The sequence below is a fragment of the Podarcis erhardii genome, assembly GCF_964252035.2.
Source record: "Podarcis erhardii genome assembly, chromosome: Z".
Classification (NCBI taxonomy): Eukaryota; Metazoa; Chordata; class Lepidosauria; order Squamata; family Lacertidae; genus Podarcis; species Podarcis erhardii.
The window spans coordinates 41,824,055-41,895,686 of NC_138504.1; the positions used below are offsets into that span (position 1 = coordinate 41,824,055).

The following is a 71,632-nucleotide window of genomic DNA, read 5'->3' on the forward strand; positions in this document are numbered from 1 at the left end:
CCTTCAGATCAACAAGTCCTAGGCTCTGTGGTTTAAACCACAGCACAACCCGATGTACGATATACAATACGATATATGATATCTTTATTGTCATTGTCCCATGCAGAACAATGAAATTGAAAAACTACATAAAACTACATAAAAACTACATAAAACTACTATAAAACTACATAAAACTACTTAAAACTACTATAAAACTACATAAAAACTACATAAAACTACTATAAAACTACATAAAACATTCAAAAACCCCTAAAGAACTAAAGAACACCCGCCCTCAGAACTACAATTCCAAGCAACCTTAAAAAATTAGTAGTTTCTGGAGTTGGGGAGGTGATTTAAAGTGTGTTTCAAATGTATAGTCTGTACGTACATGGTCTGCCTGGTGGTTCATGGTCTGCCTGGTGCCTAAAGATCCTAACATCATGTATTTTAACTTCAAATCTATGGCTATGCAGAGGCATGAAACAGCACCATACAGGAGCGAGGCCAAGGATGCAAAGCAAGCAGGAAGGGTAAACCCTGGAAAAACATGACTAGCTTGTTGGAACTCAGTCACACTTCAACTGCATGCTTATTCCACTGTATTTCCCCCTGATTAGCCCTCTCCAGGAAAAGCTGCCACCAGGAGACACTTGTGCAGCCTGAGGCTCCCAAGGTACTTTCCTGCTCCCACATGGTGCACTGTCAGGACCTGCATGGTTGTAGGAGGTTTTGTGTGGGCATCACAGATGCTGCTCATCAGACTAAGCATCACTGGTTCCCTTTGCAAACATTTGCTCTGCATTACCTGCTGAGGTTGTTTATCAACTGACTGGGTGAGAAACTGCTCTGCTCTGCTCACAGGTCTTCAACAAGCACCAATGTGCAGAAATGTATGCATATGTCTGCATCATTTAATCATTTAGGATCAGTTTAAGAAGGATCTTGACAAGTTGCGGCATCTCCAGAGAAGGATGAGCACAACATGGGTGTGGCCAAGGGGGGGCAGGGGCAGCTGCCCCCCAATCAATACAAAGCTGAGCTTCTGCCCCTCCCCCCAAAAAATCCTGGCTACACCCATGGACCATGATGATCAAGGGTCTGGAAACCAAGCCTTATGAGGAACAGTTGAACGAGCTTGGCAGGTTTAACATGGAAAAGAGGGGACTGAGAAGAGATAGGAAAGCCATTTTCAACACATCCAAACCTACCTCACAAGGTTGTTGTGGGGATTAAATGAGAAGTAGGAGAACCATGTACACCATATTGAGCTCTGTGGAGAAAAGGGTGGAATATAATGCAATGAATAACAACAACAACAGCAACAACAACAACAATTTAATTTTCAGCACCCTTAACAAATGACATTTCCAAGATTCTTTGGTGGGAGCCACGTGTTTAAAATGTGATTTCCATGTACGGAGTGGATTTGATCAGATCCTCTGTTCCTCAAAAAACAACAGCCCTTCCCCATCATGTTAAGACAACATAAGCATCAGACCAAGACCCTTAAAAACAATGAATGGAGGGACATTTGCCTCTGTGTTTTGTTCCATCCTCTCAGTGATCTCTTCATGCTTCCTGCTTGCTCGTTAGACAATCTGGGCTGAAACACGGAAACATGCTCACCTGTGGGCATAACATACATACACTCCTCCCTGGAGCAACAGGGTGAACAAGTTTAACAGTCCTGTGAGCTGTTGGCCCCACCTTTGAGCAGAGGCATCTTCTGACCTCATCCATTGCAGAAGAACATGGGGATGGGTGCATGAAAGCAGGGGTGACAGATTCACCTAAGCTGTTTGGAGGGATGGGTGCCAATCCTTATGGCATCTGGCTGTTTCCTGGAAAAATTCACAGCGATCTGTTACCCTGATCAGGAAAGCTCCACTCTGCAACATTCTAATGCATTTTAATACTTCTCCCTGTTTACCAGGGGCACTCCCTATTAGAGGGGCTCTGTCCTGGGTAAATCATGGTTCCTATTTATTGTATTCTAGCCTTCTGGGGTTGCTAGGAATCTCTGAGTTGCTAATATTGCTAAGCTTCGGGATTCAGTTTCTCCCTCCAGGGTGTTTAGAAGGTAAATCTGTGGGTGGCTGAATGCGCATGTAAGGGAAGATCATGCATATGAACACTGATGCAGTTCACAGCCTGTTAATACTAACACAAATACTGGTCATTGACCGTGATAAAGAGATTTTAAATTTAAATACTTTACTAATACAGTAGAGAGCCTGCCTGGTAAACATGAACCAGCAGCCCATAAGCAGCCAGGTGAATATGAACACTATGAAGCATACAGACTTTTAGGTTAAAGTGCGCACATCAGTACTAAGGCTGCACACACACTAACCTGTTCATAGCACAACAAAGCAGCTTTTATCAATCCAGAATAGTTCATGCTCATCCTCAACAAGCTATTTTCATTTAAAACACCTTACCCCTTCCCTGCAATAAGAATCACTGAGCTACAGTTCCCAATATTTTTTTGTTGGGAAAATATGCTTTAAATGTATGGCGCAAGGGGGGATGTGACCTGGCTTGCCAGTTGACCAGACTTGCAGGGTGGGGTGGGATGGGGAGAGAGACAAAGAAAAACTGGAGACAAAGACTAGCAAAACAAAAACCCACAGACTTTCATTTCTTCTTTTGGGAACATTTAAGAGCAGCTGCAAAGGGACTTTCTAAGTTTTGGCAAGAGGTTGCATTACTTGTTTGCTTGATCTTAACGTCAGACAAGACAGATAACAAGGATGGAAACTCCTTGAGGCAAACTGTCCTCTGACAAACAACAAGCAACTCTTGTGACAGCAGAATAAGGGCACATTATTATTTATACTCTGTATTAATTATACCAGCTCCCGGTGTTTACCAGGAACTGCTTCCTACATGTCCTGTGTAGTCTGGAGAAGTGCTGGACTCAAGGTCCAATCTGCACTTAAGGCATTTAAAGCAGCACCATACCACTTTAAGCAGCAATAAGGTAAAGGGACCCCTGACCATTAGGTCCAGTCGTGACCAACTCTGGGGTTGCAGAGCTCATCTCGCTTTATTGGCCGAGGGAGCCGGCATACAGCTTCCAGGTCATGTGGCCAGCATGAATAAGTCGCTTCTGGCAAACCAGAGCAGCGCACGGAAACACCGTTTACCTTCCCACTGGAATGGTACCTATTGATCTACTTGCACTTTGACATGCTTTCGAACTGCTAGGTTGGCAGGAGCTGGGACTGAGCAATGGGAGCTCACCCCGTCGCAGGGATTCGAACCGCCAACCTTCTGATCGGCAAGTCCGAGGCTCTGTGGTTTAACCCACAGTACCACCCACATCCCTTAAGCAGCAATAGATTCTCCCAAAAAATCATGGGAACTGTAGTTTGTCAAGGTGCTGAGAGTTGTTAAGGTAAAGGTAAAGGGACCCCTGATCATTAGGTCCAGTCGTGGCCGACTCTGGGGTTGCAGTGCTCATCTCGCTTTATTGGCCGAGGGAGCCAGCATGCAGCTTCCGGGTCATGTGGCCAGCATGACTAAGCCGCTTCTGGCGAACCAGAGCAGCGCACGGAAACGCCATTTACCTTCCCTCTGGAGCGGTACCTATTTATCTGCTTGCACTTTGACATGCTAGGTTGGCAGGAGCAGGGATCGAGCAACGGGAGCTCACCCCGTCGCGGAGTTGTTAGGCAACCCCTATTCTCTTCACAGATCCACAATTCACAGAGTGCGTTGACAACAAATTTCTCTTTCCAGGGGATCCTCTCTTTTCTCCTCCCAGGGAAAGCTCTCTGCTTTCTATGAATGGTCTGCATTTGGGCACCTCCTGACAGTGGTGGAGGAAGGGGGATGCGGTGGGTGCAGTCTACCCCGGGTGTCATCCCTGGGGGGGTGATATCGCCGCGCCACCCCCCTGGAACACTTTCCACAGACGGCGCCCCCCCCCCCCGGGATGCTCGCCGCTCACTGCAGGCGGCTAGCCCTGCCTGGGTGCACACCATGTGCGCCGCTCCGGGTGCCAGAGCAGCTCCGCCTTTACCTCCTGACCAAATTTTGCATGATGGATGCTTTTGGTTGGCATGCATACTTATGGTATGACAAGGTTAAGATCAATAAGGCCTTTAAGAACCATATTGTCAGGAAAGCAGTATTTAATGTCTGGACAAAATACAAAGACTTATTGGAAAATAAAACTCCAAGGTGGCTTTCACCTCTGGAAGCTAAGGCCCGAAAAAGACCCAATATGGAGGCCAAATGGCCAAAATATTGGGAAATATTAGAAAAAGATGGAGACAACTGGAAATTGCAGAGTTTGGAGAAAATGAAGGACAAAGTGCGAGACTGGTTACATTATGCTCAGATTAAAGAAGTTTTTAAAAATGACAAAAAGTTAGGGTTCCAGGTGGAGAAATCGAAGTTAGAAACAGAATTGTTAGAACCAAAGACTAAGGTACTATCTAGAATGTATAACTTGCTGTTAAAATGGAACACACAAGACGAAATGGTTAAATCGGCTATGATAAAGTGGGCACAGGACATTGGGCATAACATTATTGTCAGGGTTTTAGGGAGAGAGGAGACAGAGAGCGAGGGCGAGGAGGAAGAGGACGACAACGAGCCGAGGTTGTCCCAAAGTCCGTCTAGCGAATCAGAGGATTCCCAGAAGGGAGCCCCCCTGGTCAGGCCAAGGGGCAATAGAGAGGGAATCAGTCAGAGAGAGGGGAACGAAGAGGGAATCCCCAGTGGGAGTGGCAAAGCGGGACCAGCTCCCCCGTCGGAACGGAGTAGAGGGGGGGGAGTTGCCAGTGTGTCAGAAAGAGCAGGACAGGAAGGAGGAAGGGGGAGGAGTTCGGAGCAAGACGTCCTGCCTGAAAGGGAGGAGTGTAGTACCGAGAGCAGCGTAACTGTAGAAAGGAAGGTCAGAGGCAACGTACGCGCGCCAAGTTCAAATATAGAGGCGCGCGGAAATGAGGAGAGCTCTGAGGAGGAGCCTGGTGCCAAAGCACGAAGGAGGGGGGAGCAGGCGGGAGAAGACTCAGCCTCTGGGGAGTCCCGGAAAGAGGGAAGACAGGGGGGCAGGAAGACCCTGCGGAAAAGGAAAGAGAGGAAAAGGTGGAGCAGTACAAGCCTCTTAAATTGGTGCAGGGGAGGGACGGACTCAGAGGGGACTTCTAACATCTAAGGGTAACAGATGCGGAGCCACGGAGTTTGGATGTAATGACGACAATGATCTTCAATAAAACCTTTTGTATATAGCTTGGACTGGACTTTGGTCTCTTGTGAGCTGGGACCCAGGGTGGCTCTGACAGAAAGTCCCCTCCAAAGAACGCAAAATTTTTTTTTTTGCAAAGCTCACGAACGGTGACAGCCATGACTGCGGAGGAGCAGTTGACAGCGCTGCGAACTACAGTTTCCGAACTCACTGCTGCAGTCCTTGCGTCTCAGAAGAAGCATGACGAAATGGAGAAGCGCTGCCAGGACCTGCAAACAAGGTGGGAACGTGCAAGCAGGGAAGGGTTCCCAGGGTCCAGATCAGAGGGGATTGGACTTGGACGGAGGGGGGGCAGCCTAGTCACCCACTTCGATGGGAACCTGAAGCACTACCCCAGTTTCAGAGCAGACGTTTTGTATGCATTGCACTTGCTTCGTCATGACTTTAAAGATGAGGAGGAGAAAGTGGGGTTTATTGTTTCTCACTTGCATGGGCCGGCCAGAGACTGGTTGCGCAATTTGTGGCGTGAAGATGGCCCTGCCCGCCGCGATGCAGATGAATTCATTAAAGCGATGGATGCCTGCTTCCAGTCTACTGTAGATGTGGATCTTGCACGCAGGGAAATTTTTGGATTGCGGCAAGGCAAAGCCACTGTGCGTCAGTACCATTCTAGATTTTTTGCTTTACTGACTGCGCTAAGCTGGGAGAAGGATTGTGCACCTGTGAGGGATTTGTTCTGGGAGGGGCTCAGCGGTCCCATTAAGGATGAACTTGCCAGGGGAGACAGACCCCAGACCCTGGAGGAGCTTGTGCAGAGGGCTTTGGCGATTGGGATACGGCACGAGGGACGTCCTTGGCACACTGAGGAAGAACGTCAGGTGCGTCCACCAGCGAGGACGTCTTCTTTCATCCCCAGGGAGTTCAGTCAGTCACATCCTTCGCCACTGGGAAGGCAGGGGGAGGAGCCCATGGAACTTGGTGGTGCTAAGGCTCAAGCAACAGCCAGAGCCCCAGCTTCCGGTGCAGTGAAGGCAAAGCCTCCTAGAGGGACCAGGAAGTGTTACATTTGCGACAGTGCACAGCACATGGCGAAAGAGTGTCCCCAGAGGCTGCAGAAACACACTGCAGCTTTAGCAACTGTTGCAGCAGAAATGATGCAAGCAGAGCAACCTCAGGGAAACGACAGTGCCTGGCTGGAAGCAGAGCTGCTGGGGCTCAGCCAGGCGAATCTGTAGAGCAGTCCCCAGCGCTTTTGCAACGCACAGACCCTTTACCACCCAAGCCAGCGGTGCAGCTCACTGCAACACTTCAGTTGCCGAATGGAACCACCCTGGAAGTCCCCATCACGATTGATTCTGGGAGCAACGCAGATTTTGTGGGGACGCACTTTGTCAAGCAGCATCGCATAGCGCTTCTGCCAGCGACAACACCTCTGAACGTAGTCACGGTGGATGGCAGGAAATTGCTAGGAGGACAAGTTGTGCAACAGACGCCTCCCATGGTGATGAGGATTGGAAATCATCGAGAAGTCATCAGCTTCAATGTCACCCGCCTTTCAGACACGCCTATAGTATTAGGCATGAGTTGGCTGGAGAGACACAGTCCTGCTGTAGCGTGGTACCAACGGCAGATCACCTTTTGCTCATCGTACTGTGCTCAACATTGCATCCAGTCCAGCCAGGAGGAGGGAGCTGAGCAGCAGTTGCAACTTGGCATGGTGCAGGCAGTACCCCGCAAGTACGAGGGGTTCCTGGAGGTTTTCTGCGAGAAGGAAGCTGACCAGTTGCCGCCCCACAGGCCTTATGATTGTGCCATCGACCTGGTGCCAGGGGCGCAGTTGCCGACTGCAAAGCTGTATTCCATGTCTGAGGACGAGATGCAAGAACTCAGGGAGTTCATAGAGCACAATTTGAAGCGCGGATTCATCCGAGAATCGAAAGCGGTGGGGGGCAGTCCTGTTTTCTTTGTAAAGAAGAAAGACACGCCCCAGAAAAGACTCATTGTGGACTATCGATTCATAAACAGTAAGACCAAACCCAAGGCCTTCCCCATGCCCAAGATAGATGATCTCCTGGCAACCGTAAGGAAGGGGAAGATCTTCACCAAATTGGATCTGCGTGGAGCGTATAACCTCATACGCATCCGGGAGGGCGATGAGTGGAAGACGGCCATGTTCACGCCTCTGGGCACGTACGAATACAGAGTTATGCCATTTGGTCTCCAAAATGGATCTCACGTCTTCCAAGCATTTATGCATCACGTGCTAGCGGGACTTCTCTACAAGAAATGCGTGTGTTTCCTCGACGACATCCTGATCTTTTCGGAAACGGAGGAGGCCCATGAGAAGGACGTAAAGGAAGTCCTGCAGAGACTACGGGAGAACAAGCTCTACGCCAAGTTAGAGAAGTGCCAGTTTGATGTGACGGACGTGGATTTCCTAGGCTACAAGCTGTCCGACAAGGGGCTGGCCATGGACAGCGCCAAGGTCCGCGCGGTGTTGGACTGGAAGAGCCCTCGCAATCGGAAGGAAGTCCAAAGATTCATCGGCTTCGCCAACTTCTACCGCAAATTCATCAGAGGTTTTGCAAAGGAGACGGCAGCGATCACGGACACTCTCAGTTCCAAGAAAAAGAGGTTCGTGTGGACGGAACAGGCGGAGCGCTCTTTTCAGAAGCTTAAAAGCCTTTTCGCCTCCGAGGAGCAGCTGCTGCACGTGAATCCAGGCAAGCCCATACGACTAGAGACCGACGCGTCAGACAGAGCGGTTGGAGCCGTACTCCTGCAAGAAGATCCACATGGAAACTGGAGACCCGGTGCCTTTTACTCCAGAAAGCTCAGCAAAGCGGAGCAAAACTACACCATATGGGACAGGGAGCTGTTAGCCATTCACGCAGCTTTCAAAGCGTGGCGACACTTCCTCATAGGAGCCAAGCACACAGTACAGGTCCGCACGGATCACAAGAACCTAGAGTATTGGCGCACGGCGAAGCTCCAAAGCCAGAGGCACATGCGCTGGGCGGAATTCTTCACGGATTTCGACTTTCGGATAGAGTACGTCCCAGGAGATTCCAACGTTATAGCCGATGCGCTATCCAGGAAACCGCAATATCTCGATGAAGCGGCGCCTGTAGCAGCCAAGCACATTTTCGCACCGCAGGCGTGGTCGTGCGCTGCCGCCACAGTAGATCTGGACGCGGTGCGACGCGCGTTGCAAGTGGATCAGTTCGCACAGTCCAAGATGGAGGAATTGCGCAGAGGTGTGCAGAGTGGCGAAGAGTTCCAACTACGCGACGGGCTGCTAACTCGCAAAGGTGCCCTCTACGTGCCAAGCGACGAGCTTCGCACAAAGGTTCTGCAGCAGTTGCACGACGCCCCCAGTGCGGGCCACTTCGGTAAGGAGAAGACAATAGAACTGGTGGCAAGAGACTTTTGGTGGCCCCGGATGCGTGGAGAGGTAGCGGATTACGTCGCCAGGTGTGACACTTGTCAGAGGTTCAAGCCAGTACACCAGAAGCCAGCGGGGCTGTTGGAACCGCTGGAAACGCCACAGCAACCGTGGGAGAGGGTAGCTCTGGACTTCGTTACTGACCTGCCCAGCTCCAGGGGGAAGACGGCGGTACTGGTGGTTGTGGACCTGTTCACCAAGATGGCGCACTTCATTCCATGCGCAAAGGTGGCGACGGCGGAACAGACTGCCAAACTCTTCATCGATCACGTGTTCAAGGTGCATGGGCTGCCGCAGTCCATCCTGTCCGACAGGGGGCGCCAGTTTGTTTCCAATTTTTGGCAGAAGCTTTTAGGTATCCTGAACGTCAAGATCAACCTCACGTCGGCGAGACACCCACAAACCAACGGCCAAGCTGAGAGGGTCAACGCGATCATGCAGCAGTACCTGAGATGTTACGCCAACCAGCGACCAGCAGTTTGGGTGGACTACCTGCCGATGGCAGAGTTTGCCTATAACAACACGAAGCACGCGTCCACGGGGGTGACGCCGTTTTTCGCGAACAATGGTCGTCACCCCAGAACCTTCCCGGGGTTCGTGGCACCGGGAGAGGGGGTGCCGCAAGGAGCCGACCAGTTTGCAGCGGAGCTGCAGGAGGTGCACGAAGAGTTGCGGAGACATTTAGAGCTGGCCAAGCAAGCATATAAGGTGCAGGCTGACAAAAACAGGAGAGAGGGAGAGGAGATCCAGGTGGGGGACTGGGTGTGGTTAGCGGCCCAAGCGATGCCAGCCAAGTCGTTGGCCAAGAAGAAGCTGGGGCACAGGCAGTTAGGGCCGTACCAGGTGGAGGCTAAAATCAACCCTGTAGCCTTTCGACTAGCCCTCCCCGAAGGTTCCAGAGTGCACCCGGTCTTTCATAGATCGGTGCTCACTCCCTACAAGGCACCGCACAGGTTTCAGGAGTCTGACACAGTCACGCAACAACACACTAAGTCACAGGAGAGGGAGAGGGCGCCTAGGGCCGAACCACTCAACGAGGTCACAGAGATCCTGGACTCGAGATGGGGGCAAGAGGGAGTAGAATATTTTCTAGTCAGAGAGGGTGCCCCAGTCAGTGCCAATGGTTGGGTGCCGGGCTACGCCTTAGACGAACCTCTTTTAAAAGACGAGTTCCATGCCCTTTTCCCTCATAGACCCATGCCAGCCGAGTACTTTGATGACTGGCTCTTTACGCCCACATGTTCAGGCAGCACTTTCCACGGCTTTTCTTCAGCTGAAGAAAGGTCGCCGGACTCCAACTCGCCCAGGGGATCGTGTTCGGGGGTGGACACAGAACCCTCTTATTGGTGGGACGAGCAACCAGAGGAGGACTGGCGCAGGAAATGGCTGACGGGACCTTGGCAGGCAGCACCGGACCAGGTACCAATGGAGGAGGGAGAAGAGAACACCTTGGGTCAAGAACCCGAATTCGAACACTCGTACAACGAACTGCAAACAGAGGAGATGGAGGTGCAGAATCTGTATCCTGCGTCCGCCTCCGAAGAGCGGCAGCTTCCACAACCTGCACCCGATGAGCGGAAGGGGGGAAGGGGGGGCTTCGAGGGGGGGATGGATGTCAGGGTTTTAGGGAGAGAGGAGACAGAGAGCGAGGGCGAGGAGGAAGAGGACGACAACGAGCCGAGGTTGTCCCAAAGTCCGTCTAGCGAATCAGAGGATTCCCAGAAGGGAGCCCCCCTGGTCAGGCCAAGGGGCAATAGAGAGGGAATCAGTCAGAGAGAGGGGAACGAAGAGGGAATCCCCAGTGGGAGTGGCAAAGCGGGACCAGCTCCCCCGTCGGAACGGAGTGGGGGGGGGAGTTGCCAGTGTGTCAGAAAGAGCAGGACAGGAAGGAGGAAGGGGGAGGAGTTCGGAGCAAGACGTCCTGCCTGAAAGGGAGGAGTGTAGTACCGAGAGCAGCGTAACTGTAGAAAGGAAGGTCAGAGGCAACGTACGCGCGCCAAGTTCAAATATAGAGGCGCGCGGAAATGAGGAGAGCTCTGAGGAGGAGCCTGGTGCCAAAGCACGAAGGAGGGGGGAGCAGGCGGGAGAAGACTCAGCCTCTGGGGAGTCCCGGAAAGAGGGAAGACAGGGGGGCAGGAAGACCCTGCGGAAAAGGAAAGAGAGGAAAAGGTGGAGCAGTACAAGCCTCTTAAATTGGTGCAGGGGAGGGACGGACTCAGAGGGGACTTCTAACATCTAAGGGTAACAGATGCGGAGCCACGGAGTTTGGATGTAATGACGACAATGATCTTCAATAAAACCTTTTGTATATAGCTTGGACTGGACTCTTGTGAGCTGGGACCCAGGGTGGCTCTGACAATTATGTTCGAGGACTGGGAAAGGTTATGGACCACTGGGCTGAACTTCACTGCATGTAATGCTCTGAAGGAAAATGTAATGAAAATGATATATAGATGGTACATGACCCCAGTTAAACTTGCCAAAATATACCATTCATCTGATAATAAATGTTGGAAATGTAAAGAAAATGAAGGAACATTCTTTCACCTCTGGTGGACATGCCCTAAGGTGAAGGCCTTCTGGGAAATGATATATAATGAGCTGAAAAAGGTATTTAAGTATACCTTCACGAAGAAACCAGAGGCCTTCCTTTTGGGTATTGTCGGCCAGAAAGTGCTAAGGAAGGACCGAACATTTTTTATGTATGCAACAATGGCAGCAAGGATACTCATCGCAAAAAACTGGAAAACTCAAGATCTACCCACACTGGAAGAGTGGCAGATGCAGCTGATGGACTATATGCAACTGGCCAAGATGACTGGCAGAATCCGAGACCTGGGAGAAGAGAGGATTGAGGAAGACTGGAAGAAATTTAAGATGTATTTACAAAAACATTGTAATTTGGTTGAATGTTAAGAAGGATGCTAGATTATAAAAAATTGGCCACCACTAAATTAGATTTTGAATTTGATGATAAGTGAGATTAAAGAAAACATAAATTTTATGGAGAATTGCTAGATTATACTTAAATGAGTGGATATAAGATCGTAAACAAGTTGATAATTTGCTTGGAAAAACCTTTTAACGATGTAAATGGGAGCGGGAGACGTGAGGGAGTCCAAAGAAGTGATGAAACTACGTTGTGATAGAAGTAAGATTGTTTATTATTGGTGCATTTGTATTTAAAAATTCTAATAAATATTTATAAAAAAATAAATAAAAAAAATTGCATGATGGTTCCTGAGGTGAAATAAGAAGTTTGTGTCTATATCTGGATACAATTGGGCACCCATTTAACCACGATGTCCAGGCTCCCCCTTGGATGAAGAACTCGATACCAGATTACGTTTTCTGCCCACAGCACTAATGTTCAAATCAGTATAATGCAAAAGCAAGGCAAAAGTCAAAAGCACAACAGATGCAATGCATGTCTAGGCAAGTTAAGGCATTGATCCAACAGCTAACACACTCCATGGACTCTCCTTATGTAAAGGTGGTGTGGGCATGACTTTAGCGTGGCAAGTGGGCTGCATCTTTGGCCTGGGTAAGCAGATGAGAATTCCTTCTAGCAGACTAGGCCTGAGCAGTAGGACCCTCGTACCTACAGGACCGCCTCTCCCGGTATGCCCCACGGAGAGCCTCAAGGTCCATAAATAGCAACACCCTAGAGGTCCCGGGCCCTAAGGAAGTTAGATTAGCTTCAACCAGAGCCAGGGCCTTTTCAACACTGTCTCCGGCCTGGTGGAACCCTCTGCCCCATGAGACCAGGGCCCTGCAGGATCTGATTTCTTTCTGCAGGGCCTGTAAGACAGAGTTGTTCCGCCCGGCCTTTGGCTTGGAGCCAATTTGATTCCCTCCCCCTCTTTCTTTTTCCTTTTTCCTTTCTCCTCCTGTGATGAGGCTGCATTTTAATATTTTATTGTTTCAATGTTTCAATGTTGTATTTTAATCTTGTTTTTAAGTTGTATTCATTCAACTTGTTTTTATTATTGCTTGTTAGCTGCCCCGAGCCCGGCATTGGCTGGGGAGGGCGGGGTATAAATTATTATTATTATTATTATTGACATCTCCATGTCCTACTTGACAGAGGTAGAGACTCAGCCAGATCAGAGCTAGACTTGGAATCAGACACCTTTGTAGGCAGAGACTCGCCAGCAAGCGCTGGCAGGAGGGAACGATCTGGCAACATGGGAGAAAGCAAAGGGGCTTCAGGCTGAATTGGCATGAGCTTATCCAGTGACAGCCCCGAGCCCCTCCATAGGGAAACTCACCATACTAATAACTAGGGCTTTTTTTCAGTCGGAACTCACTGAAACTTAGTTTCGGCACCTCTCAGGTGGGCACCATTGCTATTCTAAGAGAACAAGGTACCTCTTTTTCTATAAAAACAGCACCGCTAACAATCCATTTCAGAGATGCACAGTCTGAAACATTTCCTGTTAATTTGTTACAGTTCTTCGTATCTTTAATTTCTGCAGCAGCAAAAAGAGAAATCAGTTCCATAATTATTTCAGACTAATATGTATATTTCTCTCTCTGAATGATTTGTACTGACAGGGTGCCTGAAAGAAAGCAAGAGTCAGTACATGACCGAATTCTCAGGGAGGTCATTCCAGAGTCACCGAGAGTTATTTCTGTGTATGCAAAATTATATAGGATAAGGTGATTAATCAAACTCATAAAATCATTCAGCAGAGAGGCCTTTAATCAAACAAAAGATCTAAAACATTTCAAAGGAAAAGTATAAATGGAGCTGAAGTCTGCTTTAGGCACCTGTCACAAGGGCACTGCCGCCACCAGCTCTGCTTCTCCCATTCCTCATTTCCAAAGACAGCTGTTACATACTCAGTTGCAGTTAATTGGTAACCGTTTCCATGGTGATCCCCAAGTTGCTTCAGATGGAGAAGGAGGAGGGGGTTGAGATGACCAGCAGTTTTCTGCATAGAAGGCAATGTGGAAATTGGAAAAGGGAAGTTTTCTCCAGCAGGGTGTGAAACTCATGCAATGATATGACAGATACAAATGTGTTTTGAACAGTAACACAATATCTGTGGGAGATGGAAAAAAAACCACTTAAGCACTGATGCAAACTGAAGGGAGAAGTATTGATTTAGAGAGGAGTGTCATATATCTGGAAATTGTTCCTGAAGCTCAAGTCACCCATGAACTGGGAGATACCAGCCTGTCTCATTAACAGCAGGTTGAATATTGGGCATTGACCATAATAAAGAGATGGATTGAATGGTGGTGGTTGATATTGCTGCTACAGCTGCTGCTGCTGCTGTTGTTAATAATAATTGAATTTATATACCGCCCTATACCCAGAGGTCTCTTAATCTGGTTAGCAGCAGATTAAGCAGAAACTTAATGGTTTCTAATTTGATCCCAGAATGTCCCGCTTTTCCTTAGGACATCCCTATTTTCACCAGAGAAATGTTGGAAAGTATGGTAGAACATCAGTGGGTATAGAGTTATGTGACCCCCAAGCCAAGGAGATAAGTAACTATACAACCTTTAGAAGACATCTTAAGGAAGCCCTGTATAGGGTTTTTTTTTAATGTTTAATGTTTTGTTATATTTCTATATAATGGGACGCGGGTGGCACTGTGGTCTAAACCACTGAGCCTCTTGGGCTTGCCGATCGGAAGGTCGGCGGTTCGAATCCCCGTGACGGGGTGAGCTCCCGTTGCTCGGTCCCTGTTCCTTCCAACCTAGCAGGTCGAAAGCACATCAAAGTGCAAGTAGATAAATAGGTACCACTCCGGCGGGAAAGTAAATGGCATTTCCGTGTGCTGCTGTGGTTTCACCAGAAGCAGCTTAGTCATGCTGGCCACATGACTCAGAAAAACTGTCTGCGGACAAACGCCAGCTCCCTCAGCCTGTAAAGCGAGATGAACGTCGCAACCACAGAGTCGTCTGTGACTGGACTTAACTGTCAGGGGTCCTTTACCTTTACTTTTCTATATATGTTGGACGCCGCTCAGAGTGGAGCAGAGTATAAATATGATGATGATGATGGAGATGATGATGGACATCCTTTTTTTATTATAAAAATGTTGGCGAGCCACTGCCGGTCGGTGTTGACAGTGCTAAGTTAAATGGACCACTGGTCTGATCCAGTATAAGGCAGCTTCCTATGCTCCTACATTGAGGAAGGGCCGGAGTTCAGTGGTGGAGCATCTACTCTGCAGGCAGAAGCTCACAGGTTCAATCCCTAGCATCTCCAGACACACTGGGAAAGGATCCCTGTCTGAAATCCCAGGGAACAGTACCAGTCAGTGTTGACAGTACTGAGCTAGATGGACTGCTGTTCTGACTCCATACGAGGCACCTTCCTATGTCCCTCACCTGGGGCTCTATTGGAAGACAGTGGAATGCACTGCTAAAACGCTTTGTGCCCCTCAGGGGGTCCCTGATACATGCTGGCCCTCTTACCATCTCTGCAATGCATAATGAGGGTTATGTTGCCACATGTTCCTAAGCACCCTTTTCTTCTGAGTAAGATAAAAAGTGTTGCCCTTAAGCAGCCTCAAAGGCAAGGTCAGCACCTCTCTGTTTTGCTGCATTTCTTTCTTTCTCTCTCTCTTTAAAACAGGCTTAACAAAGAACGCCTCTGTGCAAAGCCTGGGTGTTTCCCTTCTCAAAGAAAACCGGAGAACAAAAGCAAAACTGTCCTCTTTCATGCAGATTAACTTACACTCATCTTATTCACGGCTAATATTAAGCAAGGTTTACGTAACTCACCTCAGAGCACAATCAAAGGGTTGTGGGTCAGCAAGCAGTAGCACATGTGAAAGTTTCACAGTTCAATTCCCAGTGATTCCAGCTGTGGCTGGTGGGGGGCAGGGGAGGCTCAATGTCTGAAACCTGGGAGAGTCACTGCCAGTCATTGTAGACCAGGCTTCCTCAGCCTCGGCCCTCCAGATGTTTTTGGCCTAAAACTCCCATGATCCCTAGCTAGCAGGACCAGTGGTCAGGGATGATGGGAATTGTAGTCTCAAAACATCTGGAGGGCCGAGGTTGAGGAAGCCTGGTGTAGACAGTGTAGAAGCACCATCTGCACTATACATTTCAAGCTTTGTCATACCACTTTGTATAGGAATGGCTTTCCCATTATATTACTACTACTACTACTACTACTACTATTATTATTATTATTATTATTATTATTATTATTATTATTATTATTAACTTGTACCCCACCCACCTGACTGGGTTGCCCCAGCCACTCTGGGCAGCTTCCAAACACAACAAAACATGATACCTTGAAAACTTATGGGAACTGAAGTTTGTTAAGTGCTATCCCACGCCTGGGAGGGAACCCTCTATGCTACGCCCCCTCCAGGAGCGCACCCATCCTGGGCAGCATGGGCATATGCTCCGCCACTGGGATAATCTTCATGCAAACAAATCAGGATGAATGCTCAATAAACAATTGTCCAGAGGAGTCCTTAGTTCCTATGTTCCCCAAGGATGCTCCAAGCCCTGCTGGGAATGGGATAAGTTGGCAACCTGATAAATAGAAACTGTTCCCAGGTTGCTGACACCCACAGTTCTCTAAAAAGGTATTTTCTGTTCTGAGTGTATGTATCAGGCTTGCTTCAACAGGCTGGATCGAGGGCATCTGCTGCTTTTTCAGTTAATCTCCCCTCACATCTGGAGTTTGATATAAAGGCTATGGTCAAAGGACGGAAGGAGGAGAGTGAGCTCCTGTGGCTAGGCCACGGGTGCTGACTCTGAAGCAAAAGACGAAGAATTTCATGATTTGCAAAGTGAGCCTCGGTTTCCCCAGTGTGGGAGAAAGAAGAAAGGGTTTTTGCTCTTTGGCTAACTTCCTCCTACAACTCAAAATAAACATTTTTTTCGAAAAGGATAAGGGGAAAAGTCAAAGGGCAGGCAAAGGGGAAGACTTGACCAGCATAAACATCATAAAAGGATCAGAGGGTGAGATAACCTTCTCAGAAAGGACTCAGGATGATGGTACCCTCAGCTCCATGCTACGCATGTTTACCTGAAAGGTAAATCAAGCTGAGTCAGTATGCATAAGATCAGTGGAGGCTGGTACATTAGGGTGAATGGGACATTGCCCCACCAAGCTCAGTCTCTCTTCAGCCAGACCCCACCTGCTCACCTTTTGCTTACAGTCAGTCCAGGAAGTGGCCCTGGATACGATTCCTCCTTCTTAGTCTCAACTCCGCCTCTCACAGAACTCAGCAGGGAGCAGGCTGGGGAGAAAACTAGAACGGGTTTGCTCAGCCTGCCGTCGGCTGCCTCTCTCTTTCATTGGCTTCTGCTCCACCCACTTTCCCAAGATGTCCCAACAAGTTTCCCTGTCCTTCCTGCCAAGCTTTTAAAGATAAGGCATGGCACACTCACTCACTCACAAGACTCCCTTGACCTGTGGGAATGTCAGGATTGCAAGCACAGGCTCCCATTGGGATGGGCCAGTTCTGCTCCCACCTGAGAAGGCAGCAACTTGGTTGCAGGTGACAAGACTGCATCCCCCCTTCCCTGCTCAAGCTTCTGTTTAGCCTCCCCTCTTGACTGATTAAAGATATCCCCAGCCTCCCACTCTTCAGGAACTTTGTAGTGTGGTGAGCTGGAATCCCCGTTTCTTCTTCCAAAGCAACTGAAATCAAAAAAAGGAGACCTCCCCTCCTCCAACACAAGTTCCTACAATTCCACCCCTCACTTCCTTCTCATCCACCTGTCTCCCAAGCCCTATCCTAGCAACATTACGGGGCTTAGGATAGCTGGGACATTCTACATGCAAGGAAGATGCTCTGCCAGCAAGCTGCAGCCCTCCCCAGATTATTTGTGGGGGGCAGAGGGATGCAGGCTTGTTACACAAGATTGTGGCTGACTCCCACCCACAAAATAGAACCCAGAGTGTCAAGGAGCTGCTGGGATCTCTCTGGGTGTGACTGACTTGTGTGAGCAATTGGGGAGCTGCAGGCAGCAGCCTTTTCCAACGGAGTCTTCCTGAAGGATTCTGCCCACTGATTTCTGGGTTCCTTTGGGCAGGAAGGAGTATAAAGGTCTCTCTTTCCCAACCAGCAGCCATGTTTCAGCAACATGGCCTGAGAGCTGTGGGATCAGGGCCAGCCTGCCCATGAGGTGGGCTAAGGCAGCTGCCTTGGGCAACTGAAGCACCTCTGACGCCAGTGGTTTATCATGAAATCTTGCTGAAATCTCATGAGATCTCACAAGAGCTCTGCAAGGTCCCACTGGACCCACTGTTGCTGTTTTATGGGTGCTGCCACCCAGGCGAGGTAAGAGAAGCAGTGGTGGTGGGTGGGTCAATGTGGCAGCCCCCATGTGGGATGTTCCTGCATCCTTAAGGCCAAGGCCACCCTTTACGGCTGAGTGCAGGGTTCGAAACATGGCCTCCTGGCCCATGGTCTAGCATTGTAACCACTGCCCCACACTGACTCATCCACAGTTTATGGTTCCCAGCTCCTTACCCTGGATTATGCCCCACAGAGCCTAGCCCTGACACAAGGGACTTCCCCAGACTTACATGGAGATGCTAGGAATTGAACCTGGAACCTTCTGCACCCAAAGCATTTGCTGTATCCCTGAGCTGGAGCTTTCCCCGGACTTCTTCCCTTCCACACCAGATCACAGGATCAGGCTTTTAGTTTTTATATTTCAATTTATCTCTTCAGTTTTTGTTTCCTTAGTGCCCTTCATCCCAAGAGATCCCAGGACAGATTATGAAATGTTATTATATGGTAGGGAACCTCAGACCCAGAGGCCAAACAAGGCCCTCCAGTTCCTTCTTTCTGACCCTCAGGACTCTGCCCCAAGACCAACCCAGCTTTGCACCCTCAGTGAGTGTTTTTGCCTGGCTAGGATGTGTCTTTGATTATCCTCCAGGCAAGGAAGAGGCATTAAGTAGGAGGCTGTGTGCAGAAATTGTTGTTGTTGTTTAGTCGTTTAGTCATGTCCGACTCTTCGTGACCCCATGGACCAGAGCACACCAGCCACTCCTGTCTTCCACTGCCTCCCACAGTTTGGTCAAACTCATGCTGGTAGCTTCGAGAACACTGTCCAACCATCTCGTCCTCTGTCGTCCCCTTCTCCTTGTGCCCTCCATCTTTCCCAACATCAGGGTCTTTTCTCTTCTCATGAGGTGGCCAAAGTATTGGAGCCTCAGCTTCACGATCTGTCCTTTCAGTGAGCACTCAGGGCTGATTTCCTTCAGAATGGAGAGGTTTGATCTTCTTGCAGTCCATGGGACTCTCAAGAGTCTCCTCCAGCACCATAATTCAAAAGCATCCATTCTTCGGCGATCAGCCTTCTTTATGGTCCAGCTCTCACTTCCATACATCACTACTGGGAAAACCATAGCTTTAACTATACGGACCTTTGTTGGCAAGGTGATGTCTGTTACGGAAAGGGGGGGGGCATGTCTTATTCACCTTCTTCGCTACAATATATCTGCTCAATTTCTCATGGACTCCATCACCCCTCCCCTGTCCTCCATAATCCCTCAAGGTGTCAAGACCCTAATCCGGTCAAATCTCTGATCAGCCTTTCCTCCAGGCAATGTCAGGTGGCAGGCTATGCATATTTGAGACCATTGTTTTCTCATCCCCAGGAAGTGTTTATCTGTGCATATCTCCAGCTCTGCATATTCCCCCCTCCCTCCTCCATATGTTAATCTGTGTAACCCCTCCACCTTCCTGAAGTGCTGATCTGTGTAACCCCCCACCTTCCTGAAGTGCTGATCTGTGTAACCCCACCTTTCTGTGATGTATTCATGACGTGTTTTGCACTGTATTCTGGGACATGGAGGGAGTTTCAAAAACTCATGTCACCCCTTTCTCACTGTTCAATCTCGCCTTGAACCTGTTGCGCAATAAACTTGGATCTTCTGCAGTTTGCTCCTGTCTCCGGCTGAGCTCATTTTCCTCCGCAGGGACCCACGGACTTGGTCCGATGAGCTGGGTGGCAGAGTAGCCTCGCACCCAGATTTTTGCCGTAACAGTTGGCGCCCAACGTGGGGCATGCGGTTCTCCCGCGTTGCTGACCGGGGGCCCCGAAATCTTCAGCCGGCACCAGGCCATTTTGCCTGGGAAGATCCTTTGGACCCCCGGCCATCTTCCGGGCGGTAATCGAAAGCCCCAGGAGTTCAGCCGGGGAGCAAAGAGGGATCCAGCCGGCTTATCATCATAGAAGACACGTGAGTATAAGGAAAAGGAAAAATCCAGTGCACTGGTGGGAAAGGGGTGGAAATCTCCTGGCAACTGAATTCTCTGCCCTCCTCTCTATCGCTCCTTCTCGCCTGTCTCTTGGTCCAATTGGTGAGAGAGACCGTGGACTGCTGCTCGACCCGAAAGGGGGGTTCTGAGCTCTATCTCTTTCTCTAAAAACCCTCCAGCCAGCCGCACCAATTGGGAGTCCGAAAGTAAGACGGAGAGACCCGACTTGAAAGATAGCCGACTCTCCGCAACGGGCATCTCAGTTGAAAGCAAGGGGCTGGAGTTCTTCTTCCGAACTTCCCGAGCGCCCTTACGGAGGGGGCAGGAAGGGGTCTTGCTTTCTGTATCAATCCCAGCCGCACTGGTCGGTGCCACGTAACACGTGTATCGTGCGTGAGCCCGCTTCCAAAAGCAAGGGGGATTTTCGGTTCGAAACTCTATCCAGGGATCACCCGATCTGGCACCGCACGGCGCGGGCGTTCAGTAGGGCCCCTTTTCCTGAGATTGACGATAGGTAGGAGGTTGCCAGGAGGGATAGCCCATGAGGAATTGGGCGGGATCGGCAGAGTGGAAAAGGACCCCAGGTTATTGACTAAGGAAATAGGAAGGAATACCGGATAGCTAGAGCTCTTTAAAAACCCTCTAAGGAAGTTGCCAAGCGACTAAAGACCCCTCTTTACTATAAATCCCGTATTAAGTATATCAATCTCCTAGATATACCAATCCTTACCACCCTTTCTCTTCCCTCTTTCTGTCTAGACACGCGTAAAACATAAAATGGGTACCCAGGCTTCCAAACGCGAGCGGGCTCACTCTGGGAAGAAGGCTTCTAGAAAGCCATCTCAGTCTCAGAAGGACCCTGACTCTCCTCTCCAATTTGTCATCACGTATTGGAAGACGATTCCTGGCCACAAATTATTATCGAAGCAAAATTAGAGAACCTCTGTTCTGAAATCTGGCCTGCCAGCACCGCCTCCGCCAAGCCCGAATTGCGTTGGCCGGCTGGTTAACTGGTGGTGTTTGAAGAGGCAAGGAGGCTCTTAAAACCATGTGGGACCTTCCTACTAATTTCACTTAATGAAGCTAAAGGAAGCAGCCCAACTCCTTGCAATAACCAACTAAAGGATGAGAGTATATATGTTTACATGTTGTCTGTTATGTGTGTTGTGTGTTAATACATATATGAGAATATGTGTGTTTACATGTTGTCTGTTATGTGTGTTGTCTGTTCCTTCTGTCTCTGACAGACTGCCTTTCTTAAGCGCGCATAGTTTAAACTGCAAGCTTGCTTCAAAATTTTAAATTTAAGGAAGCTATGCTGGACCTTATCAGTCCTAAATAAGACAAAATGAGAATGAAGGGTGCAAATGTTTACCCCACCTCTTGCTTTGCCGCAACTTTTCAGATCGTGAGTCTACAGTCTATTTTGGAATGTGAATGTTTCTAATGTGAATTAGATGTTTCTGCTGCAAAAGTGTAGGTGAGCACAACTGCTCTCTCAAGCTAAAATGCAGTGTATTTATTTCATGAAGCACATGCCTATGAAAGTATGGTCTTCCTTCTAAGAAAATATCTGAGTCCAGTTTTAACTTTGATTTGGTTGGACAGAAGAGTTATTGTAAGGCTCCTGATATCAGGCCTCTTTTCTTAGAAAATGCCCCCCCCCCCCCTGTTTCATTCTGTCTCTTTCAGGGTTTTTTTTCCCTCTTCTTCTGTGCCAGGTAAATTTACTTCCGAGTAAGCTTCCTTTAAAGGAAACTGCAAAAGGGGGGGGGGCATAGATTAGGCTTACTATTCCTCTGCATTCCTCTGCAAATTCAGATTAAGTTTACTATTCCTCTGCAAATTCAGGAAAAATTGTCACTTTTGTATTCCCTTTAAATCAAATCTATGGCTGTTTTAACTATGCTTTATAAGAGATCCTCTCCCTCTTAGGAAAAATGTTCACTTCAATCTTCCTTTAAAGATAATTTCTCTAGGAACTTAAAGGAAGCAAACTCACTCAAACTAATCTCAAGATCTGCTAAAGGGTTCTGTATAAAGTTGGGAATTTTTATTTTCCTCTTCCTTAGTACATGATAGGAGCACTGATTGTGCTCTCTTCCCCAGTAGTGCCTGTGTACATAAGTATGTGTGTGTAGTACAAATCTTGCTGTGAAATCTTGCTGTGAACCCTTTATTTTGGAGGGTTGGACTAGATGACCCCAGGGTCCCTTTCAACCCTCCCAATTTGTGGCTGTGTGGAAGGACATGTGTCCGCAAGCATTGCAGGGTAATTCTTAAATTCTGGTGTGGTGATGGAGTTGAAATTCAGCCTAGCTCTTTAGTTTTAAAAAGGTGAGAGGTGAAGCTGTGATGTTTTGAAGCACAACTGGTAATATCAAGCATTTGAGTGATTACAGTGTTTATCATTTTGTCTACTATTTAAAAATCAGACAAATACATATGGGCCTTGACCAATCCTGTAAATAAAGGGGCAGGAAAATTTTGTCTGCAAATGGTAAGGCCGAAAACTTAGAATGTTAAAAATATAAATATATATATATATATAAAATAAATCCTATGAATTCTGACTCTCTGGCCATTTTTTTTCCCATATATAAGGGCGTGGCATTGTTCCGCGAATGGCCAGAGGGATATTAGCCCTTTACTGTACATAAAGGAAGCAGTCTCTTTGCTTGGGCTGAAATTACTAGCTTTTGTTGGTGAATACTTCAATTGCTGAGTTTCTCTTTTTTGTTTTAAATCTAACCCTCTTTTAAAATCTTCTCCTTACTCTTCCCTTATTCAAATTCTAATTTTGCCAAAAGATGCAACATTTCAATAGTAAAAAAGATTTGCTGAGACATGAACTCCGCACATGCACAGAGACTAGATCAGCTTAAAAAAAAAAAAAAAAAAAGATAGGAAAAGGAGAGAGAGAGAGAGGAAGGAGGGGGAACTGTAGAGGGGGGGAGAGGAGGTTTATGTAAAACTTGGAACCATTGAGAGAAATCACCCTTAATGTGTCCCAAGTTTGAAATCTTAACATGCCAAATTGAGAGGAAGGAGGGGGAACTGTAGAGGGGGGGAGAGGAGGTTTATGTAAAACTTGGAACCATTGAGAGAAATCACCCTTAATGTGTCCCAAGTTTGAAATCTTAACATGCCAAATTCTTTTCACAGGTAAATATCAAAGAATTCCACCTCTCAATGGGATTTAAATCACAGACTTACTTTGTGTGCATTTTAGGAACAGCATTTCCTGACAGGCTTCTCACATGAAATAATTTTCCCTTTTAACAGGATATGTGAACCCCGATAACAAAGTGTTTGTCCCTTTTTCTCCCACAACAACTTTCTTTCTGTTCTGTGAAATCCCTGCTGTATTAACTTTCTTTCTGTTCTGTGAAATCCCTGCTGTATTAGTGACTTCCATCTCTTCGTGGCTTTGACACTTTTAAAGTTACAAATAATCTGTTTCCATTTATTTAATCCGTTTTTCCATGATGTCTATGAAATTAATCGAAGCATCACCAAACATTGTTTGTGGAATGGTATTTGTTTACCTTTTGCCTGAGCATTTCTTATTAATTCTGTCATTTTGGCTAGTTCAAGGTACTTGCACAACTTTAAATTGCCATTAAGTCATTTTCCAGTATTTTGCTATTAACATTCTAGCCGATGTTGTCACATCAAGAAACACTCTTTTATTTTCATTGTTACTTCAGATTTCTTAAAATTGTGTGTCTTAGCATTTATTTATTTTTCGTTCCTCATAGGTCATTGTGTGTGTGTGTTTGTGTTTTATTATTATTTTAACCTTGTATTTTTTTACAGTTCTCTTTCTCTCCAAAGTGAAGGAAAGCAAACAAACTTAGCAGATAATAACAGTAATTATATGGAAATGTGATAATAATATTGGAATGAATGAAATGCTTAATCCGCTAAGATTTTTATTATTTGCAGCTTCCCAAGTAAATTGAAGGACATCCTTTTGCCCCTTCCCCTTACTAACTCCTGTCTTTTAAGTCTCCAAAACCCTGCCCCTTACAGGACGTCACTTCTACAGATGTGTTACTACAGACCTATGATGAAAAAGCTTCGCCACCACCTGCAACAGCAGAAGACACAAAAGTTTCAAAGTGGCCACAGCTATCTCTTTCAAAGGATATAGACTGCGGGGGGGAGTGGGGCTGACAAAGGGGGGTGGAGTTGAATTACAAGGACATTTTCTGACTTTTGAACCTCAAGATACATAAAATATCCCAATTGTCTCAAGATATGCAACTGATATTTAATTAGTTTGTTTTGTATTATGTGTTATTACGTAGGAATGTTGAAATGTGTCTGACAGTGTGTCATTTCCACAAATGGGGGGGCTATTTTGTGGCTATTTTTGTGTGTAAGTGTTTTATGTTTTGTTTTGTATTATGTGTTATTACGTAGGAATGTTGAAATGTGTCTGACAGTGTGTCATTTCCACAAATGGGGGGGCTATTTTGTGGCTATTTTTGTGTGTAAGTGTTTTATGTCTAATGTCTTATTCCTTACACCCCAGTGGAGGATCCTCATACATTTTATACCTTTTAACAGATCAGGCTATTATGTAGTCCAATGTTTAGACTTAGATAAATTTATTACCATATTTCGTTGTTTCACCTGGCACTCTGCCAACTTCCCTACCCATTTTAAAAAATGTGCTAAAACCCACTTTACCAAGGAGAAGCTTCAGGACGGTGTATATGCTTTGGTTTAGCCGGAATAATCCCTTATAGAGTTAAATTGACTTATTTGGAGAAATGCCCCTTAAGAATGGTTTTGCTTTAATAGATTGGTTGAAAAGTTGAGAACCATGGGGCAAGATAAATTCAAATTGGACTCAGTTTGAATTGGGCAAGTGTATCCAGGCTGCAATTAGCTTTTGGTCCTTAAAATGCAAGTGAGCAACTACCCATGACTGCAAGACCTGAGCCTACAGTAATAAAACCCCCATAGGAAGCCAAGGCAAGGACATTTCCCTCAGGACGTGTCCAAACCTGTGGCAGCTGTGGTGAGTGCCAGGCAACATGGTTAATATGAAAGCCCTAAGTGGATTCACCAGGGATTGCCACTACTGTGAGACCACAGAAAAGCTACCGTGACACCTGAGAACACAAAAATGGCGGGGGACAAAGCAAACTGCATTTTTTCCCAGTCAGTAGTGGACCTTCCTGCTAAATGTAAAGCATAGACCACTATTGAACAAAATACAACAGGTGTCCTTTTATGCGATATCCTATATCCAGCTATCTGCACTACTATACTTGCAAATGGCCTTAAGAGGCATGATTTGCAAGTCCCCTTCAGGTTTGCACAAACCCACACATCTAGTACGATAGATACAAAGTTATTATTTAGTGCATATCTATATAACATAAACATACATTGTGCATATCTCCAAACATACATTGGTATCTGAAGAAGTGTGCATGCACACGAAAGCTCATACCTAGAACTAACTCAGTTGGTCTTTAAGGTGCTACTGGAAGGAATTTTTTTATTTTGTTTTGACCATGACAGACCAACACGGCTACCTATCTGTAACTGATACATTGTATTGGTCCGTGTTGCTCCCTCCTTTGTTGCCCTGCTCAACCAACCTCCTTTTCCATTAGGGCCTATTCCCACTCACATGGCACCCCTACCTTCACCGAGATTTAGGGTGCGGAGAAAAGATTTGCAAGTTCTTACAGAACTTTAATGCAAATCTATCTCCGAATGGGGGACTGTTACGGAAAGGGGGGGGGGCATGTCTTATTCACCTTCTTCGCTACAATATATCTGCTCAATTTCTCATGGACTCCATCACCCCTCCCCTGTCCTCCATAATCCCTCAAGGTGTCAAGACCCTAATCCGGTCAAATCTCTGATCAGCCTTTCCTCCAGGCAATGTCAGGTGGCAGGCTATGCATATTTGAGACCATTGTTTTCTCATCCCCAGGAAGTGTTTATCTGTGCATATCTCCAGCTCTGCATATTCCCCCCTCCCTCCTCCATATGTTAATCTGTGTAACCCCTCCACCTTCCTGAAGTGCTGATCTGTGTAACCCCCCCACCTTCCTGAAGTGCTGATATGTTAATCTGTGTAACCCCTCCACCTTCCTGAAGTGCTGATCTGTGTAACCCCCCACCTTCCTGAAGTGCTGATCTGTGTAACCCCACCTTTCTGTGATGTATTCATGACGTGTTTTGCACTGTATTCTGGGACATGGAGGGAGTTTCAAAAACTCATGTCACCCCTTTCTCACTGTTCAATCTCGCCTTGAACCTGTTGCGCAATAAACTTGGATCTTCTGCAGTTTGCTCCTGTCTCCGGCTGAGCTCATTTTCCTCCGCAGGGACCCACGGACTTGGTCCGATGAGCTGGGTGGCAGAGTAGCCTCGCACCCAGATTTTTGCCGTAACAATGTCTCTGCTTTTTAAGATGCTGTCTAGGTTTGTCATTGCTTTTCTCCGAAGAAAATTTAGTGCAGAAATTAGCTTACTATATAAAGTTACAATTTTCAATAGCTGCCCGGGCCAGCCCACCCATGAGGCAAGGTTGGGTGATTGCCTCAGGCAGGAGGATCCACAGGGGCAGCAGAGCCAATGCAGATCTTTATTCCCCCCTTGCTCCTGCTGTAGATCTTCACTCTCCGCTTCTTCCCTGGAAGGAAGGGAGGCACCATTTTGTGGTTTGCCTCAGGTGCTAAAATGTATTTGGCTGGCCCTGATCATTGCCTCTGGCCCCTCCTACCCCTAGCATGTGGCCCCCCAAAGGTTGCCCAGAACACAATACAGGTCTTGGGTTGAAAAAGCTCCAGCCTTTTCCCAGATAATGGCTCAAGAAACACTATTCAGCGGCTCAGAAGAGGAGGATCATAGATCACTGATAGAAAACACCGTAAAGCTGCCCAGGACTAACAACCAAACATTAGGCCTGACTGATAAGCTCAGAAACTGAATAGATCTTTCCCTTTCATCAACAGGAACTGATAGCCAGTCCTGACCAGTTTCTTAGTGATGATGCTTCTAGAGTAGGCTTGTCAGCAAAGAGGCTGATTCACGTGAGGTTACTCATTCAAGCCACAAACATCAACATATCTACTAGGAACTCAATGAACTCAGTGCCTTTTGTTTTGCAGCAAGCATCTTCGGGTACCTCCAGACTGTCAATAACTGGAACTTGAGGTTTTGTGCATTTATAGTGGATTAAAGCACTCTGGTGAACTTGTGCAACAAATACACTGAGAACACTGGCTTTTTGCAGGGGGTTGGGGGTTGGAAAGGGTTGGAGAAAAACATTGAAAGGTGTGGAGTGGATGGATGGATGGCTAAGAAGAAGTTGTATAAACACCCAGCAAGTAAATAAGGATGAATGCAGGACAATGGCTCATCATCGTATTACCTCCCACAGACAAGTTAGAACAAATGCTCAGCAATGACTGGACATAGTGTGACCTCTGTGAAAGCTCTGTGCAAGAAAATCTGGATGAATTTTAATCAGTAAACTGTCTGTCTGGAGGAATTATTTGTTTACATATATACTTCTTTGAGGCCTCACAGACTGCGTCACCCTTCCAACATGTTCAAGGTGACTTTGCAACCTACATAATAAAATCACAAGCATTTTGGAACAATATTTAGAAGAGAGCTATTACTACTACTACTACCCCACCCATCTGGCTGGGTTTCCCCAGACACTCTGGGTGGCTCCCAACAGAACACTAAAAACACAATAAAACATCAAATATTAAAAACTTCCCTAAACAGAGTTGCCTTCAGATGTCTTCCAAAAGTCAGACAGTTGTTTATTTCCTTGACATCTAATGGGAGGGCATTCCACAGGGAGGGCGCCACTACCGAGAAGGCACTTTAGAGGTCTTTCACGACCAGTGTTATATGGTCTCGGCAGTCACTCCCAGTCACCAGTCTAGCCTCCGCATTCTGGATTAATTATAGTTTCCGGGTCACCTTCAAAGGTAGCCCCACGTAGAGTGCATTGCAGTAGTCCAAGCAGGAGATAACTAGAGCATGCACCACTCTGGCAGGGCAGTCCACGGGCAGGTAGGGTCTCAGCCTGCATACCAAATGGAGCTGATAAACAGCTGCCCTGGACACAGAATTGGCCTGTGCCTCCATGGCCAGCTGTGAGTCCAAAATGACTCCCAGGTTGTGCGCCTGGTCCTTCAGGGGCACAGTTACCCCATTCAGGACCGGGGGGGGGCATCCAAATCGGTCCCACCTCCCTGCAGAGGGGAAGGGTCGCAGAGAAGTCCAGTTGCACCAGGAAGTGATGCGACCATGGGACTTCTTTTGTTTAAAGCAATAAAAGTGTCCCAGTGCAAATGCACAGTGCATTTGGCCCCCTCCTACAAAATATCATCTGGGAAAACTCATGGGCATGGTGTGGTGGGTGCCAGGGGGGCCGTGGCCCGGGAGCACAGTTTTTGAGTGGGTGCAAACCAGATGTCCCCATGCAGGCACCCCAGAGCAGTGAGGCCCAGGGCTCCTTTCAGCCTGCCAAGGACCACATTAGCTGGGTCAGCAGGTGGGTTGGTGGCTCAGCACCGCAGCCCTGCTTTACTCTAGTGAGGGGAGGTGGTTGGCAACTGGTGGCTGGAAAGACAAAAAGTAAACACCAGCAATAACAAAGGCAAAATTACAGGAATTCAGACTCACAGGTAAAAATACTTCAAGTTCCATGGCAGCATCAGCAGAATGATACACCTGATGCACTGCTGACACATCTGGTTCAGTGTCATTTGGTTTTTTCACGCTTGAGACCCCAAAATGTTGCTGGACTACAACCCCCATCATCACCAGAAAGTTTAGCCAATGGTCAGGGATGATGAAAGCTGTAGTCCAACAACATATGGAGACCCAAGGTTGAAGAGCACTGCATTAAGGAACCATCGGGCAAGTGTTCCCAGGGAGAAGTCTATTTGTTGCACCTTCTATCCTTCAGCTAGGAGCCCCTTAACATCTGTCAGCAAAGATGCCCAGAGAAGGGCTTTTGATGATGAGCTCAACAAACGGAGAAGCTTGCCAGAAATAGATGCCCAGTGACTGTTGCCACCTTTTTATTCTGCTCCTGCTCCTCTGCCTTTAACAGCAGAATGATGCACAGAAACTAAGGACAGAAAATATTTACCAGACCAGAATATTCATCTATTACTACTACTACTACTACTACTATTATTATTATTATTTCTATCCTGCCTTTCATCTGAGGATCACAGGTCATTTTACAGCCCCACTTATAACTCATTGCAGTAATCTAACCTTGAGGTTACCAGAGCATAGACAACAGTAGTTAGGCTATCCCTGTGCAGATAGGAGCATGGCTGGGTCACCAGTCGAAGCTGATGGAAGGCACTCAGGGCCACTGAGGCCACCTGAGCCTCATGCAACAGCAAAGGATCCAGGAGTACCCCCCAAGCTACGTACCTGCTCCTTTAGAGGGAGTCTAACCCCATCAAGAGCAGGCAACCTCCCACCCAACTGGTCTAGGGAACCACCCACTAATAGTGCCTCAGTCTTATCTGGATCGAGCTTCAGTTTGTTGGCTCTCATCCAGTCCATTACCGAGGCAAGACACCTGTCCAGCACTTCCACTGCCTCACCTGCAGATGTAAAGGAGAAATAGAGCTGAGTGTCATCAGCATATTGGTGACAACGTACTCCATAACTTGGAATGACCCCACCCAGTGGTTTCATGTAGATGCTAAACAGTCTGAGAGATAAAATTGAACACAAAGGAACCCTGCATTGAAGACTCTATGCAGCAGAACAACACTCCCCAAGCATCACCCTTTGGAAATGCTGATCCAAGTAGAACCAGAACCATCGCAAAGTGGTGCTACCCACTGCTAATTTGGACAGCTGCTCCAGAAAGCTACCATGGTCAATGGTATCGAAAGCCACTGAGGAGTTGAGGAGAATTAACAGGGATACATTTCGCCTCTCTCTCTCCCAACAGAAGCTATCATTCAGGGAGACCAAAGCAGTTTCTGTGCCAAAACCAGGTTAAGCCCCTACTTGAAATGGATCTAGAAAATCAGTTTCCTCCAAGAGCACCTGGATCTGGCCCGTGACCAGCTGCTCAGAAACCTTGCCCAAGATGGGGAGATTAGCAACCGGCCAGTAATTACTTAGATTTTCTGAATCCAGGGAGGGTCTCTTGAGGAGTGGTTTTATCTCTGTCTCCTTCAGGCAGGTAAGGACCAGCCCTTCTCACAAGAAGCCATTAATCATCTTCCTGGCCCAGCCGGCTGTCCACTCTCTGCTAGTTTTTTTAATCAGCCATGAGGGGCAAGGGTCCAAAGTGCAAGTGGTCACCTTGGCCAATCCAAGCACCTTGACCTCAAGCCTTACCAACTGCAACTCATCCAACACAACAGGACCAGACAGTGCTCTGGACCCCCCATGAGATTCATCTGCTATAACAGAGGAGTTAAGATCCTAGAATCATAGAATGATAGAGTTGGAAGAGACCACAAGGGCCATCGAGTCCAACCCCCTGCCAAGCAGGAAACACCATCAGAGCACTCCTGACATATGGTTGTCAAGCCTCTGCTTAAAGACCTCCAAAGAAGGAGACTCCACCACACTCCTTGTCAGCAAATTCCACTGTCAAACAGCTCTTACTGTCAGGAAGTTCTTCCTAATGTTTAGGTGGAATCTTCTTTCTTGTAGTTTGGATCCATTGCTCCGTGTCCGCTTCTCTGGAGCAGCAGAAAACAACCTTTCTCCCTCCTCTATGTGACATCCTTTTATATATTTGAACATGGCTATCATATCACCCCTTAACCTCCTCTTCTCCAGGCTAAACATGCCCAGCTCCCTTAGCCGTTCCTCATAAGGCATCGTTTCCAGGCCTTTGACCATTTTGGTTGCCCTCCTCTGGACACGTTCCAGTTTGTCAGTGTCCTTCTTGAACTGTGGTGCCCAGAACTGGTGAATGCAAGTGATTTTATCCTCAAAATGCTTTGCAAATAAGTGACATTGAACTACCATTTGTTCTGTCACCTCCTTCAGACTGCAAAAGTCCCTGCTCTACCCAAAATAGCTGCGCTGGACAGCACAATGAGGATGCATTGGAGGCAGCAAAGAAGGCATACTTTCACTGCCACTAGGTAGGCTCAGTGATGAACCCCCACTAGTGTTCAGTTGCATTCGACTGGAGTTTTCCTCTACTTATGTTCAAGCCATCTCCCAGCTTGTTTCTTGCCTAAACTCTGGAGTATACCAAGGAGCCAAACAGGCTCCATGAAGCAGGAAGAGGGTTCAGGGGCCATCATGTCAATGGCCCAAGCCATTTCTGATGTTCCAGAGGTCAACCAGGGCTTTGACTGGAGTGCCAGTTATATCAGCCAGAAAATCCCCTAGAGCAGTCCACCAGCCGCCAAGGTAAGACTGCCCTCATAAGTTCCCCACCTCTGCAAAGGGGAAAAGGTGCTGAAAGCCTAAATCAGGCCCTCCAGATGTTTTGAGACTACAATTCCCAGCATCCCTGACCACTGGTCCTGCTAGCTAGGGATCATGGGACTTGTAGGCCAAAAACATCTGGAGGGCCAAGGTTGAGGAAACCTGGCCTAAATATCAGCTGAAGGTGGTCCAGAGGCCCTCCAGGGTCTCAAGAAGATGGGAGTATTTCTCATCACCTGCCACCTGATCATAACAACATAAGAAGAGTCCTGCTGGATCAGGCCAGTGGCCCATGTACTCCAGCATCCTGTTATCCCAGAGATCAACTAGATGCCTCTTTGGAAGTCTGCAGGGATGCAGGTGGCGCTGTGGTCTAAACCACTGAGCCTAGGGCTTGCAGATCAGAAGGTTGGCAGTTCGAATCCCCACGACGGGGTGAGCTCCCGTTGCTCGGTCCCAGCTCCAACCAACCTAGCAGTTCGAAAGCATGTCAAAGTGCAAGTAGATAAATAGGTACCGCTCCGGCGGGAAGGTAAACGACATTTCTTTCTTTCTTTCTTTTTAATTTTTTTTATTAAAGATTTTCTTGTTTTACAGAAGTATGTGTCATGTCTCTCATATTTTTTCCATGTGACATTTTTACAAATCAGTTTCCTTTGTTGAGGGTAAACGATGTTTTTATGCGCTGCTTTGGTTTCAACAGAAGTGGCTTAGTCATGCTGGCCACATGACCTGAAAAAACTGTCTATGGACAAATGTCGGCTCCCTCGGGCCAGTAAAGCGAGATGAGCATCACAACCCCAGAGTTGTTCGCAACTGGACTTAACTGTCAGGGGTCTTTTACCTTTACCCTTTTTGGAAGTCTGTAAACAGAACCTGAACACAACAGCACTCTGCGCTCACTCAAGTAGGGTATGGAGCAGGCCCAGAGACAGCTGTGGCCTGGGAAGAAGGGGTGTGGCCCGGGGAGATTACTGACCACAAGACCCACGCCTCAGGATCACCATCCCTGGTCTACAATGCCCTAATGATACAATGGCCTTCCTCCTCTTTCAGTTGCAGAGAGCCTCAAGCAATGTCACTATACTCGTTAGTCTGATAAATGTTGGTGCTATTCACATTCTTATCTCGGATGAGCAAGGCTTCATTGTATAAAGGCCTGCAGCTGAATGTGTGAACGAACTCCGTTTAAAAAAGAGTAAGTGCAACATCTGGACTCATGTCTGCAATTCCTTATTCAGCCTTGATGCAAATTCAGCGTGATGACGGATAAACAGGACTGTATGAGTCACCCCGTAGGAACAGAAAAAGGAAGTCTAACATCAGTGACCCACTGCATCAATAAGGCCACTAATGCATGGCCAAAAAGGAGGGCATTCATTTGCATAAAATATTCAGATGCTAATTAATGGCAGATCTACACCACACATTTAAAGTATAGTGATCACACATTTAAGGTTGTCCCCCCCCCAAAAAAAAAATCCTGGGAACTGTAGTTGGTTAAGCCTGCAGTGCACTGTAGCTCTGAGGGGGAAACTGCAGTTCCCAGGATGCTTTGGGGGAAGTAATGTGCCTTAGATGTGCTTTAAGTGTATGGTGTGGATCTGATAGAAGCACATTTAGAAATTATTACAGTGGTACCTCGGGTTACATACGCTTCAGGTTACAGACTCCGCTAACCCAGAAATAGTACCTCGGGTTAATAACTTTGCTTCAGGATGAGAACAGAAATCGTGTGGCAGCAGCAGGAGGCCCCATTAGCTAAAGTGGTGCTTCAGGTTAAGAACAGTTTCAGGTTAAGAACGGACCTCCGGAACGAATTAAGTACTTAACCCAAGTTACCACTGTACTACAACTGAAATACATCTCAAGCTAACGGGAAAGACGTCTGAACAGGTAAGATGTGTGCCTGCTCAGTTTGCTGTTGAGGTGCTCATGAATGATCGGCAACTTCCCTACCGTTGGTTTTCTAAGAACATTTAAACTAGACTAGGACCAGGCTTCAAATAGAGCAAGGATGGAGACTCCAACTCCCAGAACCCCAAGAGGCCAGCAGGGCTGACAGCCAGCAATGGAGGGCCACCATAAACCTGGGAGAAGAGTTGAGCAGCTTCAAAGAAAACAAATGGGAAGGGCTCAGGGGCAGGGCATCTGCTTTGCATGCAGAAGGTCCCTGGTTCTATCCCTGGCATCTTCAGGTAGGTCCAGGAGAGCCTCTGTGCCTGAAATCTCAGAGAACTTGCTGTCACTCTGTGTCAACAATACTGAGCTAGATGGTCTGACTCAGCAGAAGGCAGGTCCTGGTGTTTCTAAATGAGGCTGAAGTTGGCGACTAGTTGTCTCCGGACTGAGGTCACTTTCTGCAACCTCCTCGCAAAGCCACAACAAAAGGCTTTCAAGAACACCCCTCGATACGAAGCCCCCTTTGGCTTCTTATCAATCTCTGCAAACCAGACCAGTCATTAACTGCCAAGCAAACAAACCAATTCATTTTCATATTTGATCTGAACAGCATGAGCACACAGACACACATGCACACACACACCCTCACCCAGTTCTGAAACCCTTTCTCCTAAAAAGGAGAAGCCTGGGACAACTGAGCCTTTTGCAAAGGGGGAGGGGGGAAGCGAGGTTGTCTTTCCTCTGACAAGGTCCTTTTTCAAGATTTAATCTGTCTGACCTTTTGCCAAGAGGAGGGAACACGTTTGTTTCAGTTCTGGCTCCACCAGCATGTCTCTCCATGCGACCTTGGGACCAGTGCCTTGAGCCACACTTCGCTCACTTGCTCGGCTTTCAAGTGTAATATTTGCTGTACCTGCCTGACCACAGCACCACTGAGCTCAATTCATTCCATGTTGAGATCACTGGGTAAGACAATTTCTTTTACCTGCTTATCCTCTCTGCTTTTCCCCTTTTGCAGCACAAATCCTCAGTACAGTGGTACCTTGGGTTACATACGCTTCAGGTTACATACGCTTCAGGTTACAGACTCCGCTAACCCAGAAATATTACCTCGGGTTAAGAACTTTGCTTCAGGATGAGAACAGAAATCGTGCAGTGGCAGCCCGGCAGCAGCAAGAGGCCCCATTAGCTAAAGTGGCGCTTCAGGTTAAGAACAGTTTCAGGTTAAGAACGGACCTCCGGAACGAATTAAGTTCTTAACCTGAGGTGCCACTGTAGAAGTAAGCCTCGGTGAGCTCAAAGGGACTTAAAGGGAAAGGTAAAGGGACCCCTGACAGTTAAGTCCAGTCATGGACGACTCTGGGGTTGCGGCGCTCATCTCGCTTTACAGGTCGAGGGAGCCGGCGTTTGTCCACAGACAGTTTTTCCGGGTCATGTGGCTAGCATGACTAAGCCGCTTCTGGCGAAACCAGAGCAGCGCACGGAAACACCGTTTCCCTTCCCACCAGATTGGTACCTATTTATCTACTTGCACTGGTGTGCTTTCAAACTGCTAGGTTGGCAGGAGCTGGGACCGAGCAATGGGAGCTCACCCTGTTGTGGGGATTCAAACTGCCAACCTTCTGATCAGCAAGCCCAAGAGGCTCAGTGGTTTAGACCACAGCACCACCCGCGTCCCATCCAAGGGGACTTAACCACCAGTAAATATGTATAGCCTTAAACCATGTCCACACCACACATTTAAAGCACATTTAAAACTGGGAAATTATACTTTGTTGTGGGTGCTGGGAATTGTAGCTTTGTGAGCGGGTGAACTACAGCCCCCAATATTCTTTAGGGAAAACCATGGGCTTTAACTGTATGGTGTGGAGCCACATTTACAGAACCATGATTTCTCTAATTATAGCAGATGATTTCAAACAGCTGGTTGCCTTATGCCTTGTTGAATAAACTCACCATGAATGCCTCCCTTGTTCTCTTATAAGGGCAATGGCGCACACCTGAGAGATCCCAAATCTGAGTTATGGTGAGTTCTGGCTGAAAAAAAGCCCTGTCCCTATCACCCTTTACTTTCCGTGGTGTATGTGTATGTGTGGTTGTTGCCTGTTTCAGTACCTATGTGCCTCAGTGACTAAGGCAGGGAGAAGCAGGGAAACAGACAAGTCAAGATAACAATGTTTGTGGTTCAGTGGCTTCCATCTTGTGTTCAACCAGAGAGATAAAATGTGTGTGCAGGGACTCCAGGTGAGCTAAGGTAAGGACCAATGGTCTCTGAACAGTATGAGGCTGTCCTTTGTGTTATGATTTTTATTTTAGGCATCTGATGTTACAGAGGTGAAAATAGAACTTGGGGCATTTTATCTTCCATCCCCCTCTGAAAAAGATTTTGGTTTTAATGATACAAAACAGCAACAGCACTGATAGAACACCAAATATTTCCTAAGTACTGTGCCTATTGTTGTTGTTTAGTCGTTTAGTCGTGTCCGACTCTTCGTGACTCCATGGACCAGAGCACGCCAGGCAATCCTGTCTTCCACTGCCTCCCGCAGTTTGGACAAACACCATGCCTATACAGATAGGTAGCCGTGTTGGTCTGCCATAGTCAAAACAAAACAAATTCCTTCCAGTAGCACCTTAAAGACCAACTAAGTCAGTTCTTGGTATGAGCTTTCGTCTTTAAGGTGCTACTGGAAGGAATTTGTTTTGTTTTGACCATGCCTATAGTTAAAGATTAGCACAGCCCCTTCCCCCACACTCACAATCTACCTGCTGCTGGTGTAGTGGTTACCTAACACGCAGTGTTCGAAACTCCCATTGTTTTAGGCGCATTTTGCGACAGGCAATTTAGTTAGTGCAAGCAGTTTCTGAGCACTGAGCACAGTACTGCGCCTAAGATTTCAGATTAAAACTGCAGTGTGGAAGGAAGAGAGGACCTTTTTCTGCCTTCCCACTTCCAGCTACTCTCTGAAGACTGGAGAAGAGACCCTCTTGAGAATACTAGGGGGGTAGGCAAGAGAAGGACTAGACCATGGGGAAAATGAACATAATATTTTAGCTGTAGTTCATTCATTTTCAGCTTTGTGTTCTTGTTACAAAAAGGCACACCTAGACATTTCATTGTTGGGCCCATAACCTAGGTTTAAGGTGCCATGTAGCTCCTAGCTTTCATATCTCAGTTTCTAACACTGCTCACAAGATTGTTGTGAGGATAAAAGGAACTCTGTGTGCCACTTTGAGCTGCTTGCAGGAAAAGATAGGATACAAATTAAGTAAGTAAGTAAATGTAAATAAATTGCAGTTGTCTTCGACTTTTTCAGGCCTGAGGTCAACCTTTAACCCAAATATATATTTGAGGTCCCATTTCTTAATCCTGCCCGCTTTTCCTGATGGTGATAGTGCTGCAGTGGTAACTCATTTTGGATCGGGCCACAACCCAGTCATGGATCCTGTACCACCAGTTGAAGACCAATGATCTATTAGATACAACACAAAAAGAAAAAGGATTGGGGAGAGGAGAGGAGAGGAGAGAGGAGAGGAGAGGAAACACAAGCATCAAGAGTAGCTGCTCCATCTCTGGCTAATGGATTGGGGCAAAGTTGGCCTCCCCTTACCATGACAGTGTTTCTAGGAAGCAGGAAGTGGCTTGGACAGTGGTGGCGGAGAACATACCTTGCCTCCTGTTAGTTCTCCAGACCTTTTTATTTATTATGGTCATTATTACTCCTGGTGTCTTCAGCTCCAGCTGTTAAAGGGATCAGATTGTTACTTCCCATGCTGCCTCTAGACCCCAGAGCCAGGAAGCAAACCTTTTATGACATCATGGCTTTCCTGCCCTCCTCCCTCTAGTTTCCCCCACTCTGTCTCCATCTGAACCACACACCCGGAGAAGGAAACTCACCTGGGCACCCTAGTGCCACCCAACAGCCATCATGAGGGAAGCTGATCAAATCCTGGTTGATTGACTTACTTGTTAAGCAGGGAACCACCTCTTTCATAAGACACAATGAAATCAGGTCAGTAGAGTAATGCAGTCCCTGGGGACTGGTTCCTACAATAGAAGACTGTACATCCAAGCCGCTGGGTTTTTAAAACATAATGTATGAATGAGATGAAATTGTGTGTCCTATAGGTCAGGAGAGGGGAACCTTTTTTGTCTGATAAGGGCCAAACTCCCCTTATAGACTCCTTTGGAGGCCATAACCAGAGCACAAAGTGCATGGACCCAGAAACAGAACAGGGTGGAGCCAAGAACATAAGTAGCCAGGGCAACCCCTCCTGTCTCTTTCCGCCACCCCTTTTCCCCATTCTCCTCACCACAACCAGCTGCATGACATCAGGCCACAAGTTGCCCATTCTATGATTTCTGCTCTAAGTACAAACACATCAGGGAGTCAGGATTGGCTGGTGCTGCTTGTCAGGTGTGTACACCCTCAGCACATCCTCAACTAACCAGCTACTTTCAGGTGGAGTGGATAATTCTGGCCCATGGCCCATTGGCTTCCATACCATTATGGTGTTTTGTGGGAGGGGGAGATTTTTGCCTTTGATGTCAGGTAGCCAAACTTATTTACCTGCTCTTTCATTAAGCTACCTGGACCCTGGCTTCATAATCTAAGGCCCTTTTCCATATACATCCTCAAAAGAAGGTGCGGAGGGTGGCAATGGAAGAAGAGGGGTCTTCCTATCTGCAGTACACTCTCCCCAGAGTCCAACTTTAGTTAGTATTTAGACACAAGACTAATATATTCCACTTTGGTATTTAACCTAGAAGAGTTTGGATTTGATATCCCGCTTTATCACTACCCTAAGGAGTCTCAAAGCGGCTAACAATCTCCTTTCCCTTCCTCCCCCACAACAAACACTCTGTGAGGTGAGTGGGGCTGAGAGACTTCAGAGAAGTGTGACTGGCCCAAGGCCACCCAGCAGCTGTATGTGGAGGAGCAGGGAATTGAACCCGGTTCACCAGATTGCGAGTCCACTGCTCTTAACCACTACACCACACTGGCTCTCCATCACACTGCAGGGTGATTTATGCCATTTGTGGTGCTCATCTTTTACTGGGGTGCAGGTGGGGTGGAGAGTAGGATTTGTACCTTATATTCTTTTTGGATGAGCACCTCTGTTCATTTTGGTTCTGTTCTCTTGTCACAAGAACATAAGAAGAGCCCTAGTGGATCAGGCCAATGATCCATCTAGTCTGGCATCCTGTTTTCACAATGGCCAACCAGGTGCCTATTGGAAGCCTGCAAGCTGGAAGTGAGGTCAGTGGCACTCTGCCCACCTGTGACCCCGAGAAACTGGTATTTGGAGGTATAATGCTACGGACAGTGAAGCTAGAATATAGACTTGTCCTCCATGAGTATGTCCAACCCTCTAAGTTTGGTGGCCGCCACATGAAAAAGGGATGTGGGTGGCACTGTGGGTAAAACCTCAGCGCCTAGGACTTGCCGATCGCATGGTCGGTGGTTCGAATCCCCACGGCGGGGTGCGCTCCCATCGTTCGGTCCCAGTGCCTGCCAACCTAGCAGTTCGAAAGCACCTCCGGGTGCAAGTAGATAAATAGGGACCGCTTTCCAGCGGGAAGGTAAACGGCGTTTCCGTGTGCTGCTCTGGTGCCGGTTCGCCAGAGCAGCTTCATCACCCTGGCCACGTGACCCGGAAGTGTCTGCGGACAGCGCTGGCTCCCGGCCTATAGAGTGAGATGAGCGCACAACCCTAGAGTCTGGCAAGACTGGCCCGTATGGGCAGGGGTACCTTTACCTTTACCATGCAAAAGTACTTTTCCCTCTTTGGGCAAGAGTCTTCCAACACTCAGCGTCATTGGATGTTCACAAGTTATACTATTATGAGAGAGGCATAAAAAACTTTTCTCTATCCACTCTCTCAGGACGCGAGTGGCGCTGTGGTCTAAACCACAGAGCCTAGGACTTGCTGATCCGAAGGTCGGTGGTTCGAATCCCCACGACAGGGTGAGCTCCTGTTGCTCGGTCCCAGCTCCTGCCAACCTAGCAGTTCGAAAGCACGTCAAAGTGCAAGTAGATAAATAGGTCCTGCTCCGGCGGGAAGGTAAACAGCGTTTCCGTGCGCTGCTCTGGTTCGCCAGAAGCGGCTTAGTCACGCTGGCCACATGACCCGGAAGCTGGATGCCAGCTCCCTCAGCCAATAAAGCGAGATGAGCTCTGCAACCCCAGAGTCGGCCACGACTGGACCTAATGGTCAGGGGTCCCTTTACCTTTACCTATTCTCTCCATGCCATGCACCAGTGATTCCCAATTAGCTAAGTACTGTGAACCCTCTGTTCTTCAAAAGCCAAACCATGGACCCTCTACATTTGAAACTTTTGATTATCTCTATGGTAGTTTTTGTTATGTGAATGGAACCCCTGGGTGGATTATGCGGACCCTCTGGGATCCATGGACCACCAATCAGCAACCACTGCCATGGATTACTTCGCAGACTCCTATAATGTCTAACTCTTTCTTGCCCTATCTCTAAACTAAAAGGGCTCAAAAGCTGCAGTCTTTCTTCATTTTGGCTGCCCTTTTCCTGAATCTTTCTCAACCCTACAATATGTTTTCCCCTCACTGTCCTAAGGATTTGTTTAAAAACATAGGCTGTATCCAACTAAGTTTTACCCAGGCAGCCAATTGAAATCATTGTACCTAGGTTAGTTGGTGGGTCTACTCTGTACAGGACTAGCATTGGCTACAGCTTGGGGGAAGAGTCAGGCTGGATCAGGCAAAAGACTTCTCTCTTCCAGCATCCTGTTCTCACAGTGGCCAAAAAGATACCTTTGACTGTTGTTGGAAGACTTGGAAGAGACCAGGGTTCAAACTCCCCTCCCTCAAGGAGGCTCACGGGGTAAACTTGGGCCAGTCACTGCCTTACAGGCTTGTTGGGACAATTGGGGAAATCACGTGCGCCACCTTGAGGTCCTTTGGAGGAAAAGCGAACGATAACCGCAACGAATAAATAATAATAATAATAATTAGAAAGTACTGACGATTCCCACCAACTGGTATTGAGGCGCGCACACAAAGGCTCTGACACTAGCAGTAACCAACCTGCGTCTTTGCCGCTGATAGCCTTCGCCCATGAAAACAGTATTTCCAGCGCCGCACCCACACTGGTTTTGGGGCGCCCGCCCTCTTCCCCGCCCCTCGCTCCGCCTCCGGCCTCTGGTCCGCAGGGGGCGGCTATAAGAAGGGCCGGCAGGAGCCGGCAAAGGTGCATCTTCTCCGCGAAGCTTGTGGGTTGGGATCGCGCTGCTGAAACCATCCGAGCGTGCCAGAGACGCCCCCACAGCCGGAGGTAAGTGCGCCGCCACCGGGCAGGCGCCCCCGTGCGCTCCCGCCGCGTTCTCCACGACCCCCTTCCGAAAAGCTCCGCGACTCGGAAGTCAAGTCCCGGAGTGAATCCGTATATTGTTTCCGAGTAAAGCCTCGCGGGCGCCGCAGCCCCAGAGCCGCGTTCCGCCGGATAGAGAGGTTAATGGGGGTGAAAAGGAGATGAGATCGGGTTCTCTCTCCTTTTTAGAGGGGCTTCTTCCATTTCTCGCCTACCCATCTCTGCGTCGTGGTTTACGCGCGCGCTCGCACCGGGCTCGACGCCACTTCCCAGGGGGGAATGCACGGTTTTCGCCCAACTTCTGACCCACGAGGGCTCTTGAGTGGCGCGGTTTAGGGGGCGTCGAGTTGCTTTCTTCCGAGTAGCCCCCACTGAAATTCCCTTGGGGCGCCCCCGCGTAAAAGCACCCAGGGGGTTGCCGTTCAACAAGACTTTTGCTTTTGTGTCCAGCCAAGTTCTTCTCGGGCTTGAAGTTGTAGTTCTCGGGAATGTAGGCGAAAATCGCGCCGGCATTTTCTGCAGCTGCGTGGCGCTGCCGGCTGGTGATTGACCAGCCCTGGGGCCTTTTTCAAAAGGAAGCTGACCGTGGAAAAACTCAAGACGTATTTAACGTATTTGCTTTTGCTGGCGTTATTAGTAGTTGTATTGGCTCTTTAGCGGGTTTCATGAGGGGGCATGCTTTTAAAAAAATTAAAATTTTAAAAAAAGATCTTATTAGTTTACAAAAGTACTGTACATGGATTGTCTCTTTTTTCAAGTTGTTTGCTACAGATCACTTACATTTGTGGAGAGACATTAGTGTTATATGCAGTATAAGGTTGGAGAAAGGGGAGGGTGGTGGTAAAACCTATATTATTTTACTCAGTGTTATGTGTGGGGTTTTGTGTCAGTGTCCCTTGGGTAGGTTGCTTTTCTATTTGCTTGTTATATTTCCTTGGTAGTGAGAGGTTGGAGGGGGCACGTTTTGTAAGTCACTCAGGCATCTTGTGAAAAGCTATGAATTAATGTAATTTATCATAACAGCAGTGAGTGAGATTTTGAATTCAGTAAGACTCTTTTATCAGGCTGGATGTTGATTAAAAAAAAGTTATTAGAAATTTATTTGTAGTTTCTTTAAAATATTACCTGGGATGTGGGTGGCACTGTGGTCTAAACCACTGAGCCTCAGGGGCTTGCCGGTCCCAGCTCCTGCCAACCTAGCAGTTCGAAAGCACACCAAAAAGTGCAAGTAGATAAATAGGTACCGCTCCGGCGGGAAGGTAAACAGCATTTCTGTGCACTCTGTCTTCCGCCAAGGTGTTCTGTTGCACTAGAATCTGTATTTGACGCATATTTAAAACTTACTGTAGAACAATGTTTCAATAAAATCACTTAAATGAGTGTTTTAAAAAAAATATACAAACTAAATTCCACCACGTCATCAACACAAACTGTTAGCCTATTTGAATGCCTCTGGGAATAGGTTTTAAGTGCCAGGAAAGAGAAAAGCTGGATGAATAACCATTGAATACAAAAGATAAATTACTCTTTAAATACCGTTTTGAAAATATGTAAAAATTAATCAACCCCTGATTTCCCTGGAGAGAGTGGTAAGTAATTCTACCGTCATCATGAAAATGATACTGTGGATTGTATAAAATGTCAATCTTAATTCAGAATTGACTTGTTGAAATGAATGGACGCAACAAACTTAAATACCACTCCATCTCTGCTAATTTATAAAGTGTAGAATCTTTTGTTACTATTATTTAGTTATGATTTCTTTATTTAGCTTTGTATACAGTCCTATATCTGTAGATTTCGGGACAGTTGACAACATAAATTTGCAATATAAAAAACACAAAATACTGTACATAATAAAAATTTAAACAAAAGCAATCCAGTAACCCCCCTTTTATAGGGTCGCAAAGGAAGGCCTCACCCCCCCCAAAAAGCCAACAACTTTAAAACATGGCCATAAATATGGTAAAATTACAAATATTTTGAAAACTTTGTATAAACTGCCCAAGAAGAGGGTGAATGATAGATAAATTGAAATGGCTAATCATCAAGAAGAGCCTGACTGCTGGGTTGAACAAAAGGCCCCTCTAGTCCAGCTCCTTGTTCTCAGATGCCCCAATAGGAAGCCTGCAAATAGGCCCCAGGCCAACAGCAACGACCCCCACTCATGACTTCCAGCAGCTGCTACACAGAGGCACACAAGGAGTGCAAAGACGTCTTGCTGTTTTTCTGCTGCACAGGTGAAGCAAGGGACCCCATCCAGGAAAAGAGACCTGTAGCCCCTGCATTATTCCTTTTCTCACATTTTCTCAGAATGCTAGAACACTAGAAGGGAAATGGCTTTGTTGCTTGGAGTGTTGGAAGAAGCCCAGAGAGGGAGCCTCCACTACAGTGGTACCTCGGGTTAAGAACTTAATTCGTTCCGGAGGTCCATTTTTAATCTGAAACTGTTCTTAACCTGAGGTACCACTTTAGCTAATGGGGCCTCCTGCTGCTGCTGTGCTGCCGCTGCAAGATTTCTGCTCTCATCCTGAGGTAAAGATCTTAATCCAAGGTATTATTTCTGGGTTAGCGGAGTCTGTAACCTGAAGCGTCTGTAACCTGAGGTACCACTGTACAGTTACATATGCTTCAGGTTACAGACGCTTCAGGTTACAGACTCCGCTAACCCAGAAATATTACCTCAGGTTAAGAACTTTGCTTCAGGATGAGAACAGAAATTGTGTTCTGGCGGCGCGGCGGCAGCAGGAAGCCCCATTGGCTAAAGTGGTGCTTCAGGTTAAGAACAGTTTCAGGTTAAGTACGTACCTCCGGAACTAATTAAGTACTTAACCTGAGGTACCACTGTACTGCCTTATCTGCCTCAAGGCCCTGGAATGTTGTGCAAAGGGCAGAAAGCCTCAAAGGTTGACCTTAAGGCACTGGTTTAGTCTGTGGGGGTGCAGTTGGTTTTTAAGGTAACAAGAGTTCTAAATTATTTACATTAGGAATGTGGCATCCCAGATGTAGTTGGATGACAGCTCTTTTCACCCCCTGACCATTGGCCATTTTGGCCAGTGCTGGTGGGAGTTGGAGCCCAACGGGGGGTGGGGACACAGCTTCCCCATTCAAATTTTCAGCCTTAAAAGCCCCCATCATTTCTGTTTAACGGATAGAGGAGGGGGCAGAGTGAGAAGTCAATGGGTGTGATTTTTTTGCCATGCCCCATAAAAAAATCTTCATCTTTCACTGCCTCCATTCTCTTAACATCTTCTTTGCCTGCTTTGCAACATAAGTTCAGTTGGCCCTAAGATATATATTTTGCCCAGAGGTGAAAAGAAAATGTAGTAGCAACCAAGGAAGAGTGGCTAATTAAATTAATGGAATTGTGCTTAAATGGCAAGGGTAACGGTTGTAATAAGAAACCGAGAAGAGGGGGGGAGTTATTAAAGATTGGGGGGAAATTGTGGAATATTGGAATAATTCATGTATGAAAATAAGTTCATTAACAGGGTTAATGTAAAACAAGTTAAACATATTACTAAGAGAAAATACAGAATATATTAAAGATGGAGTAATGTGGAAAATAGGGACGCGGGTAGCGCTGTGGTCTAAACCACAGAGCCTAAGGTTTGCCAATCAGAAGGTCGGTGGTTTGAATTCCCGTGATGGGGTGAGCTCCCTTTGCTCGGTCCCTGCTCCTGCCAACCTAGCAGTGCAAGTAGATAAATAGGTACTGCTTCGGCAGGAAGGTAATGAGCTGCTCTGGTTCGCCAGAAGCAGCTTAGTCATGCTGGCCACATGACCCGGAAGCTGTATGCCGGCTCCCTCGGCCAGTAAAGCTAGATGAGCGCCTCAACCCCAGAGTCAGCCACGACTGGACCTAATGGTCAGGGGTCCCTTTACTGTTAATGTGGAAAATGCAGTATAAAAACTAAAACAAAACAAAAAACCACAAAGGGGAGGGGAGGGAAGCCAGACGTGTGTACAGTATTAGAAATGTAGGTGATTTGTCTTTTTGTAAGTTGTATGTCTGTTAATTTTTGAAAACCCAAAAAAATTTAGATTGAAAAAAAGAAAGATATTTGCCTAGTGTCACCTTAAGGTGGGCTCTGCTTCTTCCTCCAGCGTTAAATTGGCCTACAAATTCCAGTGTTTGTTTTTCTACTTCCTTGCTGGGTGTTATCTTAGTGGCGGTTGGCAAGTTCCTGGATCTCTACTGACTGCTCTAGGAGAAAAAAAACTTTAGGCTGAAAACTTGTTTAGGAAGCCAAACCAATACTTTAACAAGCATAGCTGCCACCTTCTCCCAGTTCGGTTTAGTGCAGGGATGCAGACTTATTTCTCGTTTTGATTAAGCTCTTTATCCATTTTAATGCACCGGCATCAGCTTCCCTCCTCTTCCCAGTCTCCAGGTGCCAATTTGTACCCTTATCCAGGGATGGAAGGAACCTGTAGCCCTTCATAGGTTGTTGGACAACAACTCACATCGTCCCTCACTTATCCAGGGATGGAAGGAACCTGTAGCCCTTCATAGGTTGTTGGACAACAACTCACATCGTCCCTCACTATTGTTCACGCTGGGTGGGCCACTGGTGGGAGTTGGCACCCAAGATCTGGAGGGTCAGAGGTCCCCCTCCCCCGGTGAAACTGAAACTGTGGATACTTACATTGCTTAATTTTAAAAATTAAAATTCTGTGTGCATGCAGAGTGCAGTTGTGGAAACTTTTTGATATTACTGCTTATTAGCACTATGTGGAATTTCATGAGTAAACGGGGAAGGTTTTTTGGGTGGGGGAGGAAAGAGACGGGGGCCCTCCCAGGAAGAGTCTGTTATATAATTCTCCTTCCAAAAGTTACCAGCTTGTATTAACCCAATCTTCAACCACTGTAAAAAATGGACCTGTCTGATATCTCTTTCATTGCCCCCCCCCCCCCGCCCGCAAATCAATCTTGCATTGCCCTAGAGCAGGCTAGCTAGTAGGGGTCGGGTTGATTCACAGCAGATAACTCCTTCTCAGCTGTGAGATGTTTGAGATAACAATCCTATTCATTCCACCTCTGATCTGAGCCCCTGCAGCCACACTCTTATGCCTGGGGTGTGGTTAATCCAATCATACTAAACACCCCCTCCTCCAAAGCGTCTATCTCCTTCACCTCTTTCAGGAAAGACTGCTGAGGTTCCAGCTGCTTAATGAAGAGTGAGGCTGGGAAAGGAGATGTTGAGGGGAAGAGACCAATTGTGCAAGCTTGGTGATGCTTTCATTTGTCTAGGAATACAGGGAGCTGCCTTATCCAAACCGTTGGTTCATCTATCTCAATATTGTCCACTATAAGCAATCCTTATTATCGCTTTGTTCACCTAGCAGCACAAGGAAGGTTTGGTCATTTACCCCAGCAGATGAACTCTGAAACTCCCACCCAGAGTTTGAAGGGGATCTAAAACATCTTCCTTCCTCTCCTCCCTAGGTTGCCACCATGTCTGTGTCACACAGTTCCAAGCTGAACAAGGTGGTCAGGGACCAGTACATGAAGCTGCCCCTGGGAGACAAGGTGCTGGTCACATACATCTGGATCGATGGAACTGGCGAAGGCCTTCGCTGTAAAACCAGAACACTGAGCCAGGAACCAAAGACCATTGAAGGTAAGGCTGGGCGGCGGTTGCTTTCATCCTCTCTTGCAGGGGCAAGGAACCTTTTCTTTCAGTTCCCCTCTGGAGAACCTTCCAGGAGGCCACATGCAAGTGGCAGGAGGAGCCAGGGGCAAAAGTGGGCAGAATTTGGGGTGTTACATGTCACCTCTGTAGTGTAGGCTAGTTTCTGCACAGCAAAGGGCAAGGACGCATCCCACCAAGGCAAAAACACTCAGGGAATGGTGCAAAGCAGACCCAGTAGGAGGTGTGGTTTGGAGAGTCCCGAGGGCCAGATAGAAAGGCTTTGAGGGCCACATTCAACCTCTGGGCCTGAGGTTCCCTTATTCCTGCTCTCTTTGGTGGCTCTGCTTGTGGTTAAAAGTCGTTCCAACACCTTGTGCAGTGTGGCTTCCTCTGTTCTCTCTACCTGTTTACAGTCCAGCTTTGGATCTGTCGACTCCCAGCATAGTCACACCCAGGTAGCAATCTAGTGTTAGGAGCTAGAAACTTGCAGAATCCTTTTTAAACAGGCAGGTCTCCAGACACATGGCTTAATTATTATTATTTTCTACTTTGCTTCCTGAAATGTTTGCCAATGTAATTGGAAGCGACTTTTTACTTCCTTTTGGGGATTCTCACTGCAGGCTGGGCTGTAGTTAATGTGGATGCCACTTGGCCTATGCAAATCCTCAGCGACAGGTACATGAATGAACCGGCCAGGCTTTGATTACAGGAAGTGGAAGAAGCAGGGCTGTGTTCCTTTTGATGCCCTCTTGTGCATCTTAAGGAGAGTTATCTGTTAGGCTTTTTTACAGGGAAATGTCACCCCAAGGTGAATAACCCGTTCATTTAATCATGTGTGAGGAACCTCTAGACTGCAGGCTTAATGAGGCCTACCAGTCCTCACATATTTGGCAAGGTCTCATCCACCTGACGTCATAGGAACATATGAGATTTACTTGTAGTGTATCAAGGCACTGGTCAATGTAGTTTAGTTTTTTTTACACTGATTTGCAGCAGCTCTCCAGAACATTCCCAACTCTTCCTAGACATCCCAGGAATGGAACCTGGGGCCTTCTATGTGCAAGACAGATGTTCAGCCTTCCCTCTGAGCTACAGCCCTTCCCTCTGATGCCTGAGGTGTGGAAAGGCAGCTGAGTTGGCCCAAAATGGGCTTCTAAAGTGCCGCTGAACTGTTGATCATTGGGACTTCAGGTCACAGCGAATGGGTCTTTTCAAGCCCCTTCCTAAGCATTATGCTTAGAAGACTGGATGATCAGCTGGTTTTTCAGGGCTCCGGAGTGCAAGGCACTGACCTATGCTGTTCCGTCAGATTTGGACCACAGCAGGTAGGGGAGATAAGGATCTGTGTTGCTGACCAGGTCCAGTTTTCCCAGCCGATGGTCTGAACTGAACCGAGAAAGCTGCCTTATACCACCTAATGCCACATACTGTTTGCTGTGCGCTGGCAATGTGTTGCATCTTTTAGTGCAGAAGCACCTCCTCTCTGGAACTCGCTGCCTCTTGTTATTATGCAGGGTGCCTTTAATGTGTTGTTCTTGGAACCTACTAAAAACTGGTCAGCTTGCTTAAGTCAGGCTCCCCAGACATCTAAATTTATTATTAGGCATAAATGTGTTTAAAAACAAAAACAACTGCTGGTTTTATTTATATTTTGATAAATGTTTCTGCTTTTCTGTTGGGAAATAGTTTTTCTGTTTTTTAATTTTTTTTTTTACTCCCTTAAGTGTATTTTCTTTTTGTTCTATGCAAACTGCTTAGGGGTTTTAGTTTATGTATATATAAACTCCCCACTCCAAGGAGTTGATTAATTAATAAGTTAGTTATTTAGCTAGTTAGTTAAATAAATAAATAAATGCAGTATCTGTCTATGGCAGGCATAGGCAAACTCAGCCCTCCAGATGTTTTGGGACTAAAACTTTTTCTTTTTTTTGATGGATAGAATTTTCTTTTTTCTGTATTTTGCTCTTTTTATCTGTTTCATGTGTATTTGTGTTAGTTTTTGTTGTTCTGTATTTCTGTGATGTTTCTTCTTTTTCTGTAAAAACAAATAAATATATTTTTTAAAAATAAAATAAAAAAACTCCCATCATCCCTGACCACTGGTCCTGTTAGGTAGGGATGATGGGAGTTGTAGTCCGAAAACACTGGAGGGCGGAGTTTGCCTATGCCTGGTCTATGGGTTCACGTAGCTGAGTATTACTGCTGCTCACTAGAAGCGACTCTCCAGGATATTTCCACACCTGGGGCAAAATCAGGGTGTCTCCCCTTGTCCTACCTGGAGATGCCAGGGATTGAACCTGGGTTCTTCTGCATGTAAAGCAGGTGCTCTACCTCTGAGCTATGGCCCTTATTCTTACCAAGCATTTCCCCCCGGCCAGCCTCTAATAGGTCTGGATTCAGTGGAGTGATACCTGAAACACCTTTATTTCAATCCCTCCTGCAGATCTCCCAGAATGGAACTTCGATGGATCCAGCACAGGCCAGTCTGAAGGCTCCAACAGCGACATGTTCTTGATCCCCGTTAAGATATTCAGAGACCCTTTTACCCTTGACCCCAACAAGCTTGTTTTATGTGAGGTTCTGAAATACAACCGGAAGCGGGCAGGTGAGGTCTTATTCAGTGTTCCATGTCCTCCAAGTTGGACAACCAATAATAGCCTTTGCACACCTGCAAACCTTGAGCTTGAAGCAAAATGTTGACATAACTTTTCTTCCTTGCAGAAACCAATCTGAGGAGCAGCTGCAAGATAATCATGGACATGGTCAAAGAGAGTCAGCCTTGGTTTGGGATGGAGCAAGAATACACTTTGCTGGGTGTCGATGGGCACCCATATGGCTGGCCCAAGAATGGTTTTCCAGGCCCACAAGGTAAGAAGAATAAGGCTTTCAGCTGAAATGGATGGATGCAGGTAGGGGTATGAGAGGACGTGCCTTCTGGCTGGCACCATATCAGATATACCGCAAAATTCTTTGGCTTTAACGATATATTACATATATACTGCAAGAATGAGCGGCATCCTGTAAATTGTCCTTGGACTACTTGATTGATTAATTTATTTGAAGCATCCTGACCTGCTCTTCAGTCAAATAAGGCTTCCAGATTTCATTTCACCCTTCCTGCCTTCAGGCTTAACTATCTAAAAGGCATGACATAAAAGTAAAAGGGGATGGGGAGGGAGGAGGAAAAAGAACCTTTCATGTGCTTCTTGGCCTAATTTAATTACTGTATTTTTTGCTCTATAAGACTCACTTTTTCCCTCCTAAAAAGTAAGGGGAAATGTGTGTGTGTGTGTGTCTTATGGAGTGAATGCAGGCTGCACAGCTATCCCAGAAGCCAGAACAGGAAGAGGGATCGCTCCTTTTGCTGCGCAGCAATCCCACTTGCTGTTCTGGCTTCTGAGATTCAGAATATTTTTTTTCTTGTTTTCCTCCTCCAAAAACTAGGTGCATCTTATGGTCTGGTACGTCTTATAGAGCAAAAAATATGGTAGTATGGTGAGGAGGGGGAAAGCAAGCGGCAGAGCTACAGACAAAAGATGCTGCTTTGCCAAGCTTGGTGAAAATGCTATTGCAGCAAGGGTGAGGTTTTCTGATGGGGGCCAGGGGAGATCAGTCTTTGAACCTCTGCCTGTTGCTAGCAGGAGAATTCACAAATAGTCCCCTTTCCCCTAAAGGTTTTGGTAGATGTTTGTTATGCCATAAGTCAAGATGGTTGCCTGCCAAGATCCTATATAACTCGGAGATGAAAAACATTGGTGGAAGTTCACCTGCTTTGCATGCAGAAGGTCTCAGGTTCAGTCCCTGGCATCTAAAGGTAGGGGTGGGAAACCGTCCCTGACTCAAAACCTGGAGAGCTGCTTGCAGTCACTGCAGACAATAATAAGCTAGATGGACCAAAGATCTAACCTGTACGAGGCAGCTTCCCACGTTTCTATGTTCCTGCCCTGTGGGACCAGATGCACTGTCCAGGCCTCTCCCGGGTTTTCTGTTTGCCAGGATGGATGATGGAAGAGATGTGAGTCAGTTAACACTTGTTGCTTCACCCACTTCTGGCTTTTGGCTCCTGCCACTGGCAGGTGGCTCCCAGAAGGTTCCTTCAGGAGGGAATGTGGGCGTTGTCTAAGAAATGTTCCCCAACTCTGCAATGAATTGATGGGTCCCTGCTGCTGAGTCACAGATAAGGGCCTCAGAATAATCATGTGATCAAGTACTGTCTTGCTGATGCAAGCAATACACCTATATACGTGCGCACGCACACACACAAACAGATATGCATGCTGCCTTGCAGTTGCCATCTGTGCATTGTGTATCTTGCAAATCATCTGACCTTTCCCTCCCTGACGTTGCTTGCCTGACCGGGCATTGCACAAAAGTTTCCACTCGCTAACCGGTTTGGTTGCGAAATCCTCCTTCGTGTGAGGGATTACTGAAAGGTGCATGCCAGGCCCTTTCAGCAAAGAGTGTTCTGCCCTTGCCATGCGCCTTGCAAGCAAGTCTCTGAACTGGGGCAACCAGTGGAGGCTGCTTTGTTAGGGCAAGTAGGGCACTACACTACCAACTTAAGCCTGCCCTCAGCCAGCCCCCTCAACATTTTTCTGTCACTGCTTTCCCCCTTCTCGGTGCACCTCCCTTTCTCCCATGCCTTTGCCACTGCTGTTCTGTTGTAGTCTGCCTTCGCTTTTGCTCCACTCCTCCTGCCCTGACTTCACGCAAATCCAGATTGCGACACAGTGCCTCAAATCCTCCAATGGGGGACCTTACGTTTTTATTATATAGAGATAAGTGGCGGGGCCCCTCTGGCCCTCCATATATTGTCAAACACTTTCTTCCACCAGTCCTGGCCAGCTTGGCCAATGGTCAGGAATGATGGGAGTTGTAGTCCAAAAAATCAAAAGGGCCACAGCTATAAACAGAGGTAAAGTCTGGAGGTGTTACATGCTATGTCAGTAATAAATCTTGGCAAGTGCTGGGACCCAATGCTTTTTTTCTGGAGGTACTCAAGGGTACTCAATACAGCACTTTCTATAACAAATTCATGTTGAGTACTGGCACCTTTTTTTCTTTTTCTTTTTAAAAAGCAAAGGATGGACCTAACATTTTAACAGGTGAAGACTGTGTGTAAGGAAGAGGAGATAGATCCCAATGGCGGTTTTTCCAACTTAGGGGAGACATTCCCTTGTCCCTGTCTCTCTGTCTTTGTTTCTTATGCAGTTCTTTCCTAAGATGCCACCTCCTGTTGGATATGCACATATCTCCTAACAAAGCAGCAGGCTAATTGTATGTGTCATGTGCTTTTTCTTTCCTAGGACCTTATTATTGTGGCGTTGGGGCCGACAAGGTGTACGGGCGTGACATAGTGGATACCCATTACAGGGCCTGCATTTATGCTGGTGTGGAGATCTGTGGCACCAATGCTGAAGTCATGCCTTCTCAGGTATGTAGAAAGAGGACCTATGGGGCATATGTTTTGCATGCAGGAGTCCCAGATTCAACCCCAATGGCATCTCCAGGTGGGCCTGGGTGAGACAGGAAGCTGCTGCTGGTCAGTGTAGACAAGACTGAACTAGATGGGCCAGTTGTCTGATTCAGTATAAGGCGGTTTCCTGCATCCCTGTGATGAGGAAGTGTGCATTCCCTGTGTTCCTGTACAGAGGGTGGATCAGGAGCTGGATATGCCCACTAAATGTGGTCTGCCAGTTGCTGGCTCTTACTACAGCTTATTGCTTCCCCTTATTGCTCTGACTTCCCAGCCTGAAGCTTTGATCTGCCACCTGCTCCAGCCCTCTTTTCTTTTGGGGGTGCCTCTGTCCTGGCAGAGTGTGTTTGGCAACCTTGAAGGTTTCTTTTTCCACTAGTCAAAACAAAACAAATTCCTTCCAGTAGCACCTTAAAGACCAACTAAGTCAGTTCTTGGTATGAGCTTTCGTGTGCATGCACACTTCTTCAGATACTTCTTTTTCCACTAACAGCATCTCTTTCTACCTGCAGTGGGAATTCCAGGTGGGGCCTTGCGAAGGTATTGAGATGGGTGACCACCTGTGGATGGCGAGATACATTTTGCATCGGGTCTGCGAAGACTTTGGGGTCATCGCCACTTTGGATCCAAAACCAATAACCGGCAACTGGAATGGCGCTGGGTGCCACACCAATGTCAGCACGAAAGAAACAAGGCAGAAAGGGGGTATCAAGTGAGTGGACTTTCCCGTCTAGGACACTTGAGGGGGTCATTTGAGGGTCTGTGGGTAGAGCTGGAGCCTCCCCAAAACACTGCAGCAAAATATCTGTTTGCTTAAGTTGTTTAGCTTCTGGCGTCTCCCTCGCTGCGAGAAGCCAAGTTACAGGGAACCAGGCAGAGGGCCTTCTCGGTGGTGGCACCCGCCCTGTGGAACGCCCTCCCACTAGATGTCAAAGAGAACAACAACTACCAGACTTTTAGAAGACATCTGAAGGCAGCCTTGTTTAGGGAAGCTTTTAATCTTTGATGCATTACTGTATTTTAATATTTTGTTGGAAGCCGCCCAGAGTGACTGGGGAAGCCCAGCCAGATGGGTGGGGTATAAATAAATTATTATTATTATTATTATTATTATTATTATTATTATTATTATTATTGTTATTGCCCCGGTGTTTTTGCTGTAGCCCACCCACTCGATCCTTTCCACTGCTGCCGTCCTCTCGCTCCCCTTGGGCAGAGAAGATGAGTGGCGACGTCAAGCAGAATGCCAGACCTCTTGGCAAGCAGGGGGTGGGGGGCATTCTGGAGTATGGCTGAAGTGGTGGGGGGCTAGTGGGAGTGCCCAGAAGGTGGCGCTTTCCCATTTTGCCTCAGGTGGCAAGACAGTGTTAGCCACCTCTGGCTATTTGACTGTCAGGTGTGGTTCTGTATTTGCCAGGCTTGTAGCACGGGCTGCCTTGGAGGTTGTGCTTCCGCTTGCGCCTATATAATGAACAAATGCCAAATTGTGCAAAAGGTGTCTGGAGGCTCCTGCTCCTCAAATCATGTGTAATTTTCCCCATTAAAACTATATTGCAGAGGGAATGCCACCAAGCTTCCAGTGTAAGATTTGGTGCTGTCCCTTTCAGGGGAAATACATAAATTAATATAATAAAAGATTTCTGTTGAGTTCCAGTTACAATTCAAGTTGCCAAGATCATACATAGTATCAATTCTTTTGACAATATACCATTTGTGCAATCAAAAATATTCAGAAGCACTAATTTTGGACAGTGATCAGTGGTTTGCTTTTGTAAAAATTATGGTCACTGTCAGAATAGGTTTCCAGAAATCTTCTACCAACATATTCCCATCTTAAAGTTATATACAGTGGTACCTCAGGTTAAGAACTTAATTTGTTCCGGAGGTCCATTCTTAACCTGAAACTGTTCTTAACCTGATGGGGCCTCCTGCTGCCGCCACGCTGCCAGAGCATGATTTCTGTTCTCATCCTGAAGCAAAGTTCTTAAACCGACGTACTATTTCTGAGTTAACGGAGTCTGTAACCTGAAGTGTATGTAACCCGAGGGACCACTGTATACAAAATCTCTCTCTCTCTCTCTCTCTCTCTCTCCCTCCCTCTCCCCTTCTCTCTCTCTTTCTCTCTCTCTCTCTCTCACACACACACACACACCATTTTTGACATTTGCAGAGGAGAGTGTGATGCCGTCTATGCCATAATTTCAAGAAGTTTTCCTGAACGTAAATACTCTTTGTCTTGCTTTTCTAATGTGCTCCATCTGACTCTTGAGTCTGTGGTTGTCCTGCTCTCCAGAAGCGCACTGTCTCTGCCCTGCCATCACAGTCGCCCCCAATACTTTTTGCTTATTTTTCCTTGGTGTGCCTGCAGTTCGTCAACGCGTACTTTTTTTCTGCCTCTCCTCTTCAGGTTCATTGAAGCTGCCATAGACAAGCTGAGCAAACGCCACAAGTACCACATCCGCATGTACGACCCTCGCGGGGGCCAGGACAACTCCCGGAGGCTGACGGGCCAACATGAGACCTCCAACATCTTCGAGTTCTCGGCCGGCATTGCCAACCGTGGGGCCAGCATCAGGATCCCCCGCCAAGTTGGGCAGGATGGCTGCGGGTACTTTGAGGACCGCCGCCCCTCTGCCAACTGCGACCCATATGCCGTTACGGAGGCCATTGTGAGAACTGTCCTCCTCAATGAGTCCGGGGATGAGCCCGAGGTTTATAGCAATGAGGAACGGTTGCAGAGCGAGGCCCCCAAAGACTAAGCCCCCATGGCCCCCTTACTCCCTAAAGCGTTGTCCCGTAGCAGTTAGTAAATGGCTGACATCTTTGGAACTCCTCGCATCGTGACATGTTGACTTACAGAACATATTTCTATATGTATACATATATATTTTTAGGAGAGAGAAATTATTTTCCTAGTGGGCTTAACGAGTTCCCTGGTTGTTGTTGTTGTTTTAGATCATAATGTGGGCTTTTGAAGTAAGGGGGGGGGGACTTGTGGCCCTCCTGTGGTTGTTGGGCTCTCATTCCCGCCAGCAGGGCCAGCGCTCCTGGATGATGGGAATTGTAGTCTAGTGGTATCTGAAGGGCCTGCATGCTCCCCTGCCTTGCTTTATGGTTGGCCTTGTTACTTTGTTTAAATTGACTTTGTTAAGTGGGAAGATCAAGTTTTGTATAAATTTCTACACTCCTCCCACCCTTTTTCTGTCTCCACTACAATGAAATAATAAAGTGCAAGATCTTAGCTGCTGTTGGCCCCAGTGTCATTCGGTTCGTGCATCCTTGAGCCAAATCATTTAGAACAACATGCCCCACGATTGCAAAGGTGCAATCTCCCAAATGTGTCCTTAAAACCTGATCGTGCCTGTTGTGTGGGTGGAGGACAGAGGGGTCTCTGAATGTGTGCAGAGGTTAGCCTACGGTACATAGGCAAAACTTAGATTTGTTGTTTCACCCACTTTTGCCTCTGGCCCCGCCTGCCCCTGGCATGTAGCCAGGAATGTGGCGCTCAGGCAAAAAAACAAAACAAAACAAACCCTTCTGCACCCTGTGAAGATGACTGGCAGTCAACAAGCAAGATTGCTGCTGCAGCCAATAATTGAATTGGGGAAGCATATTCTCCCTCACACTCGCACACAAAACCACAACCCTGGGAGATGTTAGTGTCTCCACCCCCATTGTTCTACCCAGACACTGAGGTCCAGCACTGAGGGCCTTCTGGCGGTTCTCTCACTGCGAGATGCCAAGTTACAGGGAACCAGGCAGAGGGCCTTCTCGGTAGTGGCACCCGCCCTGTGGAATGCCCTCCCACCAGACGTCAAGGAGAAAAATAACTACCAAACTTTTAGAAGACATCTGAAGGCAGCCCTGTTTAGGGAAGCTTTAATATTTGATGGATTGGCTGGCTTCCAACAATATTAAAATACAGCAAAGTGGCTGGGGAATCCCAGCCAGATGGGTGGGGTATAAATAATAAATTATTGTTTATTATTGGTTGTGATTGGCCCAGGTCACTCAATGAACTTCATGGCCAAGTGGGAAAAGTTGAACCCAGATCTCCCAGGTCCTAGTCCAACCCTCGACCAAGCAGACACCTGCAGTGCTTTGCTATGACATTAAGCCCTCATAGAACAAAGGGTGCTAGAGAATTGGGGGAAAGGGAATAACTGAAAACTGCAGGCACCTGATGGGAGTTTGCCAAGGAAGTGAGAGGGCAGTGCTGAGTTTTCAGAAAGATTTGCAAGCCTTGTAAGAAAACTCTACCACCTGTCCTGTCAGCCCATGGGCAGGGTGCCAGATGCAGGCCAGCAGGTTCCCTGTGGGTGCAACTACCCACCTGCACTCCCTGACGTTACTATTGCAGCACGTAACCAGTATGTTGGCAGCCTGGCTTGAATTCAAAACAACTGGATTCCTACCACATGTAATAAGATTAACATTTGGTCCTGCCAACAAAAATTGTGAGGGTGTGGGTGTGTTTGTGGCTGTGTGTCAGGATTTCCTTGGGTCCAGCAGCTATACTGTTGGTTGGAATTACTACACTTGTATTGCAGGAGTGGAGAACTTTTTTTCCACCTCGAAGGGCCACATTCCCTTCTGGGTCTTCCACGGGGCCATATGCCAGTGTTGGGCAGAAAGAGAGGCAAAGGTGGGCAGTTAATGAGTTCAAGGACATAATTCCTTTTTTATTTATATACATTTTTATTGGTTTTTAAACATATCATTTCCAACAATCATTTAACATAACTTCTTATCTTATACAGTATTTTAGACTTCCATCAACAACCTCTGAAGATTTTCCATTATCACTTACTCTGCATTTCTTAATTTCTCTAGTAGTTTTAATTAGCATTAACTAATAATTCTCTTCATAATCTTCCTTGTAATATTTCACACAATCCTCCTTACAGAACTTCTTGCAGTCCTACTAGCATAATCTCTTTATTATAATTGCTTTTTAGATAGTTCAAGTATTTACTCCAGTCTTTTAAGAATTTCTGGTCCCGCAGGTTTCGAATCCTTCCTTTTAATTTGTCTGCCAAGGACATATTCCAGCAGGGCAAAAGCAATCAAGGAATGTGTAAATCATGGCTGAGTAAGGGGTGTGGCCTTAAAGTTCCAAAAGCCAGATGGAAAGACCTGCAGGCTGCATTGGACTCCCGGGTCTAACCCTTTCCATCCTCAGAAACACTTTTAAAAAATCCAAACAATAGGTTATTATGCAAGAGTACACCTAGAATAATGGCTTGAGCCAGCTCTGAATTTTCCCTGCTACCTTCATCAGAAAACTAGCAGTACACAGAATAAGCCATGTGCCAGAATGCTCCCTTTTGGTGGGCTAGTTTAGAAGCACTCCAACTGTGGTCCATGAACTTCATCCAGCTCACACTTGGAAAGGTTGCAGAACAAGAGAGAATGTGTTTACTTGGCCTAAGACCTCCTTTCCCTCCCTGGTGGCGGAGATATGAAGCTCTTTTGATCAGGGCCAGATTAACAAACAGGTTTAACAAAGCCCTGCCCAGGGGACTCTAATACTCATATTACATTTGCAGGTGAAGTTGACTTATTTGTCTCTTCCAAATGTACCAGGGACTAGGGCACCTCTCAACAGCCCAGGCTCAGGCATGTGGTTTTCGGCACAACAGTCAAAAGGGTATTGGTGGTCCACCAAGACACGTGTCAATTTCCAAGTGGTCCACAGTTCATTAGTATAGTTTGGGAACTGCTGTGTTGATAGAATATCTTCCTATATACAAAGAAGTACAGCTGTTATCACGCTGCAGTGTGGCCACCACTAGGTAGTGTGGCCGTACCAACTGCAGCATAAGGAATGGCAGGCAGACCCAGGCAAGCCGTTTAACAGAGTGAGGGAGGCACCTGCAGTGAGATTTAACAGAGCAGGTGTGTCACACAGCAGTTTAGCAAGCTGTTGTGTGAAGAGCTCCATTAAACAAGCCTGCAGAGATGTTGAAGAGGGAAGCTACACAGAGCAATTTAGAAAATAAGCAGCGTTAGCGAGTGGAGCAATATCTTTCTACCTAGGAAATCAAATATAAATGACATTCTTTCCCTGCACCTTGAAGGGGTGCAACCTGTTCTATCACCTCAATATCCACCACATTCAGAGGCAACTTTCGAACACCATAACCAGACACTAGAGAGACCTGTCAGGAGTAAGCATGGACCAATGGTACCAAATAGTATGGGAAACAGCACTACTAGAAAAATTAACCAACAAAATGAAACTGACACGGGGACAAATAGAAGAAGACGTCTTCACCCCAGTATGGCTCCCCTTTATCACATACACAGCCCAACAAGACAATGACAATAATCCACCAACAGCATACAAATCAGTATGGCTAACCTGATCCAAAACACCCACCCACCCCACTCACACATGAAAACTAAGATCACCACAGCCAATCACAAACAACCACACCCCAGGCCAACCCCAACCTCTCTCACCACCAAAGGAACACAAGTGAACAGCAGAGAACCTGCACAAGCAACACTGACACCAAACCCTACATACATTAAGCAAAATAGAAACATCGCTACCCGACCCCACCCCCCCATCTCCCCCCCACACCCCTTTTCTTCCTAATGTCTCAACAAATGAAACTGATTTGTAAAAATGTTACATGGAAAAAATATGAGAGACATTACACAAACTTCTGTAAATCAAGAAAATCTTTAATAAAATAGAGATGATAGATAGATAGATAGATAGATAGATAGATAGATAGATAGATAGATGATAGATAGATAGATAGATAGATAGATGATAGATAGATAGATAGATGATAGATAGATAGATAGATAGATAGATAGATGATAGATAGATAGATAGATGATAGATAGATAGATAGATAGATAGATAGATAGATAGATAGATGATAGATTGATAGACAGACAGATAGATAGATAGATAGATGATAGATAGATAGATAGATAGACAGACAGATAGATAGATAGATAGATAGATAGATAGATAGATAGATAGATAGAGGCACCTTTCAGGGGTCTAGGAGCACATTTGAAAACCAGGAAAAACTCACAGGCAACCTATTGGCTACAAGAAAGTGCTTAAATCGCAGCCCCACTTTCAGCAAGGGGAAAAGAGGAGACCTTGTGGACACCAGGGAAAGCCTCTTGAGTGTTCCTGTGCCCGAGGGTGCAATTTTGGTGACTCTTGTTGTGAGGCATGAAGAGACCAGGCTGCCTTGCAAGAGAAAAGACCTGTAATGTCTCAAAAGTAAGAAACCAAGGAAAAGATCCTGACTGCACCATTGATGAGGACACTTGGAACAGACTATGGCACCACCCACCGTATAGAACCATCTCAGTGCAGAACACAGGGAGTTAACATTAAAAATAATTCATATGTGGTGCTTGATCCCACATAGATTGTCATGCATGTCTTCCTCACCAATCTGTTGGTGCAGATGGCAAGAAACAGTTACCTATACAGTGGTACCTCAGGTTACAGACGCTTCAGGTTACAGACTCCGCTAACCCAGAAATATTACCTCGAGTTAAGAACTTTGCTTCAGGATGAGAACAGAAATTGTGCAGCGGCGGCACAGCGGCAGCTGGAGGCCCCATTAGCTAAAGTGGTACCTCAGGTTAAGAACAGTTTCAGATTAAAAATGGACCTCCGGAACGAATTAAGTTCTTAACCCGAGGTACCACTGTATTCACAGTTGATGGCCCATGTGCCAAAATACAAAAAAATCGGGTTTAAATTTTTCAAGGCATAAGTAAAATCATTGGCCGCACACTTACCCCTTCTCCCCAGTTGGCACTATTAAATATATCTGAAAATGGAGAGGAACCCTCTCACTGCAGAGAGAGAGTGTCACACAACAGCTACCAGAAATATTATCGCCTGACCCTGGAAATACCAAGCTTTTATCATAGCATAACAAAGCACGGGAGATAGCCTTATCAAAAAAGCTTACAAATAAATTAAGAGTTGCAAGAGAATAATGCAATTGTTTTTTGTTTTTGTTTTTTTGTGATATGGTACGATTTTAAGTATGCCAGTGCTAATTCAAACAATTTAAATCTCCATCCAGCATTTAAAAGAATATGGTTGATTCAATATCTGACAATCATGTGTCCCCTCACTCCCCTCTCTCCTTCCCCCTTTTTTGTGTACAAATCTGTATATTGCACGTATAATGCTTTTCTCTTTTCAAGAACTGCATGACACATTCTTTGTTGGCACCCTTTGGTTTTTTCCTTTATTTAACCATTTTTGTTTTGTTTTTCATTTCTGTACCGTATAATTCTTGGAATAAGTTATTTTATACATGTACTGCCAATTGACCCAGGTTGGGAAGTTTTTCAAAGGTCTTGTGGAGTCTTGTTTTTTAGACCACCAATGTGCCCTTTAATGACACATTTAGGGTATGTATGTGTGGTGGGGGCAAACAATAAATCTTGCGGACTAGCAACTTGTCTAGAATTTTACCAGCTTGCCTTTGGGTAGCATATGAACAGGAAGGGATGGCCTTTGGGATATGGAACTTACAGCCCACCAGACATGGTTGAACTTGCAACACTCATCATCCTTAAGGCTGGCCCACCCATGGGGCAAGTTGAGGCAACCACCTTGAATGGCGGGATCCACAGGGCCAGCAGATCTCATTGTTCCCACTGCAGATCTTCACTCTCTGCTTCTTCCCTGGTGGGGAGGGGAGGCATCATACTGTGGTTCGGTTCAGGTGCCAAAATTTCTTGGGCCAGCTCTGAGCATACCTGACTGTTGTGCTGTGCTGGCTGCAATGGTATAGCTAACTGCTTGGGTGCCCGGTGCGGCACATGCATCCTGCAGCCAGGGGCGGGGCGAGCTGCCCATGGGGGTAAGGCAAGCCAAGGCAGGGCACGCTGCGTGGAGCCTCTCTGCAGCCTCCCCCTCAATTGTTGGGTGACTGAGGCAGTGGGCAGATACAAGCACTGTGCTGCTCGGAAAAGCAACGCAGAGCTTGCAGGCAGTCTGCCCACCGCCACCCCCTCAGGAGAGACACATGGCTCAGGCACGCTGCAGGCCCCGCAGTGTGGCGCCCAGTGCCCCCCGCCTCACCTAGCTACTAGTGGTGTAGGAAGGGGGTGCGGTGGGTGCGGGAGTTTTGGTTTTTTTTTTCAAAAAAAGTGCCGTGAGCCCAGTTTTAATTTTTTTTTTAAAAAAAAATTATTATTTTTTACCAACAACCAAACACAAACGGTGAAACCCCCCCAGGCGGCTGATACTTTGGGTATACATAATCAATAATAGCATATTCAAATCAGCCATATGTACAATTTTATATATGTTAACACTCCTCCATCCACAAGGTTTATTTAACTTTTAACATTTTAATTACCCCAAATTGTTCAAACCTACCCAAATAATTCAATATCTTCTCAAACCAATCCTCCTCTTTCTCGCTGACCTCAAACCCTTTCATTCTGTGTATCTTCACATTCAGATATTCTAAAATTATAATATTATTCAGTTTTTTCCTCCATTGGTTCACCCCTAGCTCTTCTGCATTTTTCCAATTACTTGCTATAACCTGTCTGGCTGCAGTTACCATCAATTTTACCTATTTACATTCCTCTTTTGTTTTTAACTCAGTGCTACTCAGACTAATGGGATGCAGGTGGCGCTGTGGGTTAAACCACAGAGCCTAGGACTTGCTGATCAGAAGGCTAGCCGTTCGAATCCCCACGACGGGGTGAGCTCCCGTTGCTCAGTCCCTGCTCCTGCCAACCTAGCAGTTCAAAAGCACATTAAAGTGCAAGTAGATAAATAGGTACTGCTCTGGTGGGAAGGTAAACGGCGTTTCCGTGCGCTGCTCTGGTTTGCCAGAAGCAGCTTAGTCATGCTGGCCACATGACCCAGAAGCTGTACGCCGGCTCCCTCGGCCAGTAAAGCGAGATGAGCGCCGCAACCCCAGAGTCGGCCACGACTGGACCTAATGGTCAGGGGTCCCTTCACCTTTACCTTTACTCAGACTAATAAGAACTATTATTTTAGATATTCCCACCTTCCTACCCACAATTCCCAATATTTCTATACCAATCTGTTTCCAAAATTCATTAACTACCAGACAATCCCACCGCATATGACTGTACGTTCCCATCACTCTGCATTTCTTCCAACAATTCTTACTTCCAGATTTTGTAATAGGATATAACTTTACAGATGTATAGTACCATTTTTCTACCAACTTCAACCCCTGTTCCTGGATTATCCCAGAGGTCGCAACAAAGGATTGCACCCTTTGGTGTGCCCAGTTTTTAAAACACATATTTTTGCCATTTTGTCACCCCCTCAGTGATGACACCCGGGGCTGCCCGCACCCACCACACACCCATTCCTACGCCACTGGCTGGCTGGGGCTTAATGGGAGTTGGAAGCTGCAGAAGTGTAGACAAAGTTCTTTTTCCCTAAGCATATAGGCGTGTAGCTGGATCTGACAAATCTGCAAAGTGCTTGGGATGTGGAGGAGTGAGGACTAGCTGACTGATTCAGCCAAGGGAAAGAGCTTCTCAAAGGCTTCCTTCATGTCACGTGGCTTCGTCCTGCAGTCAGATGAGAGCCATGGATTGGCTTCACCCCTCCTTAAGCACATCAAACAAACCAAACAGGAGGCAGCCTCAGTAAGGATGGCCACGTGTTCACACACCAGCTGTAAGTGGGGTGGGGAGAGATTGTGTTATTTTAAAACATGTATATTTTTGCCTTTGCTTTTGAAAAAGAAAGAAAAAGACATTCAAGCAGGTCAACTGCAAATTGCATAATAAAAACACAGGATCAAGTTACTAAAAGAAAAAGGGAAAATGACATGGATTTGGCATAAGAAGAGCTCTTAGTCCAGCCTCTGATTCTCAGCCAGGTGCTTCTTGGAAACCAACAAGCGGGATGCAAGTGCAACAGCACTCTCCCCATTTGAGTCTCTGAATAGCAACTGCAACTCAGAGGCATGTTTCCTCCTTCCTATCTAGGAAAAGGAAAACTGATCCTATACCTTTGCTGCCCTATGGAATATCTTCGGGAGAAGAAAAGGTTCAGGAGCAAACCATACACAAATTAGTGGAGTCCTTAAAATGGTTGGAAAATAATGATGATGATGATGATGATGATGATGATGATGATGATATACTATTTATACCCCGCCCATCTGGCTGGGCTTCCCCAGCCACTCTGGCTGGCTTTCAACATAATATTTAAATACAGTAATGCACCAGACACAGGGGCGCCGACTTATAAAAAATATTGGGGGGGCCCATACCGGGGTCCTGCCCCGGGAAGTTTCCTAAATTTTAGATGAAAATTAGTGAGTTTTAAAGTTTTTTTAAAGTATTTTAGAGTCATATGATCAACATTAGAACCCCGAAAACTCGACTCTCTATAACTCCACACTCCGGGAAACTCGACAAGCCTGAAACACGTTTTGGCTTTGAAAAAAGAAACAAAACATAAACACGCAAGGTATTTTCGTAAAAAGCTAATTTAATTTACAGTAACAATTATGCTTATAGACTATTACAGAGCAGTGAATATATAGCTCTGAAAAGACTGAAATGATATTTAAATAAATCCTAAACTATCATTAAAAGAATAAAACATAAAATATTGCTGTCGCACAGTAATAGCACTTTGATTAATAAGTGAAATAGCTAATTTAAGCTTACTTTGAATAAGGCAGAGGGTTTATTAAATAAAAATAATATCTCAAAGTTAATGCTTTAATACAGTTAATAAAGTTAATACAGTATGTCTAATACTGTATGTAAATACTGTAATACTGTATGTAAATAATGGGCTTTAATTGGGTCTTACACCCTAAAAATATTTAAGTATTTGAAAATAACTAATACAGTACTATAGTAATATAGAAATACAGTACTAAACTAGTACTAATATTTCGAAACTGAAAATTTAACATTCTGTATGTATTTAATTCTCTATTTTTATAAAGGTTTTTAATATCTGACAGTGAGTTTGGAGTAGCCCAATGCAAAAATCCTGAGGATCCATGTGGATCCATCCTTTGTAACCACGTTTTTGCACCACTGTGACCCTAGGCAACAGTGGGTGCGTGATTTTTTTGGTGCAAGATGTAGCCATGAACATGCTATGTGATCTGATGGTGAATTTGGGGTGACCCAATGCAAAAATCCTGAGGATCCATGTGGATCCGTGCTTTGTAACCATGTTTTTGCACCACTGTGGCCCCAGGCCACAGTGGGTGCGTGATTTTTTTGGTGCAGGCTGTAGCCATGGACATGCTATGTTATCTGATGGTGAATTTGGGGTGACTCAGTGCAAAGATCCTGTGGATCCATGCTTTGTAACCACGTTTTTGCACCATTGCAGCCCCAGGCAACAGTGGGTGCATGATTTTTTTGGTACAGACTGTAGCCATGGACATGTAATGTGATCTGATGGTGAATTTGGGGTGACCCAATGCAAAAATCCTGAGGATCCATGTGGATCCGTGCTTTGTCACCACGTTTTAAATGGGGAGGGAAGGAAAAACACAGAAGGGACAAGAAGCACAAGAGGGGTGTGCGGAGAAGCAGCTGGCTAAGAATGCAGGGGAGGAGTTTAACAGGGTGGGGGGGAGGAAAGGAAGGCAAAAGTCCCCGTCCCCCCAAGCCAGCCCTCTCTCTCTCTCTCCCACCATGTTTTTTCGGCTGCCTGCGAGTCCCTAGAGCACGGAGAGGAGGAGGTGGTGGGCTGGAGCCTGCACGCAGTGTGACTAGGAAAGAATTATAAGGAAGGACTCGATCCTTTCCTTAACCCTCTGCTTGCCAGGAGGGCAGGGGATTCCCTGCTCTTTGTTGAGTTTGAGCAAACGCAGCAACAGAAGCGGGTGGGCAGTAAGACCCTGAGGCAGAATGCAGGAAAGCAGCAGCTTCCGCCTTCCCTCCGCCCGACCGCCCGATCTTATTTTTGCCTGATTTTTGCCTATTTTTGCCCCTGCACTCCGGCGAGTCAGCTCCAGGGACCACACATTCGCTCAATAACACGCACAGACATTTCCCCTTACTTTTTAGGAGAAAAAATCTGCGTGTTATAGAGCGAAATTTACGGCAATAATTTTCTTAAATTATTGGGGGGGCAGAGCCCCCCCAAACGAATTTTTGAGGGGGCTCGGGCCCCCTCAGGCCCCATGGAGTCGGCGCCTATGACCAGACATTAAAAGCTTCCCTAAACAGGGCTGCCTTCAGATGTCTTCTAAAAATCTGGTAGTTGTTGTTCTCTTTGACCTCTGGTGGGAAGGCGTTCCACAGGGCGGGTGCCACTACCGAGAAGACCCTCTGCCTGGTTCCCTGTAACTTGGCTTCTCGCAGTGAGGGAAGCGCCAGAAGGCCCTCGGTGCTGGACCTCAGTAGAACAATAGGGGTGGAGATGCTCCTTCAGATATACTGGACCGAGGCCGTTCCTTGTATGTATGTTTCCGTCTAGCAATTCCTGCAACCAAGCTGGTGCCAAACGTATTGCTCTGCTTTCCCTTGGACCACATCAGGGAGGTTGAGAGGGGAGATCTTGTCGCCTGAGCAGCCCAGAACCCCCATATACATTGCCCAGGCTTCTGTTTTGAGGAGGTCACTACAGGGCTGCTAACACAGCAGTTCAGCTTCAATCCATTGAGACAGATGGGTGGCAACAGCTCCCTCTGAGAGTGGATGGAGAACGTAGCCATCATTAGTCTTATCTTCCTCCATGAATTTGTTCAAGGCATCCAAGTTGGCGGCTCTCCCTGCTTCTTGTGGGATCAAATGACATATAGTCATACCTCATGTTACGTCCGCTTCATGTTACGTTCTTTCAGGTTATGCCCCACGGCGGCCCGGAAGTACCGAAAAGGGTTTCTTCTGGGTTTTGCCGCTCGCGTATGCGCAGACGTCATGCACAGAAACAGTGAATCGTAACCCATGCGTACACAGACGTGCCACTGTGGGCTGTGTTCTTTTCATGTTGCGAACTGGCCTCTGGAAGGGATCCCGTTCTCAACCAGAGGTACCACTGTAGTCTAAATATCCTTCCTTGTGCCCTTCCAGCAAACAAGTATGGTGTACAACAGTGTTTCCCAACCTTGGGCCTCCAGCTATTTTTGAACTACAGTTCCCATCATCCCTGACCACTGGTCTTGCTAGCTAGGGATGATGGGACTTGTAGGCCAAAAACATCTGGAGGCCCAAGGTTGGGAAACACTGGTGTGCAATCAACACCAAATATTCGTATTTGGCAGTTGGCCATCACCCAGAAGACATTACCCAAAAAGAAAAGAAGAAGAAGACCAAGCCAACCCCATTTCTTCATAAAGCACCAATCTGTGAGCAAAGACAGCTGCCACCATCACTCACACCTTGGCTGCCAGATGTGTGCACTGCAATCCCACAGGAGAATAAGAAATAAAAGGAAAGAAGAAGAAGAAAAAGAGGAGGAGGAGGAGGAGGAGGAAGAGGAGGAGTTTGGATTTGATATCCCACTTTATCACTACCCTAAGGAGTCTCAAAGCGGCTAGCATGACAGAGTTAATGTCAGAAGGGTTAGGAAATTTAAGCTTTGTCCTGTTGCAATAATTCCTGCAAATTTGCAGAACAGTAGCAATGAACTTTTTTTTCAGCCAGAGGGCTGATGGGAGTTGTAGTTCAGCAACATTCGGAAGGCCAAAGGATCCCCACACACCTGTCCTCAAAGCTGAAAACCCCACCTTCTTCATTTAAACTTCCTTTAGACATGCTAATTTAGGAGATCTGGGCAAGTGGAGGTAATTTGCCTGAAAAACTTCCCAAGGGTTTTAGATTTCAATTAGTGGCTGTTCAGTGCGTCCCTCAAACACGAATCTTTTCTAATTCAGAAGTTGGTTATTTCAACATGAGGGATTCCCATATCAGTCACAAATCTTAAAAAGCACGTGCTGTAATATTGTCTCTGCCCACTGGAGGGAGGCAGCGGTGCTTTTTTAAAAAAAACAAACCGGTGCTCACCTTTCAAAACCAAAACACATGGGCTTGAGAGACAGGAAGGTGAGTTGTGATGGCGAAGGCGGCTAAGTTCTCTCTATGTAGGATCAAATATGTAGGATCAAATATGTGGAAATACTTCACCCTCGTCAGTTGATGCTGAATGCCTTTGTTAATTTTTAAAGTGCCAGGAGGCTGCATTTTGCTAAATCAATACAGAAAATTATGATCCCTTAATTTTAAAGACTAAAAAATCTGCTCTTCAGGTTATGCATGGATATTCTGATTTCCTGGTACACACACACACACACACACACACACACAGGTGGGGAAAGTTGTAAACAGCAACATCAAGAGGAAATAAAATGCAGAAAAACTCCAGATGGTGATAATTAAGTTATTAATGGTGGCCATTCGCAGGCGCGCACACACTTAATGATGTTGTTGATAACACAGCCATCTTGGCACTGGCAATCCTGTTGACACCCGGAGTGTGATTTTAAAGAAGCCTTCATCGCAATTCAATCCTCAACTGAATCCAGGACTGAACCTAAGAGGAAATCACATTAAGGTATCATCGAGCAGAGATGGGAAACTCTAGGCCGTCCAGATGCTGTTGGACTACAACTCCCATCATTCCTGGAGATGCTGAGGCCAATGGAAGTTGGAGTCCAACAACAACTGGAGCCACCACATACCCTGCCATCACTTTCAACAATCAAGAGGTTTTTTTTGTATGTTTGCCCAATACATTTCAAGCTTTTTGTTCTATCTCCGGGGGGGGGGGGAGGGCAGGACTTTTATTGGGGGTGGCGGAACTGACGTAACTGGTCAGTTCGTTAAGTATTTCTATTGTTTTACTTGATCAAGGGAGCAGCTGCCTGCCCCACCCAGCCCCCTTGGCTACGCCCATGCAGGGATGGGGATTCTCAGGCCCACAGGCAAAATATGGCCCTCCAAGTCTCTCTGTCTGGCCCTCAGGACTGTCCCCAGGCCACACCCCTCACCAGCCTTGCTTCTCACCCTCCCTGAGTGTTTTTGCCTGGCTGGGATGTGTCCTTGAACTCTGATGATGCCTCTTGCTTGACTGAATAGAGAACAGAGAAGGGAATACAGTGGTACCTTGGGTTAAGTACTTAATTTGTTCCGGAGGTCCGTTCTTAACCTGAAGCACCACTTTAGCTAATGGGGCCTCCTGCTGCTGCCGCTGCGCCACCAGAGCACGATTTCTGTTCTCATCCTGAAGCAAAGTTCTTAACCCGAGGTACTATTTCTGGGTTAGCGGAGTCTGTAACCTGAAGCGTATGTAACGTGAAGCGTATGTAACCCGAGATACCACTGTATGTGAGTGTTGTAAGAGCTGGCCTTCTGCACAAAGGTAAGGTGTGCATTCATTGCTCTACCCACCTTAGTTCATAGCCCTGCCCACCCCTGTATGTGTCCCCCTCCCAAGGGATCAAGGCCCACTGGCTGAAACACGTTCCCCAGCCCTCTTCTATACCAAGAAGCAAAAAATATATGCACATCCCTGAAAGATGGAGACATTATTCTACTTATCATGCCTAAAGAATGTGCCCAGTATATCAATATTTGTGTTTTTAATTAATTATGGTCACTGCAACAACAATTATAAAAAAATAAAATGGATGATCAACAAGACTCAAGAACACTCTGTCTGTGGAACAGAGAGAATTAAAGTCAATATGCTTCACATTCAAGATACACAACAATCAAGGCATCTGCATTGATTTAAAACAAAAACAAAATGGATTTAAGGTGAAGTTATTAAAATGACTGGATCATTTTTATTACAGTGAATGTTATAAATACATACCTATTGATTTGCACATGGATTGGAAGCATCTTTAGACGTGATAATGGATATTCTTTCAGCTGTATGTATTCATTTTGATTCCATGGAACCCTCATTAAAGAGCAGAAAGCTTTTGAAAGGGATGTGGAGCATGTGTGTAAATTAACAAATTGTCCTTGTTTTGCCCTCCAGCACATTCTGGGTGTCCTCTTCTCTTTATGAACAGAAGAGTGGGGTGGAATTTTTACTCCCAAATTGGCATTAAAAAGGTAAAGGACACCTGACAGTTAAGTCCAGTTATGAACAACTCTGGGGTTGCAGTGCTCATCTTGCTTTACTGGCCGAGGGAGCCGACGTTTGTCCGCAGACAGTTTTTCTGGTTTATGGGGCCAGCATGACTAAGCTGCTTCTGGCGAAACCAGAGCAGCGCACGGAAACACCGCTTACCTTCCCTCTGGAGGGGTACCTATTTATCTACTTGCACTTTGACATGCTTTCGAACTGCTAGGTTGGCAGGAGCTGGGACCGAGCAATGGGAGCTCACCCCATCACAGGGATTCAAACCGCCAACCTTCCGATCGGCAAGTCCTAGGCTCAGGGGTTTAGACCACAGTGCCACCCACCTGCCCTTTGATTTCACCACCATGCCTATCCGTCTCACATAAAGAATACCTGAACTCAGAGCCATTCAATCAGTGGTGTAGCGTGGGTTGCTGGTGCCCACAGCACGGCAGGTGTTGTGTCCCCCTGGTGGACTGGGCAGCTGGGGGAGCAAGACAGGGTGGTGTGCCAGAGCAGCCCATGCGGAGGGTGAACTGAACCCACCTCCAACAGACTCCTTGCCCGTTGCCTTCAATAGGGATTGGGTGGTGCTGTGGTCTAAACCACTGAGCCTCCATCATAAGGACTACAGGATCCAGTAGGGCTCTTCTTACGATTACTTTAGTTGGTGGGTCGGGCAGGGGAAACCTTTAGTGGATTCATGGAGGTTAAGGCTATTGGTGGCTAGTAGTCACAGTTAGTATGTTCCCCCCACCCTACCATCAGAGGTGGTATGCCCACTGCAGGTGGGGAGAGGATAGAGGTTGGACGACCATCTGTCAGGGATTCTTTAGTTGTGACTCCTGCATTTCAGGGGGTTGAGCTAGATGGCCCTTGGGGTCCCTTCCAGCTCTACAGTTCTGTGATTCCACATTATCATCTGAAGAAGCACACATACTGCCTTGAAGACCGTTAAAGTCTGATCTACTCTGAAACTAAAATCACCTAACTGTAGCACTGGTTCTGAGTTCCCCTTTGAAGGGAAGGGCTCTCATTTTGTAATAGCCTAATAACAGTCCTTTCTGCCTCCCAAAGCCGGCCTTATCTCACCAAACGCTAGAGGATCACCTGTGTTGAATCATCAGGGTCATATCCTGCCTTCCTCAGTAGAATCCAATGCATTGAGTTGATCAAGAGACTGGACACCAGGAGGTGCTACTCAGCAGTCTGAATCACTCTGCAGGCTTGGGGGAAAGAGCATGTCTCCTTTGTGCCTCATCCTTCCCACCTGGGAAATGGGGAGAGTAGCACTTGTCTGTTTCATAACCAGGGGTTACAGGTCATTCATGGCCATCAGCTTGGGTTCCTGACTCATAGGGGTTGTTTTAAGGATCATCCTATGTGTGTCGCAGCCCTACCACCCACCACCCACCTCCCAAGCACCAGATTCAGGTATCTAACTGGCAATATGAAAGGTGTTTTTCCAAAGAAACATTAGTTTATTTTTCAAAATGAGCAATTCATCACAATAAGCTGTAGTTTGGTCCAGCAGCTCAAACTTCACAGATCTTTCTGAGTTGTCTACAACCAGTGCTATTTTTCTAGAGAAAAAGGTGCTGGAACTCACAATGAACACCTCCCTTGTTCTCTTAGAATGGCAATGGTGCCTACCTGAGAGATGCTGGAAGTGACTCTCAAGAGTCTCCTCCAGCATCATAATTCAAAAGCATCAATTCTTTGGCGATCAGCCTTCTTTATGGTCCAGCTCTCACTGGGTGCTAGTAGGCAGAGGCAAAGGCCAGGTTTAGTGTTCCAGCATTTAATGATATATGCTGAAGGGAGGTCCTGGGAGTCACTTAACAACAAGAAGGAGAAGGAGAGGCAGAACTCCAAGTGAGCTGGGGATGATATATCCCCAGAGGCTTGAACAATGAGATATAGAAGATGGCTTTTTGCTGTCCTTTGAAGTAAATGCTGCACTTATGGGAGAAGCAGCCAGAACCTCATAGCACGTGAATGCTCAGAAATCCCTCCATCTAGGTGCAGGTTGTATATATGTGTAAATAAAACCATGTATTACAAAGACTCACTGCAGATGGTGACAGCAGACACGAAATTAAAAGACGCCTGCTTCTTGGGAGGAAAGCAATGACAAACCTAGACAGCATCTTAAAAAGCAGAGACATCACCTTGCCAACAAAGGTCCGTATAGTTAAAGCTATGGTTTTCCCAGTAATGATGTATGGAAGTGAGAGCTGGACCATAAAGAATTGATGCTTTTGAATTATGGAGGAGACTCTTGAGAGTCCCATGGACTGCAAGAAGATCAAACCTCTCCATTCTGAAGGAAATCAGCCCTGAGTGCTCACTGGAAGGACAGATCCTGAAGCTGAGGCTCCAGTAGTTTGGCCACCTCATGAGAAGAGAAGACTCCCTGGAAAAGACCCTGATGTTGGGAAAGATGGAGGGCACAAGGAGAAGGGGACGATAGAGGAGGAGAAGAAGAAGAAGAAGAAGAAGAAGAAGAAGAAGAAGAAGAAGAAGAGGAGGAGGAGGAGGAGGAGGAGTTTGGATTTGATATCCCGCCTTTCACTCCCTTTAAGGAGTCTCAAAGCAGCTCACATTCTCCTTTCCCTTCCTTCCCCACAACAAACACTCTGTGGGGTGAGTGGGGCTGAGAGACTTCAAAGAAGTGTGACTGGCCCAAGGTCACCCAGCAGCTGCATGTGGAGGAGCGGAGACACGAACCCGGTTCCCCAGATTACGAGACTACCGCTCTTAACCACTACACCATACTGGCAAGATGGTTGCACAGTGTTCTCGAAGCTACCAGCATGAGTTTGACCAAACTGCGGGAGGCAGTGGAAGACAGGAGTGCCTGGTGTGCTCTGGTCCATGGGGTCACGAAGAGTCGGACATGACTAAACGACTAAACAACAACAACAACAACAACATTACAA

The 71,632-nt window shown here is 46.7% G+C and overlaps 1 protein-coding gene and 1 long non-coding RNA gene across 3 annotated transcripts; one reads left to right on the forward strand and one right to left on the reverse strand.

The window, feature by feature from the left end:
* Positions 1-1,311: 1,311 nt before the first annotated feature.
* LOC309333876 lies at positions 1,312-27,057 on the reverse strand. Its single transcript, XR_014152743.1, has 4 exons — positions 26,344-27,057; positions 16,762-16,855; positions 13,404-13,567; positions 1,312-1,826 (listed from the first exon to the last, which is right to left on the reverse strand). It is a non-coding gene; the product is annotated as an uncharacterized lncRNA (long non-coding RNA).
* Positions 27,058-37,044: 9,987 nt separating this feature from the next.
* LOC309333803 (glutamine synthetase-like) lies at positions 37,045-54,869 on the forward strand. 2 transcript variants are annotated; one of them, XM_081847723.1, is made up of 7 exons: positions 37,045-37,182; positions 45,966-46,140; positions 48,596-48,757; positions 48,874-49,020; positions 51,459-51,586; positions 52,141-52,340; positions 54,036-54,869. In XM_081847723.1, the coding sequence occupies exons 2-7, from the start codon at positions 45,975-45,977 to the stop codon at positions 54,385-54,387; spliced, it is 1,155 nt and encodes a 384-aa protein (XP_081703849.1). In that variant the 5' UTR covers positions 37,045-37,182; positions 45,966-45,974; the 3' UTR covers positions 54,388-54,869. The 2 variants fall into 2 exon arrangements, with proteins under 2 accessions (XP_081703849.1, XP_081703848.1); XM_081847722.1 differs by lacking the exon at positions 37,045-37,182 and adding an exon at positions 40,325-40,480.
* The last annotated feature ends 16,763 nt before the right edge of the window (positions 54,870-71,632 follow it).

Excerpts from the sequence above, each read along its gene's own strand:
- LOC309333803 (XM_081847723.1), top strand. The coding sequence starts at position 45,975 with ATGTCTGTGTCACACAGTTCCAAGCTGAACAAGGTGGTCAGGGACCAG. Across the intron at positions 46,141-48,595 it reads GGAACCAAAGACCATTGAAG|ATCTCCCAGAATGGAACTTC; the intron begins GTAAGGCTGGGC and ends TCCCTCCTGCAG. Across the intron at positions 51,587-52,140 it reads CTGAAGTCATGCCTTCTCAG|TGGGAATTCCAGGTGGGGCC; the intron begins GTATGTAGAAAG and ends TTCTACCTGCAG.